Source organism: Schistocerca americana, chromosome 4, assembly GCF_021461395.2.
Source record: "Schistocerca americana isolate TAMUIC-IGC-003095 chromosome 4, iqSchAmer2.1, whole genome shotgun sequence".
Classification (NCBI taxonomy): Eukaryota; Metazoa; Arthropoda; class Insecta; order Orthoptera; family Acrididae; genus Schistocerca; species Schistocerca americana.
The window spans coordinates 101,893,724-101,948,691 of record NC_060122.1 but is presented as its reverse complement, the minus strand read 5'-3'; the positions used below and the strand labels follow the sequence as shown (position 1 = coordinate 101,948,691).

Below are 54,968 nucleotides of genomic sequence, written 5' to 3'. Positions count from 1 at the left end.
CGCCCCACGTGTTGAGCAATTCGGCGGTACGTCCAGCCGGCCTCCCGCATGCCCACTATACGCCCTCGCTCAAAGTCCGTCAACTGCACATACGGTTCACGTCCACGCTGTCGCGGCATGCTACCAGTGTTAAAGACTGCGATGGAGCTCCGTATGCCCCGGCAAACTGGCTGACACTGACGGCGGCGGTGCACAAATGCTGCGCAGCTAGCGCCATTCGACGGCCAACACCGCGGTTCCTGGTGTGTCCGCTGTGCCGTGCGTGTGATCATTGCTTGTACAGCCCTCTCGCAGTGTCCGGAGCAAGTATGGTGGGTCTGACACACCGGTGTCAATGTGTTCTTTTTTCCATTTCCAGGAGTGTATATACAGTAAGTTTTGTTCCCTCCAAAAGGGACAAAAAATTTAAATGACAGATATACTACATTGCATAGAATCAAATCATGACATCAAAGTATTAATAAAGAAAGGAGTATACAATTTTATGTTATCCATTCAATCAAACAATATTTACAGAAGCTCAACGATGTAACATTAAAAAAAAAAGCATAATAAATCTGTAGAGCATTAGATCTATGCTGTTACAAGTGGGCCATACAGAAAGATAAAAAGCTCTGGAAGATTTACTTGTAGAGTATGAGTAATTTTTGATTGGCTGTTGCCGGCCGAAGTGGCCGTGCGGTTCAAGGCGCTGCAGTCTGGAACCGCAAGACCGCTACGGTCGCAGGTTCGAATCCTGCCTCGGGCATGGATGTTTGTGATGTCCTTAGGTTAGTTAGGTTTAACTAGTTCTAAGTTCTAGGGGACTAATGACCTCAGCAGTTGAGTCCCATAGTGCTCAGAGCCATTTGAACCATTTTTTTGATTGGCTGTTGTCGTAACCTTTTCGCAACAGGTCTGTGCCTACTAGCGAACTGTGGGAACTCCCCGCTGTTGGGGGAGCAAAGCAAAGCGAAATTTTGCTATCGTGAACAATTTATTTATTTAACGGACGATCTGGTAGTCTCGAAGCTTCTAGGTTACGAAACCGGTCATTCAATAAATAAATTGTTTACAAGAACAGCAAAGCAGTTATTATTCAGGATGCCTACTTATGGCTGCAGTTGTTCCTCACACAGGATAGTGTGCAACATTTAGTTGTCTCCTTTGTGAAAATTGAAAAAGATTTTATAGACATCCTCAGATACCTTTCTTAATCAGAAAGAAAGTCACGAAAGCCAAATCAGAGACGCAGAAAATACACGATTTCTGTCTGGACAGCTTTCACCAACCCAATCTACCTTGTATAGAACTGTGTCAGTGCCTTGAATGTCGCATAGAACAGTCACAATACGTGAGTAAACTCTGCATGAAAAACGAGTGTACGCCAGAAGCTCCCTTTTTGACTCAGTTCACGTGATGGTGTCCACAACATCACTGTGACAGTAACGTCGAAAGAAGTGCCATCGAAGCGTACTGCTACAAAAGGTTGCAGAAGTGACAACTCTTTTGACTGACTGTTGCGTGGCCCCTTCAGGTAGGCGGTGTTTCCATATCTTTCTGGAAATATGTCCGTTGTTACTTGCTATTTGTTTATTTAAGGTTATTTCCTGAAACGATTTTAGCAAACAGACTTGCTTCTATGTTCATACTAACGTCGTTATCATCCATGTGATAAAATGGAGAAAGAAAGACCCGAGAATATCAGTTGCATGAAGTATCTGATAAAAAGAGTTCCATAAGTGAAAGTCACATAGAGATTAACTGCCGTGATAGTATCGGATATCAGCGTTTCCATTTCATTACTTGTAGGTCGCAAGCGACAAATGCAATTATCTTTCTGCAAATAGCCTGCAGTGAAGTAAAACGCATATTAAAAGAAGCATAATTGTTAGGATGAGGTTGAAGAGCTCATCATCACTACGACAAAGAACTGAGTTGGAGAGTTTGATAAAACTGTAATTTTTAAGTGATATATCCTGTTCAGATAATCCTTTTCGGTGATATGTTATACCGTGAGAAACACTTCTAAATGTGAAGTTTATCAGATACTTCAAAATTTGATTTTATCGTTACAAGGTTCCTGCTAATCTTTGGTAGGAGTCGGCAAGTACAAAACTACTACTCGTGTAATCAAAAATTTTATTAATACATGGCTTTGTTTTACAAGAGACATTTAACCTTGGAGGACTGCCTACAACTGTGCAAAATTATTAATGCAAGCTGCATATATTATGGACTACTCATACTTGCGCTGGGATAACGAAATGAGGAAGTAAATAATAACTCTAATTCCCCTGCCGCTCTTAGCCCCCATGCGTGCAACGTCGACTGTGTAGGATGCTCTCAAAATTTATTAAGGCCATAATAGTAAACTGTCCAACTGTTATATCCTGGAAACATCGTTTGACACATGGTGACGAGATGCACTTCCCAGAAATACTCATTATACATAAAATCTTATTAAGAACTGTCTTGAAATATGCAGCTTTCAACAGAACATTTAGAGAAGGTGAGTACTTGACGTGGAAAATCCTTTAAGAAGCAGCATTGGTTAAGACTGCAAATTTCTTACAATGATACAGAAACCAAGATAGAATATCTGACCTGACGTTAGTTTAACAGTCTAAATTATATAGTGCACCATTTACAGAAGTCAAGCTTAAACGGTGCTACAAGGAAGCACCAGAGTAAACGATCTCAAAGGCAATGAACTGGAAACAGAGTAACCATTAAAATAAGGAGAACAGTAATGCAAAATATTAAAACAGGAACACACAACATACTAACAGGAAGGAATAAAACTGCCCCCACCACTACTGAATTAGACCAGGGCAAGAGGTCGTGCTACAGCAGTATTTAAGTCCAATTCAATGCTTTCTCATCAAATTTAATAAATAACATAATTCAGTGATAGTTGAAAATCGTTATATAAATTTGGATTCATTGTGCTTCGAATTATTTATCATATTCATCAAACACCATTATGCATGTAGCTTTTTTGCTTTATGAATAAGCGGAAGTAAAATTGTGCAAAAAAAGAAAAATAAAGGAAGAGAATCCAGATTTGGTGATCGAAACACGCACCTTACTTCATGACTAGAGGGAAGTCACTGGAGGCTATAACTCTGTTGAAGCAGATGCAAACTTTGACTTGGTCCCACAGGAGTCTTATTTCTCGAAACCATCAACATACTTGTACCAAGTTGTCACACATCAGTATCGTTACACTCGCGAATTTAGAACAACATCATAGTGAAATAGATTCCTAGAGTTTCTCAAGAGAGGGAACACCAGAACAAAAGGAGAAATATAGTTCAAAAATCACTGACGAGAACTAATTAAAAGCAACTCGATGATTCGAAATGGAAAATATTCCCAACGTTTAGTAAAATGAATGGAGCACTCCTCTAACCAAAAAGCAGTTGGAGCGCTTTGACTTGAAAACGAGGATTTTTCTAGACCTCTCTGGCTCTGGAGAAGCTTAATAAGGCTGACACTACACTACCAGACAACATAAGAGAGTCTCTGTTCGCCTCACCAACAGATTCAAACACATACACCGACACATTCATATTTGCAGGGATTGCTCTGGGATATGGATTGAACGAGAAAAGGATGCTGGTTATTAGACAAAATCAATATTGTCACACTCTAAATATTCTTTTACCAACTGTCTACAACTCACAGAATAACCGTCTGTGCTACAAATACTCGAGTCTGCCAGACAAATCTTTACCAAAAAAATAAATAAATAAAATAAAGTTGGCTAGATAGCCATCATGTCACTTGAGAATAGAATTTCGCGGGCCTATAAGATAATGGTGACCGTTTTCTAATCCTCTTTCTGGTTCCGCAGAGGTCGACTCTAACTCCCAATGAACACTCCAAAAAATTACTTAATCCTCACACTGAGACTGACAAAGGAAAAGAAAGTAAAGGATGAACATTACACCTGCACTGTGCAGCAACAATCACAGGTGAAAGTAACATTGTGCACCTTAGAGAGCAAATCATGTTTTTCTCCATATGGAAATTCATAAATATGACAGTAAAATGGCAGTATGCAGGGTGAACATTAATAAAACCGACAAATTGCAGGGACGGATACCAACCTAAAATGGAGGAAAAAAGGTCCTATGGACATGTGTCTGGAAACCATCGTTGTCGAGGCAGATAACACTAACGAACGTAATTACATCTGACCACGTGCCGTGTGTTCCCTGTGTGTCGCAAGCTGTGTTATTGACCTAGCTTACAGTAAATAGTACAATGGTCAGGTGTTCACGTCGGGAACAAGCCGAGATGGTGTTTGTGTACGGCCTATCAGATGGAAACAGTCGAGTGGCAGCTCAGCTATAACCAAAACAACTACCCTCACAGACACCGACCGCTTCACACAACATTTCAAGCCCTTATTGGTCGTTTGTATGATCATGGAACCCTTCTTTCAGACGAACGTGCAGGGAGACAGTGAATTGCGCATATACCATATTTAGAGTAACGGGTTCTACATTACAGGGCTATTACCAATGATTGAAGCGATTTCATAAATTCACTGTAGCTCCATTCATTGACATATGGTCACGACACACTACAGATACGTAGAAAAACTCAGTTTTGTTCGGCTGAAGCCGCACTTCAGGTTTCTGCCGCCAGAGCGCTCGAGAGCGCAGTGAGACAAAATGGCGACAGGAGCCGAGAAAGCGTATGTCGTGCTTGAAATGCACTCACATCAGTCAGTCATAACAGCGCAACGACACTTCAGGACGAAGTTCAACAAAGATCCACCAACTGCTAACTCCATTCGGCGATGGTATGCGCAGTTTAAAGCTTCTGGATGCCTCTGTAAGGGGAAATCAACGGGTCGGCCTGCAGTGAGCGAAGAAACAGTTGAACGCGTGCGGGCAAGTTTCACGCGTAGCCGCGGAAGTCGACGAATAAAGCAAGCAGAGAGCTAAACGTACCACAGCCGACGGTTTGGAAAATCTTACGGAAAAGGCTAAAGCAGAATCATTTCTTAAACAGGAGATTGGAAAACCGATGGATCGGTCGTGGTGGAGATCATGATCAACAATTCATGTCATGGCCTCCACGCTCTCCCGACTTGACCCCATGCGATTTCTTTCTATGGGGTTATGTGAAAGATTCAGTGTTTAAACCTCCTCTACCAAGAAACGTGCCAGAACTGCGAGCTCGCATCAACGATGCTTTCGAACTCATCGATGGGGACATGCTGCGCCGAGTGTGGGAGGAACTTGATTATCAGATTGATGTCTGCCGAATCACTAAAGGGGCACATATCGAACATTTGTGAATGCCTAAAAAAACTTTTTGAGTTTTTGTATGTGTGTGCAAAGCATTGTGAAAATATCTCAAATAATAAAGTTATTGTAGAGCTGTGAAATCGCTTCAATCATTTGTAATAACCCTGTATATTGAGAGGAACCCATGTACTGCTCCAGGCAAGTGGTCTGCCAGTGTAAGACGTAGTACGATTACGTGTATCCTGCATGGCGACCGCTACTATGCCATTCACCTGCAACAAGGACTGTCAGCAGTGGAATTCCCCCTATGAGAAGTACTTTTTCCATGGTTTTTGAACCATATAATCACAATTGTGGGGTTTCTGCCATCATACCTGTTTACCGACGAAACAACCTTTAACAGAACTGACAATCAACCTGCATAATCTGTGTGCTACAGGCTGCTCTCAGGGAATGGTTGAGGCGTCTCGTCAGCATAAATTCAGCGTCAATGTATGGGCAGGGGCTCCTGGCAACCATATACTTGGACCGGTTATTATTCCACAACTCCTTGACAGAGCAACATACCTGGACTTCCTGCGGAATACTCTCTCTGAGCTGATCGAGAATGTTCCTTTGGCAATACGACAGGTCATGTGGTTTCTACATGACGGAGGACCGACTTCCACATTACCTTTCGCTGAAACCTCAAGTACAGCTTCACCAGACGTTGGATAGGATGCGGAGCCCCTACAGCATGGCCTGCTAGGCTACCAGACTTTGCACCCCCAGAACTTTTACCTCTGGGCGCACCTGAAAAGTGATGTGTTATGTTGAACAAGTTCCTTCAACAGCGTGTTCATAACGCCAGTGATGCTATTCGGACAGAGGCCAGAATGTACGGAAGAGTGCGGCAATCCACCATGCGACGTGTGAAAGCGTGCGTTTCGTCCCAAGGAGGCCGCTTTGAACGTCTGGTATGACCTGGATACGACGCAGCTCTGTACTGTGTTCAGCGACGATTCGTTATCGCTCAACTCACTCCATTTCTGGACATATATTCGTAAGAACTTTTATCCTCCATTTCCAGTCAAGAATCTGTCCCTGCCGTTTGTCGGTTTTATTAATGTTCACCCTATACTGCGTCGGGCTGTGAAATAGCCTGGATAAAGCTGTCGATCAGACAAGGACTGACCATTGTATTAGGATGTTTTTATAGACCACCAGCATCCGCAAAAAACGTCGCAGAACGTTTCAGGGAAAGTCTTGAGTACATAGGAAGTAAATACCCAAATTATCCATTAGTTATAGGTGGAGACTTTACTCTAGCATCCACTGACTGTGAAAACTACACGTTTATCACAGGGGGCAGAAGCAAAGATTCGTGTGAAGTTATCCTAGGAGCGCTCTCAACATACAACCTTGAGCAATTGGTTAGACAACCATCTCGAGATGGGAACATATTAGATATCTTGGCGACAAACAGACCTGAACTTTTTGAGGAAGTTAACCTAGAAGAAGGTATTAGCGACCATTATGTAGTTGTGGCTTCTATGTCAGTGGAAGTTGCATAAAAAAGAAATAGCGTAGTGTTTTCTTGTTTGCGAAAGCAAATAAAAGTGTCATTAATGAATATCTTCATAGTCAGCTCCAAGCATTCACCGCGGGACACAAAGATATTAAGCATCTTTGGTCGGAATTTAAAGGTATTGTCCACCCGTGTTAGAGAAGTATGTACCTAGCAAAAGTATAGGAGACGGAAAGGATCCAACTTGGTACAACAAACATCTTAGGAAGTTGCTGAGAGAGCAGAGAATTTTGCAGAGTCGATTTAACCATAGTCACTGCCCCGCTGACAAACAGAAATTATACGACATGAAAGCATATGTCAGAAGGACAATGAGAGACTCTTTTAACGAATTTGAAAGCAATATTTTATCTGCAGATTCTAAAAGTAGCCCCAAAAAATTTTGGTCTTACGTAAATCTATGAACGCTACAAATAGTTCAATACCTTCTCTTGCTGACAGTACGGGTAATGTAACTGATGATGATAAACAGATGGATGAAATTCTAAACCTAGCTTTCAAAAAATCGTTTACGATAGAGGACTGCAGCACCATTCCCCCCTTTCAACTATCGAACAAACGAAAGGATGGCTGACATAGTGTTTAGTGTATCTGGGATTTTAAAACAGTTAAGATCCTTAGACGCCAGAAAGGCATCTGGCCCAGACAGTATCCCCGTAAGATTTTATGTTGACTATGCTACAAATATATCACCATTCTTATCCGTCATTTATCAGAGATCATTGGAACGGCGGAAAGTTCCACGGGACTGGAAGAAGGCTCAGGTCATAGAAATCTATAAAAAGGGTAGAAAATCGAATCCACATAATTAACGGCCAATTTCACTGACGTCGATTTGTTGTAGAAACATGGAACATATTTTGTGTTCAGACATAATGACCTTTCTAGGCTCTGAGAAGCTCATCTGCAGAAACCAGCACAGTTTCAGGAAACAGCGGTCATGCGAGACACAGCTGGCCCTCTTTGTGCATGATATAAAACAGGCTCTAAATACCGGCTCCCAGGTTGATGCCATATTTCTCGACTTTCGAAAGGCGTTCGACACAGTTCCGCACTGTCGCTTGCTACAAAAAGTGCGCGCTTACGGTCTATCCAATAACATATGCGCTTGGATAGAAAGTTTTCCAACAGACAGGGAGCAGTATGTCGTCCTGAACGGGGTAACTTCAACGGAAACAAGAGTAATTTCAGCTGTGCCCCAGGGCAGCGTAATAGGTCCTCTGCTTTTCACGATTTACATAAACGATCTGGTTGATGGTATTGACAGCAGCCTTAGACTGTTTGCCGATGATACTGTAGTCTACAGGAAAGTAGTATCACACGAAAGTTGTGAACAAATCAATGAGAATTTGCAGAAAATAAATGCGTGGTGTAATGACTGGCAGTTATCTCTCAATATTAGTAAGTGTAACCTTTATTGGTAGAATCCTGAAGCGATGCAGTCCTTCAACAAAGGAAATAGCTTACAATACGTTAGTTCGTCCAGTCTTAAGAGTATTGTTCGTCTGTATGGGACCCTTACTAGTTGGGTCTGACTCAAGAGATAGAGAAGGTCCAAGGAAGAGCGGCAGCTTCGTGACTTATACATTTAGCCATCGTGAGGGCGTTACAAATCTCAGAAAGTTTGAAGTGGGACACACTTGCAGATAGACGACGCCCTAAACAGAAGGGGCTGCTCACTAAATTCCGAAATCCAGTCTTCACTGACAGTGGAACAGAGGGGGGGGGGGGGGGGGGGGGGGGAAATATGACTTTGGCGCGAATTGTGCCCTCCGCCACACACCGCTTGGTGGCTAGCGGAGTATATATGTAGATGTACACATAGATGCACATCGAGTAACAACAACACAAAACAAAAATTGTACTTGGCACCTTTTCTGACAAATAAACGTATATTTAAACAATAGTAGAATTTACTGACCCCGTCTCTTTGTTAATGATTAAGGATTGCTCAAACAAAATTGGTCACAAGTGTATATGCATTTGTGTGTTTATAGGAAACCAATATTATCTAGTTGTAATGGAACAGTTAAACAATTACATCTTATTGTTAACAATATCAGCTTACTCCGAAGAATTAGCAGCTTTCACTCAGTTACCACTAGGCGAAATCCCATCTGCATTTGAATCGCACCTTCCTGACCCTTGTGCAGAAAGGCGTGCAGTGTTCTGCTGCGTCCAGTTTCAATAAACTACCACAAGAACACAGAAATTTTAGCAGGAATCCATACTCTTTCAAATCGAAACTGTTTCCTCATGAGTCACTTCTATTCTGTCAAGGAGTTCCTTGAACAATTACGCTAATTCCTGCACTACATTCTTGATCGCGTTTACATATACTTATACCTTGTCTTTTTAGGATTCAGAAAACTTTTATTTTATCTGTTATTACTTTTCTGTTGTAATGTCATGTACTGATACGTTCCATGACCACGGAGATTTGCTCCTCAGTTTGGTCCTAGAGAAATAGACGTATAAAATGGAAACTCTAGGTAAATATGAGTCGAGCTGTGAAGCTATATTCCATGATGACAATGACACAAGAGATAAAAATCTCAGTGGGACTGATGTTACATCACCAGTAACGTAGGATATGATAATAAATATGCACTGGAGTGGAAGTAATAATTTTCCTTTCATATTTTATTTCTCTTTTGTACATGGAGTAGGATGGGCTGCAGACATGTACACTACATGGTCAAAAGTATCCGGACACCCCAAAAAACATACGTTTTTGATATTAGGTGCGTTGGGCTGCCGCTTACTGCGAGATACTCCTCATCAGCGACCTCAGTAGTCATTAGACATCATGAGAGAGAAGAATGGGGAGCTCCGCCGAACTCACGGACTTCGAACGTGGTCAGGTGAATGGGTGTCTCTTGTGTCATACGACTGTGTGCGAAATTTCCACACTACTAAACATCCCTAGGTCCACTATTTCCGATGTGATAGTGAAGTGGAAACGTGAAGGGACACGTACAGCACAAAACCGTAAAGGTCGACCTCTTCTGTTGACTGACAGAGACCGCCGACAGTTGAAGAGGGTCGTAACGTGTAATAGGCAGACATCTATCAGGACCATCACACAGGAATTACAAACTGCATCCGGATCCACTGCAAGTACCACGACAGTTAGGCAGGAGGTGAGGAATCTTGGATTTAATGGTCGAGCGGCTGCTCATAAGCCACACATAACGCCGGTAAATGCCAAATGATGTCTCGCTTGGTGTAAGGAACACACTGGACGATTGAACAGTGGAAAAACGTTGTGTTGAGTGACGAATCAAGGTATACAATGTGGCGATCCGATGGCAGGGTGTGGGCATGGCGAATGCCAGATGAACGTCATCTGCCAGCGTGTCTAGTGCCAACAGTAAAATTCGAAGGCGGTGGTGGTGTTATGATGTGGTCGTGATTTTCATGGAGGGTGCTTGCACCCCTTGTTGTTTTGCGTGGCACTATCACAGCATAGGCCTACATTGATGTTTTAAGCAGCTTCTTGCTTCGCACTGTTCAAGAGCAATTCGGGGATGGCGATTGCATCTTTCAAGACGATCGAGCACCTGTTCATAATGCACGGCCTGTGGCGGAGTGGTTACACGACAGTAACATCGCTGTATGGACTGGCCTGCACAGAGTCCTCACCTGAATGCTATAGCACACCTTTGCGATGTTTTGGAACGCCCACCTCGTGCCAAGCATCACCACTTCGTGCCAAGCCTCACCGACCGACATCGATACCTCTCCTCAGTGCAGCACTCCGTGAGGAACGGTCTGCCATTCCCCAAGCAACCATCCAGCACCCGACTCAACGTATGTCTGAGAGAGTGGAAGCTGTCATCAAGGCTAAGGGTGTGCCAACACCATACTGAAGTCCAGCATTGCCGATGGAGGGCGCCACGAACTTGCAAGGCGTTTTCAGCCAGGTGTCCGGATACTTTTTCTCACGTAGCGTAAACAACAACAAAAAAATATTTTCTTCTCCCTTCCTTATGTTACATATCCTCGTCCATATTTATATTTTTATTTACCTTCAACACTTATACATAAACATATCGATACGGCCGGCCGAAGTGGCCGTGCGGTTAAAGGCGCTGCAGTCTGGAACCGCAAGACCGCTACGGTCGCAGGTTCGAATCCTGCCTCGGGCATGGATGTTTGTGATGTCCTTAGGTTAGTTAGGTTTAACTAGTTCTAAGTTCTAGGGGACTGATGACCTCAGCAGTTGAGTCCCATAGTGCTCGGAGCCATTTGAACCCATATCGATACGGCACGTTACATATACATAAACGTAATGGTATGTATTACAGCTCCTAAGAAAGACGAGAACGAATAATGGTATTAAGGTATTTCTGAGAAACTATGCTCTCTTGGAAATCTATTTCCACTACTATTTCTGTTATTTTATAACTTGCTATTTATGGTCGTCTAAATGTTGTATCACACGTCCCAACAGGATTTCTAACTATAACTCAGATATGTTCCTCTTTTCGTCATTTGTAATACAGCAATCAGTCTCCAAGTCTAAAGCTGACAATATGTCTTCACTAGTCACATTACTTCTTATTATTTGTTTGGACTGTATGAACTTCCTTGTTCCATACCCTTTTTATTTTCCATAAAATGTTAGTTTCCCTGGACCTTTGACCAGCAGATGCCCTTGTGAGGCAAACTGAGGAGCTACCTGATTGAGAAGTAGCGGCTCCAGTCTCGCAAGCTGACATACGGCCTGGAGAGCGTTGTGCTGACCACATGCCCCTCCATATCCGCATCCAGTGACATCTGTGGACTGAGTATGACACAGCGTCCGTTCGGTATAGTTGGGCTTTGATGGCCGGTTCGGGAGGAGTTTAGCTTTTTTTTTCAGTGCGCCTGCTGGTTTTTTGTCATTGCATAAAATTGTCGAGCGGTCCTTTTTTGAAGCAACGAATAACCATTTATCCTGAATCAGTCGAGTTCAAATATTACCATTTAGTTTCACAAATTTCTTGATAAATTTTTTGTAATTTTCTCATATGGCTGCAACAGCCTCTCTTCACATGTTTCTTGATCATATGCGAACATAAAAATAAGGTTTTGTTTGCAAATTTTGCAAACGCGATCTATCTCTATACTCAACAGTTGCTCGTCACTTAGTTCTATGTTGTGCTGTTTGGATTGATCAAATAACAAATGATCTCTTTCTGGCCGTATGTACATAAATAAACCTTGATTTTCATCAACTTCCTAAGGCAGGCATAATTCTTTGTACAGATTAAACAGTTCGTTTTCTACTAACGGCACAGTCAATACATAACATAAAATATGGGCGGAATGCAGTTGTTACTTGTTCTTTGGTAAACTTAAGCATTTTTTCTGTTCATTTTCAATTAAATCAGTATTTAATTCGAAATAGGAGGCATCCTGTTCATCTAATGTCGCAAACAATATTTTACTGATTTCATCCATATAATTTAAGAACCGGCCGGTGTGGCCGAACGGTTCTCGGCGCTTCAATCTCGAACCGCGAAACCGCTACGGTCGCAGCTAGGAATCCTGCATCGGGCATGGATGTGTGTGATGTCCTTAGGTTAGTTAGGTTTAAGTAGTTCTAAGTTCTTGGGGACTGATAACCTCAGATGTTAAGTCCCATAGTGCTCAGAGCCATTTGAACCATAATTTCAGACACCTCTTTCCCTAAGTGCCTCGTGTTTGGTTAATTGTCCGCTTAGACCTTGAGAATTCTGGATCTTTTTGACATGCCACTCTAAGACTTGTTCTTCAGTGGTACATTCTTGATCGCTTGTTCCCAAACTTGTGAACTTCCGTTTACAATATTCTACCCATAAATATTGCCAATCTCTCTGTCTCATCGACTCTTCCATGAATTTCTCCCAGATTAATATAACTGACCATTTTCCACGTCACATCGTAGATTTGTACCTTGCCGATATGTCATACTCTTGCCGATGAAGGAAACTTCATAACGCTAAAATCTTGAAACTGTTCAAGTGTGTACACTGCAACAATACATCACACAAGGTGCAATACTCCCGTCAGTTTCCTCATCTGAAATTCAACAAAAAGTCCTATATCAGTAGAACGCCTTTAATCTATTGGCACGCACCGTTAAAAAGTTGTATCTCTTTAAACGAATGACCACGTTTTGGCCCTTTGCTCTCAGTACAGTGTAGAGGACCACGCAACTGCGTATCTAGCTCACGGCTACCGCCCCTTCTAACGCTTTTATCGTACAATACCACTTGATCACATATTTTAAAACGTTTCAAATTCTGGTCTCAATCATAGTAGTCTTTGTTTCTCTCCTTACACTGTTTATTACACTAGTGGCCATTAAAATTGCTACACCACGAAGATGACGTTCTACAGACGCGAAATTTAACTGACAGGATGCTGTAATATGCAAACGATTAGCTTTTCAGAGCATTCACACAAGGTTGGCGCCGGTGGCGACACCTACAACGTGCTGACATGAGGAAAGTTTCCAACCGATTCTCATACACAAACAGCAGTTGACCGGCGTTGCTCGTGCAACGTTGTTGTGATGCCTCGTATAAGGAGGAGAAATGCGTACCATCACGTTTCCGACTTTGATAAAGGTCGGATTGTAGCCTATCGCGATTGCGGTTTACCGTATCGCGACATTGCTGCTCGCGTTAGTCGAGAACCAATGACTGTTAGCAGAATATGGAATCGGTGGGTTTAGGAGGGTAATACGGAACGCCGTGCTGGATCCCAACGGCCTCGTATCACTAGCAGTCGAGATGACAAGCATCTTATCCGCATGGCTCTAACGGATCGTGTAGTCACGTCTCAATCCCTGAGTCAACAGATGGAGACCTTTGCAAAAAAACAACCATGTGCACGAACAGTTCGACGACGTTTGCAGCAGCATGGACTATCAGCTCGGAGACCGTGGCTGCGGTTAACCTTGGCGCTGCATCACAGACAGGAGCGCCTGCGATGGTGTACTCGACGACGAACCTGGGTGCACGAATGGTAAAACGTCATTTTTTTTGGATGAATAAAGGTTCTGTTTACAGCATCATGATGGTCGCATCCGTGTTTGGCGACATCGCGGTGAACGCACATTGGAAGCGTGTATTCGTCATCGCCATATTGGCTTATCACCCGGCGTGATGGTATGGGCTGTTCTGGATACAGAAAATGTTCGACTGCTGCGCTGGCCAGCACATTCTCCAGATCTCTCACCAATTGAAAACGTCTGGTCAACGGTGGCCGAGCAACTGGCTCGTCACAAAACGCCAGTCACTACTCTTGATGAACTATGGTATCGTGTTGAAGCTGCTTGGGCAGCAGTACCTGTACACGCCATCCAGGCTCTGTTTCACTCAATGCCCAGGCGTATCAAGGCCGTTATTACGACCAAAAAAATGGTTCAAATGGCCCAACGGTACCGACCGGCCGCCGTATCATCCCTAGCTTTTAGGCGTCGATGGATGTGGATAAGTAACGGCATGTAGTCAGCACACTGCCCTACTAGTGCTGTCAGTTTTCGTGACGTGTGCTGCTACGTCTCAATCAAGCAGCTCCTCAATTGGTCTCACAAGGGCCGAGCGCATGCTGCTTGTCAGCAGCACTCGAGAGACCTGGACGGTGACCCTTTCAAGTGCTAGCCAAACCCGACAGCACTTTACTTTGACGATCTGACGGGAACCGGTGTTACCACTGCGAGAAGGCTGCTGGCATTTATTTATATGTTAAAAATGTGTAGCTCACGTCTGCTCAAACGTTTATTAGGTTATCATGTAAAAATCTACAGTAAATGGGTGAAAAACTTTTCGACGTTTTTTGCAACAACGTTAAACCTGTCTTTATATAGTAGTATAGAGATGTTATTTTATGCAAAAGTTGCCATGTGTTCTGTTTGCTATTTCTGTCGTTTTACTCACTGTATTCAACATGTGTACATCTGCATCTAAATCTACATAGATATTTCACCAGCCACCGTACGGTGCATAGCGGAGGGTACCCGGTACCACTACCAGTCATTTCCCTTCCTGTCCCACTCGCAAACACAGCGAGAGAAAATCAGTTGTCTATATGCCTCCATATCAGCCCTAATTTCTCATGTCTTATCTTGGTGGGCGTTCGCGCTATGTATGTTGGCGGCAGTAGAACATTTCTGCAGTTGTTCTCAAATCTTGGTCCCCTTAATATCCTCAATACTCCCTTGCAGAAAGAACGTCGCCTTTTCCCCTGGGATTCCCATTTGAGTTCCCGAAGCATCTCTCTAACACTTACGAGTTATTCGAACATACCAGTAACAAATCTAACAACCCACCTCAGAAGTGCTTTGATGTCTTCCTTCAAGCTAACCAGGTCTGGATCCCGAACACTCGAGCAGTACTCAAGAATAGGTTGTTCTAGAAGCCTACACTTGGTCTCTTTTACAGACGAACCACTTTTCCTAAAATTCTCCCAATAAACCGAAGTCGACCATTCGTCTGCCCTATCACAGTTTGCACATGCTCGTTCCATTTCACATCGCTATGCAACGTTGCGCCCAGATATTTAAGCGACTTGACTATGTCAAGCAGGACATTAGTAATACTGTATCCAAACATTACAGGTTTGTTCGTCGAACTCTTCCTCATTCAATTACACCTTTCCACATTTAGAGCTAGCTGCCATTCGTCACAACAATACAAATATTGTCTGAGTCGTTTTGTATCTTGCTACAGACACTCTACTTCAACACCTTACCATATACCACAGTACCAATAGCGAACAATCGCAGATTACAGGCCACGCTGTCCGCCAAATGATTTATGTATAGAGAGAACAGCAGCGATCCTGTCACTCGCCCCTGGGGCGCCTTGATTTTACCGCCTCCAACTGTTTCCTGTACCTGGACTGCTGCGCTGAGGCATATTGTTTGGCAAACGAAGGAAATCTTGACTGTTAGCAAAGATCGCAGATCCCATCCTTTTACGTGGCATACTAACCTTGAAACTTCCCCTTTGAAAATTAAGAATCACAGTGTTGGAAAAACTCTTACGTTATTTGATTTTCAAACAGCTGAGCAAAACTGAACGTACTCAGGCATTTCTCTCTTTACTCATTCTGGTCATCACTAAACTGACAAACAATATTTTTAGTGCAACGCAATCTGACTTTCAATAATCTCTACAAAAGAATGGCCCTGGGTAACAGTAACCTATACCTTTCATGAATTACTTACCTCACGAAAATCTTTGTTACTCGAAGTACAGCAATACAGCGAGCGCCAATACTGCCAGCTAAATAAAAGATTCTAACTACTGAAGGCACTGATAGGTATAGTAAGCAAATGAAAGATTTTGATAGAGAACAAACAATGCCCCCCCCCCCACATCCACCAATGCTGGCTGCTCACCTCCAACTGCCCAACGCTACGCGCTATTCACATCCAACAGCCCAACACTACACTAACGAATATTCCAACAATGAGTCCAGCCACCCACAGACTGCACACAGCGCTGTCATCGAATTTCATACATAGCACTACTTGGCATTACAAGCATAAAAACCTAAAGAGCCTACTTACATAGCTCCCATGCTCCCCACATAAAATTTTACAAATTGTTTTGGGCAGTGGCCAATACCCATTTGGAAATTTTTTTTATTAACGCTAATAAATATATCAGATGCACAAAGTTATTGATACACTGTTGGTCAAAAGCAAAAAGTGTTCTCACAGTCCATAAAGGAAGTCATGATCATTCACCACAGTAGGAATTGCAGTTTTTTTTTTTTTTTTTTTTTTTTTTTTTTTTTTTTTTTTTTTTTTTTTTTTTTTTGCACAAAGTCTGAGCAGTAAAAGAAGATGCACACGGATGTAGTGGATTTCCATGCAGTCTTGAAGAAGTAGTGTTGTCCTTCCAACAGAAAGACAGTGCTGACTCTTGACATGCAGGCAGGTAAAGGGCCATAACAGAGCAAACTCACAGCAGGGTCAGTCGAAGTTTTGAAGAACATTAGTAGGTAGGTCATCACAGATCAAACCCACGGTATTTCTTGTAGAGATAATGGTACTGGCGGACCACCAAAGGTGCAGACCCACTGTAGTCCTTGTAGAGATAATGGTACTGGTGGGCTACCAAAGGTGCAGACGCGCGGTAGTCCTTGTAGAAACGGCTAGCAGCCATCTGTTGCGATTCTGAGAGTGCACAATCATCATTGAAGGCTCTTGCGGATAATATAGCAAGTCTATAAACCACCACTTGAGCACTCACAAACTTTTTGGAACGTCCTTAGAACCAGCAGTACTGTTAACCAGTCCCTTGCTGAATTATCAACACATGTTTGCGCACTAACAATTCCTTTTTTTAACTTCTCTTTTAACTTCTCACATATTGTGCATATACTATGACCAACAGGAACATGTGCAGTGATATGAAACCCGAATATATACTTAGTTTGAAGAACTGGTGTCTGTGCAATTACAAATTCATGGCATAAGAATACAATTATAACGGTACAGAAAATATCATTAAAGAACATAATAATACAGATAACATTTGTAGTAATACAGGCTTTACAAGAGAATAGAAATAAACATATACATCAGTGTTACAGGAAGTATGGCATAAGTAAATAAATGAGAATATTCAAATATTAATTTGACATATGATAATTAAGAAAAACATAACAGAGTAAATAATAGCTAAACATTTATCCAAAGTATTTGAGGATAACAGTACTCCTCATCATAGTAAATGCAGCTTAGTATTAGAAAAATTCTACAACATAACTCTTATCAGATAAGCACATAAAGACAGGAAGAACATGGACACACAAGGGTATATATAAACACATAGTCGAATAACAGAAAAGGAAAGGACAGGATTTGTTTTCAGTATAGCATTTGGTACTGCAGTATTTATCGTATTTGACTTGCAAACAAAACTTTCTTTACTTCTCAGAGATCGCCCTTAGTTCTTCATTCTTCCCAAAAAGTTATATCTATACCTGTTTTCTGTATTGTATTCATATCCCCTTTCAAAATAATTATTCTTCATTGTACACACCTTTTTTGGCCAAACTTTTTCATATAGCTACTCAATGCATTTCTTCCAACTCATCATCATATAGTCTACCCCCTCTTAAGCTAACTTAAATATTGAGCTCAGATGCATAAACTAAGGGATGAGGCAATACAGCACCACAAAAATTAACCCAAACGAAAACGAGAAAAAATGCAAAGTGGAAAAGCAAGCAGCAATATATATAAATTATCAAACTAAATGCAACATTACAGCTAATATGAGCCAATGTGCAGCAACAAGAAAAATAAATCAGTACTAAAACTGGCTTAGCAGAGAAATACAAAGTGAAATTCAGTAGGATAATGCCTGACAAACAGCAGCAGCAAAAGCAATAACTTATACCTAAATATGACAAAGCTCAAGCAGAAAAAATATTACAGTAAAGACAGGAAATGTTTAATACCTATGTCACATCTTAACACTAGAGTGATGCATCACAATAACTTACTCTACCAAACAAGTTACCAAATCGTTGAAAACATTATGTATGCAATTTTTGTGAGGGGAAATGTGTATTTGTGCTCCCTTTTTCTTAAGAAAGTAGATCATAAAATTATTACTTAATAGATCGGTAGACAGAAAATATTTACATTAGTACATCTATTAAGTTTTATTTTAACCAACGCTGCATCGCAGCTAGAAAATAGATATTAAACAAAATGAGCAAATATATACATAAAGCAAAACATGAAACATCGTTCACTAGCCCTATGGCATTTCATAAGGCAGTAAAAAAATTCTCTCAACTAAAATGACAGTAGTCATAACCAGGTGCATAGACGTAAAATATTTCTCATCACTTCACTAGACATTTTAGTAAATATCAGAAAATATGATCTGCAAACTGTAATCAGATGTTTTCAAGTATGAACCTGTCGTATTTGTGATGCTTTCTGCAAAGAAATGTCAATAGTGAGGTTAATGGTCTCTTTTTTTCTCCACCTGTGCCTCTGAAACGCACACACTAATGATTTTTCCAGGCGACTTGCACAGTACATTAAATCAAGGTCACCTACTTTCCTTACCGAAATATTTATGACAGCAGTTTTCACTACAGTGCCAGTCTCATATGTATGAAAAAATTTCGCAGGTTGAAAATTTATGTTCCAAATGAGTAGAAACAAAATCCTTCAAATATAACAGTGTCCAAAAATTACTGTCAGCGTAGTGGTACTCACATTCACACATGTACACATATTTCATAGCTCTTAAAGTACGATTCTTGGTTTCCAACATCCTTTTTCACAAACCAGAGTCCCTAATCCCTACTCATTATTCATATACATATAAACATGTAATCACATTTATCATATAGCATCATCTTACTGATCATAAACATATCTCATCATAATAATACACATCGCCATCGTAACAATATCATCATAGCAGATCAATCAAATCTCAAAATCCTCTTAGCTTCCTTCAATAATCTCAAAACCTTTAAAAAAATGCTCTCTGTTCGTTTCAATAGAGTCATCTACCTAAAATGTACTTCAAAAATCATGATCCCCTACCAAATACATCATTCAAAGCTCTCATAGTATCACAATGGTTCCAAAGAATTATGAACAGTCCACAAAGTACAGACAAAATACAATTTTGTAAGTGTGAATTAACTGATATAGTAGAAAGTTGTTTGCCTCTCTGTTAAATAATTAGTTGCGTAATTCTGTGTTAGAGAAATATGGTACTGATGTGTAAAACTGAATAAGAAAATAACATATTAGCTAGGGCTCTTTGCACTTGCCACACGCATAGTACACAAAGTAAACGTGTACCCCCCTGATGGTCAATGTAATTATACCCTCAGGTGTTACAGATTACAGCAATGGAATGAAATGTGTCACCGAAAACCTTCTTTGTATCTTTGTAATTCAAAAATCTTTCAAACAAATGTTTTAATTACAAAATTTTAATCAGTCCAATGCGTGTCCTGTAGCGCTAAACTGTGTGTCTTGCTGCAAAATAATTTCTGTCATTACTTAACACTAAAAATGTGCCAAGTGTCGTAATTATCGTCGTCTGTAAGCAAAGTTCTGTAGAAGTCAATGTACTTACCTCGTCATAAACAAAAGTGAAATGCTGTGCGTATAGATATCGCAGTTATTACGCTCATTGCCGAGATCAAGAAAGTACTGTACTGTAACATATTGTTGTGCTATGGAAAAGGCTGTCTCATTGTAGCTATACCACAAAAGTTGCTACTAAAACATGTTTTACTTTCGAGAAGAATATAGAAAAACTGTGTGGATATAAAACGTATACAGTGCAAAAGCAACAATGTAAATTGTGTCACCCATTAGTAGCATCGTGATATAATCGTGGAGCTGTCTAACAAACCAAATACTAAGTCATATTTAATCTCTCAGAAAGTACTTTAAATAAAGAATGTCTTCTCAAGTAAACCAAAATGATGCATTAAAGTCTGATTAGCAGTGTATCTTCTAAGTATGTAAGCCTTATAGTCGTTATGTAATCGTGCAACGAACAAGCAAGAATGTACACGGAATAACACTGTCATCTGCTCACTACAAAAATGCATTTGTAATTACTGTTTAAATAAGTTCCCTAGGTTCTTGATTGGATAGTTAACTTCAAAACGTTGTTGTATGTTAACAGTTTCTAAGTGTGACAAAGCGTACTGGTAACGTGAAGCGAAAAATTTTATGGCAAAGACTAAGCTAAAAAGCAGATTATCTCTCAATAAATGGTTTTACATGTGAGATGTGGTGTAATTCTTTACTCTTCCTAGTATGCAGAGTTTCAACATCAACGCAATTATCATGTGATATACATTGGATGCTGTAAGGTCCGTTGTAAATCAGAAAGAATTTGTGACTCAAGTGTTTCTTCTTATGTGACAATGAATGAGCTTTAATGAGAACTTTCTGACCAGTATGCTGTTTCTTTGCATTTGCTTTACCATGTAGTTTTCTCCTTTTGTCTGCAGCAGAATTTATGTTTTTAATAGTCAAATCAATTATAATTTTGTGTCGAAATTTACGTGTATTCTGAAAAGGTACAAGGTCTCTGATTCTGTTTGGTGGTTCTGCATTCTTCAGTACAAGAATAGGTGGTAAAGTAGTGGAGGCATGATGCATTTCATTGAGCATGTTTTGAAATATCTCTAAATATCTGTCGCAATATTGATGCTTTCTGTGACAATAAAGTCTGCAAAGCTTATTCATATCTTTCATAATCCGTACAGATGTGGTGAGTACAATGAAATAAAAAGAGGTTTAAATTTACGACTCCGAAGCATGCGTGACCAAACAGCAGATCTGAATTGCAGTCCATTATTTGAAATGACTTTAGCAACGTGTGCAACTTCACGTAATAAATATTTAACAAAGGCGTTGTATACATACCGTCCAGTGGCTTTATGTAACGATGTAAAAGAAACAAAGTTTGAAGTAAGTTCAACAGCGACTAGAACGTACGAAAATCCATTCTATGTTCTGATAAGGAGTCCCAAGGGATCAACAGCAGCAAATTCTTTTGATTTAGAAGGAATGATAGGAAACAACAGAGCACGATGTGAGATGATAGATGGTTTAGCCTTTTGACAAAGCTTGGAAATAGACAAGACTCTCTTTTCCATATTGACAAAATAACAAGTCGTTCGAAGAATATGATAACATTTTCGTGGACCAAAATGTGCTTAGCTGATATGAATGTACCGAATGAGCTTATTGACAAAATCGTCAGGAATGCAAAGTACCCATAGCTTGTCATCAACAGTGCAACGTTTGAAGAGTATTTTGTTTCTAACCAGATAATAATGACGAATCTGCGTGTGTGTGTTTTCATGCCATTTACTTTTGATGCCTTGCAAAATCGAATCCTCATCTTGTTCATGAGCAATGTCCTTTAAAGTTGTGGTGATGAAGACTTCGAAGGCGACTTTCTGAATGTAAAGAATACTGAAATTTTTCTCGAGGATGCCTTCTGTGTTACTTTTCTCAAGCCCAGCCGGCGCGCGTGACAGTGCGTCCGCAACAATGTTCTCCCTGCCGGGAAAGTAGATTATTGTGAAGTGGAATTCTTGGAGAAACAATGCCCAACGTTTTAACCTTTAATGATTTAATTTTGAAGACATAATAAATTGTAATGCATGATGATCACTGTATACTTTTACGTGTTTACCAGACAGAAAGAAACGGAAATTGTTAAATGCCCAAACGATAGCTAAAGCTTCTAATTCAGTGACGGAATAATTCTTTTCAGATTTTGTTAGCATGCGGCTAGCAAAAGCAATGGTTTTCTGAACAGTTGTGTCATTTTCTTTGGATTCTTGAAATAAGTGGGCACCAAGACCGACTTTAGAAGAATCTGTGCTAAGGCAGAAATCTCGTGACAGATCTGGATGAGCTAGTATTGGCGCGTTAAGTAGCGCTTTTTTCAGAGAATTGAATTCCAACTGTGCCTGGTCGTCCCAGTTCCAAATAGTATTTTTTCCAGTGAGAGAACAAAGTTTTGGTGTAACTAGAATTTGCATATTCAGAAAACGACGGTAAAAATTTACGAGACCTAGAAAACTGCCGACTTGTTTTTTTGTGGATGGAACTGGAATGGCTCTGATTACTTCTAACTTTTCAGGATACGGCTGAATGCCTTCAGAAGAAATAATGTGTTCCAAAAACTTCACCATTGTCCTACCGAATTTAGACTTTTCCAAGTTAACTGTAATTCCAGATTCTACAAAAATTCGTGACGCACTGTTGAGGATGCGATTATGTTGTTCCCATGAGGCTTCTGCTATTAGAATATCGTCCACATATAAGGCGATATGACGTTTTAAGAGCTCAGGTAATTTGGAATTTAGCCCATGAATGAACGCTGCCGAAGAAATGTTCAAACCAAAAGGAAGTTTCTGAAATTGATAACAAACACCGAAATAAAGAAAAGCTGTGTATTTTCTACATTCTGGATGAAGTTCAATCTGATAAAAGCTAGATCTGAGATCAACAGAAGACAACACTTTTACACCATGAAAATTTTGAAGAAGTTCTTCTAACGTTTGCGGTCTGTCTGTTTTAGGAATGATGATAGTATTTATTTGTCTCGAATCTAAGACAATCCTGATCGATCCATTTTTCTTCGCAACAACATGTAATGGATTGTTGGATGAGCTTACTGCAGGCTCAATAATGTCCTCATCAAGCATAGATTGTACTTCTGTTCTAAACCGGTCCCTATAATGTGCCGGAATTACATGTGATCTAACATAAAATTTACTACGCTCACTGACACGATACTGGTATTGAAATCCCTTGATTGTTCCTGTTTTGTGAGTAAAAACTGTAGAATGTGCTTGTAAAATGTTAAAAAGGTCCTGCCTATTAGTGTCATTACAGTTCTCAATTGTTTGAATAAGTCATTAGTATCAAGTACGTCGTCGATAACATCCCTGTCAATACTTGCAGACTGGTTGTTAGTGTTAAGTTCCATCGAAAGTTCCGAACTGTTGTCTAACAAGAGGTAAAGCCGATTAATTTCTTCGTCATGGTTCGAGAGCCAATCTCCAAATTTCAAAGCTATTGACTTATCGTCTTTGTCTAAACTTATTTCAGCATCGTGGAAGTTTAAGATTGCTTTGTATTCATTCAAAAAGTCTACTCCCAATATAATTTCCGTCGACAACAAAGTTCATAGAGAATCTGTGACTTTGACTAAAGAATTCTGTTTGCTGGCGTACATCTACACTTTTTCCAAAAATTGCACCTTGTAATTTAATCTTACGTAAAGGAGGTGTAGGGAAATCTTTCGATTTGTTGCATTTGCTAAAAGCTGTTTCACTAATTAGTGAAATGAAACTGCCAGAGTCAAGCACTGCCGCAAATTTTACGTCATTTACTGTAATGTGAATTACAGATATACAATGTTCTGTTTTACATCGTGTTCCTGGAGTAAGATGTCCCTAATGTCTTCAATTTTTACGCAATTAATAGCCACATTGTCTATTGTCTCTTTGTTGTCGAGCGTTGTTATTAGGATTTGGAGATCTAACCTCTACAATTTCGACTTGTCGGGCCCTGCCGATATTGACTGAATTCTTGTCTATTGTTAAGATTATATCGTCTGTTGTCTTGTCGGTAGTTTCTCATAATTTCTTTCCTCTCAGTCACGTGGTGGAGAATTTCTCCCAGAATCGTAACTGCACGGTGGACCACTGCGTCTGAAGTTATTCTGTCTCCCTTGGTAAGAATTATTTTGGTTCCCATATTGCCTGCTTCTCTGATTGTCTCTGTAATAGTCATTACTGCGGAGAGGTTGTCTTTCCCTGTAATTATTATTACTCTGCCAACGGTTGTCATACGGGTGGTGTCTGTTTTGGTCACGATTTGCGTTGTAAGAACAGCCTTGCCGTGCCCAGTTATTATTTTTGTTGTCACGGAATTGTGACAGATGTGACCTGTAATTGTTGTTTTCCTGGTTTTGAGTCCCGCAGTTGTCAGTGATAATTTACAATTCTTGTACCAGACCCTGAAAAGCTTCGATGTCGTCTTTGCAACGTCCTGCCAAAATAATATGTCTAAAATGTTCAGGCAATTAGATTAAGCAAATGCGGATGAGTTATGAGGGGCTGTTTGGGTTTGACAAGTACTGATTCTTGTGCAACATGTCTTCAAAGTATTTGACGAGACTGGAAAATTCAGATTGTTCAAAGTGTTTCATCATTATGATGCTATGTTTTACTCGGTCTTGAGTAGCTTTAGACCAATATGCTGAGAGGAAGGCATGATAAAATTCTCCTTCACTGTGGCAATCGCGAATGATCGAACGCATTCTTACAGCAGGTTCATTTTCCAAATAGCCACACATAAATTCCAATCTGTTCTCTAATGGCCAGTTGGGAGGAAAACAATGAGAGAATTGATGAAGCCACGCTTGTGGGTGAATGTCGTTGCCAGAATTCTTAAATGTTTTGAATTTACGTCTAGTAATAAACAGCTTATAGTCAAAATCATCGCGTAGGCGAGTCGCATATCGGTCATTGTTACGTCGTGTCGGCGATTCCATCTCAACATTCGGTGCACCTTGCCAATTTCATCCATAATTTGCGAAATGCCCTATGTTATTATTTTGTGGCTTTTGCGTATTCCTAAGTCCCTCTCCCCATATTGGAGCGCAAGTGTCCTCTGAAATATGTAATTCTCGTATTACATGTGCCAACTGATCTTGTACTTCCCTCATTTCTCTTTTGTGTTGCGTAATAATTTGATTCTAATTTTGTTTGAATTCTCTAATTTGTTCGTACTCTTCTGTGTCAGTAAAGCCTGCTGATCTACCTTTGTAGATAAGTTAGTGAACTGATCCGAAAGTTCGGCTACTTTCTCCGATAATGAACTGATTTCCTCAGTGTGTTTTTCTGAACCAAGTTTCAGAGTGTCCATTTGCGTTGAAAGCGTATCTACTATGTCCTTGAAGTTTCCTTCAGTTTTTTCAAGTTGTGTAACCGAATCGGCAGATGGAACTGAGGCAATTTTAGCTTGGAAGGTGTCGTGATTTTCATTAAAAATAGTTTGCAGTTCTTTTATGGCTACTTCGTGATTCTGTAATGCATTTTCATAACGCGAAAAAATAAGATGAAAATGCTCACAAACTTTTTGACATTTAGATTCGATTTTAAGTATCTCTGCAGTTAAATCTTCAAGTGTTTGTTCCATTGAGTCTAACTGTTGAAGCTGTTGCTGTGTTTGTCTCTGATTTTGTTCCATTGTGTCTAACGTTTGAAGCTATTGTGACATTTGTTGCATTAATTGTAATAACAATGCACTGGTGTCTGAAACATGTTCCTCTGTGCTTTTCGGCAGTGCATATTTCTGAAAAGCAGAAAATGTATCTTGAGTTAATTGAGGAAAGGGTAATGACGCAAAACCTGAATCTACAGTATTTGCAAGACAGTGTCCTGTTATTTCGAATTCCTGAGGCGAGCTGTTGCCGACCGATCGATCGACAATGCCACGCTGTTCACTAGCTGTTTCACTGTCTGCACCATTATTTATTGCCTGATAGATTTCCCTACGCACAATTACCAAATCACTATTCTGAATATTTCTTAATTCATTACACGGTGGCGCTTACACATTACTCTCGTCTTCACTGTCATTTTTCAATTTACTTTGCAGCCTAGTGTTACGTTTTTCACACGCCATAATTGTCAAAATATTTCACACGACAACACAGAAAAGCACAATTTGAAGAGCAAAATAAGAAAACACATCAAAATAGCACTGAAAATTATATCCAGTTAATTGCAAGCGCGGCTGCTAAATGCTTGGTGCAAATCTACCCGCACGCCACAACTGCTTTACTGTACGACAATGAAAAACTGCAACTACAAAGGAGATTCTCTCTACAATTACACGCAAGCAATAAACAATAACTACATTCATCACACAAAAATCAGAAGATTTCAGTGAGGTATCCTCGGCAAAGGGTCGCTGTACGAAACTTCCCCTTTGAAAATTAAGAATGACATGGCTGGAAAAACTCTTACGTTATTTGATTTTCAGGCAGCTGAGGAAAAATGAACGTACTCAGACATTTCTCACTGTATTCATTCTGATCCTCCCTAAACTGACACACTAAACTGACCTACAAAAAAATGGCTCTGACTAACAATAACTTATACCTTTCATAAATCACTTAAAAAGCACTCTGTCTTCAGGCCACGAGTGGCTTACCGGAACCATCTGACCGCCGTGTCATCCTCACTGGAGGATACAGATAGGAGGCGCGTGGGGTCAACACACCACTCTCCCGATCGTTATGATGGTATTCTTGAACGGAGACGCTACTATTCGGTAGAGTAGCTCTTCTATTGGCATCACGAGGCTGAGTGCACCCCGAAAAATGGCAACAGCGCATGGCAGCCCGGATGGACACCCAAGTGCCGACCACGCCCGACAGCACTTAACTTCGGTGATCTCAGGGGAACCGGTGTATCCGCTGCGGCAAGGCCGTTGCTTTCATGAATCACTGACCTCACAAAAATCTTCGTTACTCGAACCGCTGCAATACACCGAGCATAAATACTGCCAGCTAAATAAAAGATTCTTACAACTTCAAATGGTTCAAATGGCTCTGAGCACTATGGGACTTAACATCTGAGGTCATCAGTCCCCTAGAACTTAGGACTACTTAAACCTAACTAACCTAAGGACATCACACACATCCATGCCTTAGAGAGGATTTCAACCTGCGACCATAGCAGTCATGCGGTTCCGGACTGAACCGCTCGGCCACCGCGGCAGGCTTCTAACTACTGAAGGCACTAACTATTTATAGGGATAGTTAACAAATGAAAGATATTGATAGAGAACAAACAATGTATTTACCTTAATAGTGTTCAAAAGTCATGTGTGCTGACCACACGCCCCTCCTATCCGCATCCTCAACCGAGGATGACACGGCGGTCGGATGGTCCTGGTGAGCCACTTGTGGCCTGAAGACGGAGTGCTAACATATGTGCGGAGTACAAGTATAAAGTCTATTGTATTTACCTGAGTTCCCTGTTGTACAGCCACAGCCCGACAACTGTCCAAAGCTACCTAATCGTTCAGATGACCTTCTGCTCCAGTCCATCAGTGAGCTCATAAACAATGAACGGTGGGCAAATCACAGTTGACCGTGTTATCACACAGTTTGCAGAATGGCATATGAGAGGGTGCACAAACAGTGTAATGTAACCAAGTAGCCTCGTCAGCAAAGACTAAGGGGCAAAATTGTTTAGTCGCAAATCTTTGAACACTGCTACGAAGGAGTGTGTTGAAAAACATACTACAAATAGTTAGTCATGGGGTGTCAGCTTTGGGATGAGGGTAGCGGGGTGCGGTTGGAGGGGGGGGGCACTAACTCTCACTGTTTTATGTCTCTCTCAAATAAATCGAGAACTGCGGCTCGTATAGAAAATATTTCCCAGTACAAAATTAAACTTCATTAAATTTCCTACAGAAAGGTCCTATTAATTTTTCCTGTACAACTAACGGTTTTCACATTGCCGGGGATAAAAAGAATTGAGGATTACTGAAAACACTATTTTAACGGGAGCTAAAATTCTTTTTAACTTGTATCGTGAGCTTTTCCTACAGCAATAGAGGAAGCACTGGAACATTGCGATGCTAGATATCAACTGATCCAGATAATATCTCGAGTGTGACAATTATGATAAGCTTTGATTACTCTGGCGTGATCAAGGCGCTCATCATACTATTAACAGATACTAATTGCTTCGCTGACTCACTAAACACGTATCTCACTAATGATTAAATGATTTAACTGATTAGTTATTTAACTGATTAGTTTTACCTATATATACGGCCGCTAAGGCACCATAGCAGTCACGTCAGCTGCTCTGCCTTTCACAGCGACTGCCAGAGTGCCTAGAGGTGAGCTGTTACCTGTTATGTGTGATACATACCGTAATTAGTGTGATTCGCTACTGCTTAAGTTTGTCTGGCATGGCATAGTGAGCATCTATTGTGGCCAGTAACTGTGAAAGTAACGATTATTGTCTAGTACTGTTCCTTAGTCTCCTAACAATAGCGATGGAGGATGAGATAGAGATTATAATATTAAACAAAAAGAACAAATAAGCACAAAACTATAGGTTAATAAGTCTCACAATGGTCTGTTACATAGTTTTGGCATACGTTTTACGCTCGCGTATTATGACATTTTTAGGGAAACCTAAGTGAAGATCTTTGGCCATGGTTAGCAGGGAAACGTCATACCAGAGAGAAATGAAGGTACAAAAAAGTTTCATAACATTGTATCGACGTAGCTCCATTCAATAACTATGTTGATACCTGCACAAAAAGCGATCTTGATAGTTCTAGTATTGACCGTCATTCTCAAGAAACGTTCATTTGCTCATTGGAAGGTCTTAGCAACAGGCCCTCTCTCCTACCTTGAGCGTGTCCAGTCGTCGATGTATTCCCAAACGTAAAAATCAGCCTACACGCTGACATCATTCTCGTTGAAGGTAAGAGCATTAAGCTCCCATTATCCAATCCATTTGAGGACATCTGTATCATCACCAGAAGAGGAAAACTTGTCAGACGTTGGATGTCGGTCATTGAGAAGCAGCGGGACTACACTGAATAGCTGAAGAAACGTACTGTGAAATCAATAACTTCGTATACAAACTTAAAGTGTACACTGTTGCTAAAATGACCGTTTCAATGAGGAGACGTCGCATTAAAAAATTATTTGGAAATGGTAGAATAGGCTGAAACTGCTAACATTTTGTAATTGAACACAATCTTTCTGGAGAACAGATGGCTTCGATGCTGTTTCTTACTGGTAGCTATGAAGTCCAAAATTAATCAAGACAATATAAATAAGTAAGGTTACTTATCTGAATCGTCGCATAAAACCTTGCTACAATTTTTTCAGAGAAACAGTCAATTCAATTTAGATGCTGAATATTAGAAGATTACTCCATTCCTGCACAAGTGATCGGTAAATTAATATAGAGTTTTTGTGTACGTAACCATCTAGTCTTAGGCGCTTAAACTCGACAGATTATTTACAACTAGTGACTTTGAAGTAGGTGATTATAAAATCGTATAGGTCATGAATCTGACTGCATTGATTAGCTGCAACAATCTGTTGCCTGTGATGTATACCGTAGCTTCCAAATCCTGTAAACATTAGAAAGGTCACTGAAATCATTGTTCATCGTCAGTGAACAGCATCCGAACTTGATTTTCTTCAGTTGTAGAGATCACTTCTTATTTATGAAATTACCTGGTATTGCTTATTTGTAAGGTATTTAGTGGGTCTACATAAATGGATTAACATAAAATTACACAAGAATTTATTTTGGAAACAAATTAAAGAGGTTAATTCACGCATCTTACTATGCGAATTGCCCCCATTTATGATAAAGGTAATCTGGTGTAGTGGTGTGTGCTTTTTTCACCGGATGCCATGTGCTGTAGGCCTGCACCACCAGCTTACCCTTTTATACCTGTAGCTTAAAGTGTCACGTGGCTACAAGTTGACTGATTTTCTCGCTCGCCTGTCTGTCGCAGCCATGTGGACGCCTGCGACGCTGCTGCTGCTGGGCGCCCTGGTGGCGTCTGCCTCAGCCGGGCTCAGCACCCGCTACGACCAGACCAGCGGCCGCATCCTGCTGCTGTCCGACAGGGGTGAGTGTGGCCCGAGGGCGCTGCGTGCGGGGACTGTCCAGGGCGGGCAGCCTGCTGGCTCTGCGCTGCTGCAAGCTGCCACAGTTTCTACACAACACCTTCACAACACCCTGTCACAGTTTGAAACCCACCACTACACTAACTGTTCAAAAGCAAACTGACACCTGTTAGCCAACGTTAATATAGGGTGTATCCACCCTTGGCCTTTCTGATGGCTTAAACTCTGATGAGAACATTTTCAGTTAGGTGTTTGAATGTCTGTCGAGGATGACAGCCCATTCTGCCTCAAACAAGAAAAAGTACTGATGTGAGACACTGCACACTGGTGCAAAGTCGACATTCTACATCACATCAAAAGCGTTCCATTCGATTCTGGTCAGGACACTGGGCAGGCCAATCTTCAAAAATGGTAGTATCTACAAACCATTCCCCCAAAGATGCTAATTATAGAAGAGTGCATTCTCATACTGGTACAAGCAATAGCCATCTCCAAAATATTCCTCTACTGTACACCGTACACAATTCTGTAAAAATTGTTCACATCCTTTGCAATAAGCAGACTACGCCTTGGCCATGAAAAACAGCCCATAGCTTAACAATACCCCCTTCATACTTTACTATTGACACTACAAATGATACCATATAATGTTCTCTTCACATATGTAAGATCCAAATCCTCCCATCAGACTGTTACAGGGTACAGCATGGTCCATCACCCCAGAACATTTATGGCTTCCAGGGGCAATAAAAATGTAACTTTAAGTATTTTGCACAAGTACTTACTGAATTTAAAAATTAAAATGCTATCAGAATTAACTCATTAAGATGTATACTCTTATGTTAAAAGCTTAACACAATAAGACAGGTACTACAGTAGAATTGTATGTTTGTCTTGAGCCAGTATAATGGATCGCATACAAATATAGGGATTTCATTTATACATTATTTCAAAATGAGAGCACTTATCAACTTCCAACACACTTTGCACATAATTTCAAACCTTTATGAAAGCTTTTTCTTGCTAGACCCAGTTCTAAACCTGTCCGCATACACACAGACATAAAGTGATGAATGAAAAATAGTTTATTGCTTACTCCATTTTCACTGGCGACATAGTAAAACTTATTATTTCTTTACTACCAATTCTATTCACAACACAGTTTGTATACAGTATGTATATATACCATTGAATGTACCTGCAAAATTCCTTCATTGTAGGGCTTATAGTTCAGGAGATAAAATGTCATAGACATTTAGATGTGCGAAAACCTAGCTTCTGATTAAAATGGAACAAAGTAAAACTTCAACAGGCATGTTGTTTTAATTTATTATATTTTTATCACCTAATCTATTCCCAGTACAATTTGCAGGCTGTGTTCACATACGTCGCTGAATATACTTGCAAAACTACACCATCATATGACACATAGTTCAGAAGAGATGACGTCAAAAACATTGAGGTGCGTAAATAAATTTACCTTTTGCTTAAAATGCGGCGCATATTATGCTGACTATATTCACCCAGTGTTTCACAGATGACAACTTTTAATGACTTATGACAAAGTTTAAGCATAATTTCGAATCTTTCCCATAGTTATTCGCGCTTACATGCTTACTGTCAATTATTTATCACATTAACTCATAACTATTCAAGGAATCACGCTGTACTGGTTATTTCCGGCTCTCTGCGTGCAGTCGTTGGGCTAGTTAGACTTCTTTGGACTCACCAGTGATTCCTCCCTCTGATTCCACGTGGCTTTCTTACAGTCATTCTCTGCAATCTTCGACGATCCCTATCTGACAGTACATGAGGTCTGCTTTGTCTTGCTTTAGGTGTCGTTGTTGTTTCACGATTCCGTTTCATAATCACATCATCAACAGTCGACTTCAAAGGCTTTAGAAGGGTCCAAATGTCCGAGGTGGATTTGTTTCTTGGGTGACATTACATGACTTCTCAGTGTTTAAAGTGTCAGGCTCTCCTGACTGGTCCATTCTTCTGTTGCTGCTCCTCCACTGACAACACAGTACTAAACACCACATCTCACACAAGCAGGAGCACTCCTCAAGCCATCTAATGGTCAGTTCTGCATTACACAGGCGTGTACGGATCCCTTTGATTAGGTAGTGTAGAAGGGGAGTCGAAAGTTGCAGTGTATCTGCGCTCCTTTTTTCATATAATTACATTTGATCCTCGAATTACAGTCGATAAGAATCAACGTTGAATGGACTCTCAATTAAATAACTGTCTGTTGGAGTGGCCCATCTGATATGATTTCTGAAACGACTCAAATTCAGAACATAAAATTTTCCAATAAAATTAGTATCAAACTAATTGCTTAAGCAAATTTTAATGAGAACACATACACTGATGAGGCAGAAATTATGAGCACCTGCTTAACAGCTTGTTTGTCCGTCTTTCTGACGAGACACATCACTTAAGTTGCGTATCAGGGATCTGACAGTTTGTTGGTAGGTTTGAGCAGTTATGTGGCACTAGATGTCTGCACACAGGTCACAAAATTCATTCACCAAAGAGGATTCAGTAAATATTCCAGAATCAGAACCAAGAAAAGGCGCCACCATAAATAATTACGAATTATATCCCCTTGGAGTTGTGAAGCAATATAAGTCAATTAGGGAACTCTTCCGATCCAGATTGTAAACTAATTAGGTTCCTTTCGGAGTATGTTAATGAGACAGCAGTTATATACATCCAGTCCTTCAGCGAAAGATTCCTACCTAAGGACTGAAAAGTAGCACAGGTCACACCAGTACACAAGAAAGGAAACAGAACTTACTGGACTTGTTCTCCAACAACAGGGCTACTGCTGCTAAAACAAAGAATATAACTAATTTGCACTTACATTAAATAACGTAAGAAGTGTAATTTGAATTCATAACTCACCTATAGACTACTCAAATTTACATTGTCTTATAAGTTACAATCTTTTATCAATATTATCGTTGAACCTTAGAATTAAGAAGTAGAACATCGACTAAATCTTAAAAGAACTTTTCGTTTCTTTTATACAGAGGATACTTTTCCATTGTCAAAAATATCTGTATTTATGTAACGTATTTAGCGCCTCTTTAATGTGGGTCGACGACCCTGAGAACCATTAACTCCGTGCACAAACAGATATTTCCTGTCGCGAAGTTATCTCGATCGTCGTCCCATCTTGAGTTAGCTCGTTGTGCCTGTGCATTACTCACGACGTGCAACTAAAAATAACAATACCACACAGTGACTGTGCTCTTACTTACGTTACTTCATGTTATAGTGTTCATTCGTCAGTACCATTGTCGGTAATAAAGCACAGGGATACATATCCTTCATTGTCGAAATAATACTTACACACTCCTTGTTTGAGAGCGGAAATGGTTGGTCGAACACTACTCTAACAAAGGTATAAAGGAAATCATGCCGATTCAGGTACCTGTTACAAGTAAGATGAAAGCAAATTTATGACAGTTTATGCGATGTAGAAAACAACATGTTTTCCATGTTTGAATATTGAAGACTATGTATGTTCTATCTACTCTTTTACATAATTAAAAAATTGTTTCCCAGTGTATTTTATTATTTTATGATAGTTGTTTTATGTATTACTGACTGTTGCACATTCACTAACAGCAACTATCTGCTTGCATGTTGCAGGTGGAGACGAGGTAGAAGTGGGATACATCGAAGCCTCCAGCAACCAGCGGTCTGCAGTTCCACGCCACGAGACTCGTGGAAACGAAGAGTCCTTCGACTTTGGCGCCTCCAGAGTTCTCGTCCGGCACCAAGACAGGTCGGGCGAATGTCTCTGGATCCGGCACACCAAAGACAATCCGAGTGAGATAATCACAATGTGTCAGCGGCACCTAAGGAGCCACATCTACGGTGGTGTCGAATCGACCTACCGCACGTGGCCCATCGAGAACAACGTGTACAAGCACTACGCATACGTCGCCGAACATACAGACCACGCCACCATCGCTACGCGCTACTGGGTCTTCTCCGACGGAAGACTCGTTCACGTTCACACGAACGTTCCTCTCTTCGTCGACCAGAACAGCAATCAGACGAGTAATAAACTGTGCTTCAGTGCCGAGAACGCGTCTCCCTACCCAGAGGACCGAAACGACAATGTGCTGGAATATGAGCTGTGTACGTACGGTGATGCGAAGGAGGCATACTTGGTCGGTATCCAGAAGTACCTGGGCAAGCCTACGGCGATTCCAGACGAACGCTTGGGTGTTCAGCCCTTCTGGGAAGTGGGGCCACCCGAACAGAACGTGAGAGAGCGCGCCGCAGGCATAATCGAGCACGGGTTCGGCTACAGCCTTCTCGAAATAGCCAACTTCTGGGAGAGCTGCCGTGGAAGCTTCACCCCGGACACCACCAAGTTCCCCGACATGAAGGCACTCGTGGACGACCTCCACGCACTGGGATTCCCCGTCGCGTTGTGGATACACCCATTTATAAACAGTGACTGCGAACCCTTCTTCTCTGAGGCACAGTCCAAAGGCTACTTTGTGCGCAATAACAATGGCAGCATCTCTACTCGCTGGTGGGGTGGATGGGCCGGCATTGTCGACTTCACCAATCCTGATGCGGTAGCTTGGTGGACTGATCGAGTTGCGGTGAGTACATCCGCTGCAAATTCTAGTGTCAATGGCATTGAAATTAGTTACAGAGTACGACTCCATGTAAATAATGTAGGACCAATTGCTTGGAGAAATTATTATGATTAATTCTGAAAAAAGATAAAAATACTCACTTTTGGTTGTTCAAAGGGTTTTAGACATACATTCTGCAAAAAATACAGGTAGCTTACAATCGGATTTCTAGTGAAAATATATCCTTTTCAAGTGTCTATGCAGCCCAAAGGGTTAGTTCATATGACAATAATAGGAATATGTGACATTTAACACACCGAGCAGGGGTTCAGTAATTTGATCTGTAGTTGACCAATCCACAACCTTAAGCACACAAGAGTGTTATGTAAAAGGAGAAAGGTTAGATCATTTACGAATCGAGAATTGGTTAATATGTTTATTACTTACTTACTTAGGAGTATTTGCCATCGGTTCATTAAATTTAGAATGAATCCATATACATATGACTGTACGCAGCGACTGGCATAGAAGAACTCATCAGGGAGCGTCACATTCCATGTAACTACGAAACTAACTGCTGCTGTTTGTCTATTAGTGTACTTTAATTTTCGTGTTAACTTATACTTTTGCTTTTCCACATTCCAAATACATGAAATCGAATGACTTTTTAGGTTCCCCTTGGTGTGTCGTTTACAGCACTGAGCGAGTGATGCATGTGGCATGCCCAGAAGAAATGCTATATATGAGCACTTAAAGATTGCCTGTATGTGTTCTGATAAAAGATACATATGCCTTATGGAAATATGTGATAATTTTTTTTAATCATCAGTCTTCTAAAACCTTAATGTATCGAACTGCGAACTTCTCTGTTGCGCCAGTTGGCAGATCAATACTTCGAACCTTATGTCATATGTTATTTACTGTATGCAGACCAGTCTCTGTCTTCACCTACAGTGCTTTCCTCTAAAATTCCCACTAGTGTCATGCAAGCTGCTCATTTTATTTCTGTTCTTTACTTTACATGTCTACACCCACGGCTTTAAATTGAGGAGTAAATCTCTATGGCTATACCTCAGGAAAGTAATAACAAAAATAACAAAACATACTCGATTCGTTTGTACACACATGTCCTACCATCCTGTCCCTTCTCCTTCTTCCTGTCATCCTCTTCCACATGTTCCTTTTTTCGTACCGATTCTGTCCTCCAGTTTTTCATATAGTCCATGATTCACTACCATAGAGTGCTGTTCACTAAACGTACATTCTCACGATACTTTTCCCGAAATTGTAGCTATATTTGATACCAGTACAATACTTTTGATCAGTATCCTCTTTCCCTGCAGCAGTCTGCTTTTTGTGATGATCTCCTTACTCAATCCATTTCGAAAGTAGTTGAATTCCTTTATTTCGTCTCCTTTGTGGTCTGAAATTTCGATACTCAGTTTTTCGCTAATCTCTTTTCTGCTAGTTCTCATTACTTTCTTCTTCTTCCCTTTACTCCCAAACCGCACTTTGTGCTCGATAAACAGTTTATTCCAGCCAACAGTTCCTGCAGTTCTCTCTGAATTTCACACGGAACAACAAACTTATCTGCAAATCTCATTACTGACGTTCATTCACCCTGCATTCTTATCGGATAACGAATGAAATGGTCCTACAAGAAACAGGAGACAAGAAACGATTACTGAAAGTTCTATACCAACGCAAAACAAAACTGATCGACACTTAGTTAGACATGACACTTTTCTACAAAATATTTTCGAGGTAAATCATTGAGGAAGAAAATGAGGGGACGACCGCGAACATCAAACTTTGTATTTAAACAATATGATCAGTGAGATGGGATGTTCTTCACACATGCACATCAGGAAGAGTGCCAAACAGAGGGGGTTGTGTCTGCAGAGACCACGTTTTCGCCTTTTGGAACAATAAGAATTTTAGTCCCACTCTTGAAACTTACTTTTATATCCGTCCTTGCTTGTTCAGTATATACATTCAATAGCAAGAGTAAGAAACTGTATGTATGTCTTACATCTGTTTTAATCCGAGCACTTCGTTCTTGATCTTCCATTCCTCCTTGGTAGTCTTGCTCCAGATATCCAAATGTGAGACTACTCCCGAATGTGACTCGTGTTTTTATTTCCAATGAGAACGTAAGTGTTTCTTTCTCACACAGCCTGTGCTTCATTATCGATAGAATAGCCTTGTTACTTCACGGCTGCGTACCAAACAAGAATCACATAGACTCTCTAAGTCAGGATGCGTCACTTACTTTGCCTCACAGGTACGGAATATTTTTTTGTAATCTCTTTGCAGGCGCTCCGCAACGAGACGGGCGTGGACTCCTTCATGTTCGACTTCGGCGAGACCAGCTACCTGCCGCAGCCGCCACAGCTCACACCGCTCGAGAGGACGCCCGTGGTCTACACCGACGCGTACGCCAAGGCAGTGGCCCAGTTCGGACCCATGGCGAGGCTGCGGTCCGGCGTCGAGAGCCAGCGCCTGCCCAACTTCTTCCACATGGACGCGGTGGACACGGCGTGGAGCACGCAGAACGGCCTGAAGACGCTGCTGCCCAAGCTGCTGGAGATGAGCCTGCAGGGCTACCCCTTCGTGATGCCGGAGAGGGTGGGCGGCAGCACCAAGACGGGCGTCATCGCCACTCGCGAGCTGTACATCCGCTGGCTGGAGGCCAGCGCCTTCATGCCCGCCGTCCACTTCCGCACCGTGCCCTGGGACTACGACAACGAGGTGCGTCCCGTGCTCATGTGTCTGTAAAAGCCACTTCTAAAGTAAATATCGCTTCGCAGCGTTGATACAATGCGTGACGTACAAAGAATAGATTATCCAGTCTACATGTAGTAAGACGGTGTTGCGCCTGGCACTCCGTGTCTGTAAAAGCCACTTCTAAAGTAAATATCGCTTCGCGGCGTTGATACAAACAGTGACGTACAAAGAACCGACAAATTATGCCAATCTCTATGTAGTAACACTGTAAGGTATGCTTACATGAGTTTAGTTTCAGCATGGCGGCTCACCACTGTGACTTGTGACTACTTTTACAGACGGTGGAGCTCGCACGTAATCTGACTGCTTTGCGCGCTCAGTACGGCCCGAAGATCGTCGAGCTGATGAAGCAGGCAGTGGAGGACGGCACTCCGGTCAACCGGCCCATCTGGTGGCTCGACCCGACGGACTCCACCGCTCTCAAGATCAGCGACGGTATGGCCAACAGTTTCTCTCACTGCTTCTACCTTTAGAATGATTCCAGAGACGGTTTCGTATTTCATCATTTTAGTTTCGAATCTCTCGGTTACGATTTCTGTGACAACTGCTCATCGACGTACCCTTCAATCATGAACTAACATGTTACTGCGGCAATCTCACACTTGAACTTGTTTCGTTTACAGAGAACACAATGGATATCTTAAATTGACTGTATCCGTTGCTGCACTGTTGTTATTGAAGTCTAGTATCATTTCTCGTTTTATTGGGTTCAAGGTAAAATGCATACAAAGTCCACCCAGTTCCTGACAACTTTTTTGGGAAGACGTCCAAGCTTAATTTAAACCTTCACAAACACAAAGCATGCATTACAACTCCACAGAGCATCACTGACATTCTCGTGAGGTAACATGTTTCTCGCGCATACGTCGAATTTCGTGATCCAGATTTTAGAGATCAGTCTTTCCTCTCAGATTCTTAAGGAGAGACATTGCTTTAAAGGCTTGAAACCATATATGAACAGTTGCTTTATGGCAAACCTTTTCTTACATTTACACTAACAGTGTCCTCAAAAACTGGAAATAAGCTAATTATTGGGGATTTAAATTAGACAAATACACTAAACTTAGAGCATTCCTATGCAATTATGATAAGTTAATAATCTATGAAAGTGAAGACGATCTGCAGTTAGCAGTATGGCGAAACAAGGTACACTGTCTGACAAAAAGGTTATGAATCGAGAACACATGGTCGAATCCCAATGTAACTTCATAAACGTACACACCATTGGTGATTTGTAAATGATTAAGAGTTGGAATTCACCGTTACAGTTTAGTGTTCTTACAAAGGCCTGGTAGGGAATACAGTCGAGTGAAGGGTGTCAGATGATGCGTGGTCACTGTGAAGAACATGAACGTGTGCATAGTTGGGTGAGACACCGTTATCAGCACATGACACAATCTGAAAGACGCCTCATTGTTGGTATCTTTTGGCCTACTTGTCGAACCATACGATATTGAGATTTTTGGACCATTTGGATGTAGATCTGGTCTAGAGTTGAACGGCATGGTAACGTCATGACAGGCACACTTTTCCTCACGGTTCTTCTTATCACCTCTCCCATCCGAAAAGATGTAATTCTGCGTCATCCTGCGCCAAGGGTCGGAGACTAGCAGCAGCCAGAGTAGGAAATTTCCGTACTGCACATAAGCTGCTGTCAAAACAAAGGCACAAACTGCTGCCTTTGGAGTGGTGCCGTGACTGAGAAGTGTGGACTGCTTATGAATCGTGAAGCACTGTGCTCAGGTTTGAATCACAGATTCAGCACTATCACTGACCCAGATTACTTCCGTTCGTAGATAATGATGGTGATGCGGGGGAGGGCGGGGGGTGGCTACATCCAATTCAAAAGTATTTTTCAGAAGGGCACGGCAGTGTTACTCCTGGAGTCATGATTTGGGGGGACCATCTTGTATGATTTCAAGTTACGGTGCTAATGTCAGAGTAAAATCTGATGGCACAGCTGTATTTCACACACATCCTGCATCCTCATGTATTACCTCTCATGTGACCATATTGTGGAACTACTTTTCAACAGGAAAATGCACATCCACACACGGCAGTTGACTTTATAAGTCGTGTGCATGTTGAAGTACTGCTGTGCAGAAAGTCACCTAGATTTGGTCTCGATAGAACATGTATGCAATGAGATCGAAACTCATCTTTGTCCCTGTTTCAGTATTCAGGATATGAAGTCCGGGCTGCAACAGATGTGAGCCAGCTTGGCTCATAAGAACCAGCTGAATCAGTGAACGCACTCGTGCCACCCAGGCTGCAATGTCATACTGATTAGTGGGATCACATTGCCAATTCTTTGTATATTTTAGTGACTTTTGTAATCACTAAAATAACATTACATATCCTCTTAAACCATGATGTTGCATGTGTTTCACTTTTTTTCTCAGGCTGTCTATGTATAGAATTAAACCTTAAAATTTGATTACTGGTGAATAAATTTATGACGTGGTGGGTGCTTCTTATTTTTCTTGTTTTTGTTAGGCAGTGTGTCAACAGAATACAGTTTTAAAATTTCAGTACATAAGAATAAAGTTATGACCATCCACTGTAAATATTCACAACAGTTGAAAACAGTAATTAACCACAGATTAATAAAACAGATGCCATATTTTAAATATTTAGATAAGATGAAAAGCTGCAGAAATTCAGTGCAACATTTGGAACACTGAACAAAATATTTATAGAATCCCCTAAAAAATACAAAAATTACACTATGTTGATGTCATTAATGTTGTACTGAAATGAGAGTTGGATAAAGAAGAAGAAAGATGACAGCAAAATACAAGCAGCAGAGATGTGGTCCCTGAGGGGAGTAGAGGGTAGTACAACATGGAATGAACCTCTCAGTCGACTGGGGTATGCCATGTGCTGACGCTTTGTTTCCCTCCCGTGCAGAGTACCTGCTGGGCGACGACCTGCTGGTGGCGCCGGTGACGTATCGCACGGCCACGAGGCGCGACATCTACCTGCCCAAGGGCTACTGGCGGGACGAGGTGGACCCCGAGCACCCCACCATACGGGGCCCCACCTGGCTCTACGCCCACCCTGCGCCGCTCAACACTCTGCCCTACTTCACCAGGGTCAGCTCCTAGCTCTCACTGGCTGGCAACGAGTGCAGTTTCTATGAAGACTGGCATGACCTTATATCTATGTATAGTGACACCATGTTTACAAGAACATGTAAGAAAGCTTCTGGAAATAAAAAAATTCAGTTAACGTGACTTGTTTCTTCTGTATTGTAGAAGATTTCTGTTTTTTCAATGTGTAAAATTTGGTGCATGTGAATTGCTAATTCACATCTGTATTAAAAAAATAATAAAAAAAATTAAGTTGAAAACTAAAAAAGAAAGCCATGTCTATACACGAATGACTCGTTCAACATTATTGCGATTAATCGTACAAAAGATCCATGGTACATGAAACTAATTAACTAACTCTAGAAGATACCATTGTAACCTATTCAGGCTTCCACTTGTTCCATGCTGGTGGTAATTTGAATTCATTGGATAATACTCTTGCGGAGAATTGCTGTTCTGTGAACTACAATTCACGCACAAACGTCGCGATAGGAATCATTTACAAATGACAATATACTTTCATGTTTGTGTAAGGTAGGGTGAATAACAGAGCCAAATGCAGCTATTTCTATTGTGGTAGTGTAATAATTCTGCCTTTAGTATACATCATATTTAGATCCAAGACCTTATCCTCAGAGCAGGATCATGCACTTATACCAGAAAAGGAACACATTTAAATCGAAATATGACCTTAGCACAGCAATTGTGAACAGCTATCAGCTATTGAGTTAATAGGGCTTGATAATAATAATAAGAAATCAATCAATGTGTTTATGTATCGATCATCAAGTGGTAGTATGGACACTTATTCAATAAACTACCAAATTTCTGGGGGAAACCTGAAGAACAAAAGTTATGATTATCTCATATGGAGATGTAAATATAAACACAAATATGGTAAATAAAAGTAATAGCACACTTATAAATATTCTTCAGACTTTTGGCATGTCCCTGTTGGTTAATAGAACCACAATGGTTGCTAAAAGGACTTCATCAGTAATCGACCATGTGTCCATAAATATGAACAGGGAAATGTGTGACATAGCTGTAAATGATCATGGTCTCTCATACATTTTGTGCCAAATAACAACAAAATTGCATATGTAAAGAAAATAACTGAAGTACAGAGCTACGAAAGGCTCTATCACAAATCAAAATAAAAGGTTTTTCAAGAGAACTAACAAACCAATGTTAGGTTGAAACATATAAAGAAACTGATGTAAATGCAAAATTCCTTACATCCTCAACATTGTGCAATTGTGTCATAAAAACAGCTGGACAACAGCTGGTATTAGGAAGTTCTCCTAAATCCTTATGTACCTCAGCTCGATGACAAAGGGTCATAATAGACCAGAGTCCTTAAATTTCTAACATAGGTACAAAAAGACTTATAACAAGTCACTTTGTGACGTTATTATCTGTATTAATTTTCCCATAATTTATGTCAATCATTACAGCAGATAAATAACCTTTAATCTCAGTCTTGACTGTCCTACTTTTTATCCAAGGTTAAACAATCCACAAACAACAATTATAACATTTTGTACCCCCTATTTTTGTTGTTACTGTGGCAGTGCTTTTCCTGTCTACAGCGGACAAACTCAACAATCAATTATACAAGGTAAACACAAATAAAAGCGATAGATTCCAGGGATGGATTCCTAACTGGAAATTGAGGAAAGAAGGGTCTATGAACATGTCTCCAGAAATGTGTGGTGTGCATGCAATGACAACAAATCCTCCCAGAACACAGTACAGGGCTGCAGCCCATTAATCATTAATATCAAAAGTGATGTCCACAGTGGCATCCATAGGATGGAATGCACACATCCACATGTCACATTGTTGATTTCTGCACTCTTCCACACATTCCAGCGTCTCTCTGGAAAGTGTCACAGACATCATGAACACGTTGTTGAAGTGTCTATGCACCAGTAACTGGCTCTGTGTACTTCATTCAGATGGCCCCAGAGGTGAAAATCCTGGGGGTGACACAGCAGGCCATGCAACAGGGCCTCCACGTCCTATCCAACGTTGGGGAAGGGGATGTTGAGGTGCTGGAAAACTGTAATGTGGAAGTGGGGTGAGCTCTGTCCTGCAAAATACTACATAACCTGTCGTACTGGCAAAGGCACCTTCTCAAGCAGCCCGGAATAAGTATTGTGCAGGAAGTCCAGGTATGTTCCTCCGTTGCGGCATTGTGGAACAATAACAGGTCCAAGTGCATGGTCGCCAAGAATCCTAGCCCACACATTAATGCTGAACTGATGCTGATCAGACACCTCTGCTGATAATCCTTGCTCTCATAGCAAGTGGTAGGGATAGCAGCGATTGTCACGCAGGATACTCATAATAGTACTTTGGCATATACCATGTAGGAAGGCCACTTGCCTGGTGCTTGTGCTAGGGTTCGTCTCAATATTCTGTAGATTCTGGTCATCCAAATCTAGTGTATGCACAGTCAGCCACCTCCCTGCACATTCGTCTGTCTGAAAGGACCCATGAGCACACAAACGCCCAAGAAGGGCTTAGAATGTTGTGTGATGTGATTGGTGTTGGTACTCGTTTCGGAATAGCCGTGATACCTTTCAATCGTTTACACCTGCTTGGCCATACGCAACAACAATTTCAGCTTGTTCCCGACGTGAATATCGGACCACTCTTCTGCTTGCAGCATACTGCGTCACTAACACAGCCTGTAACACACAAGGAACACATGACATGGGATTTGTCAATGCCATCTACTGTGCCAACGATCCATTTATGGACACATAGCCATAGTGCCCTTTTTCCTCCATTTCCGCTGCTGCAGTTTGCGGTTTGATAAATGTTCACCCTACATTAGGAATTCAGTGAAAAGAACAAGCCTTGCACTCGTTTGTCTTGTATGGTGACAGATTATTTTTATTATGAGCATTGCACTAATGCTCTTTGTGTCAGACCTGGGATGCACCAGACACAACTATCGAATTATTACTAGAAAAAAGCCATTATTAACTAAATAGCATACAATGCAGAGGATAAAATCAAAGAACTCTGGGATGTCACTAAACAGGAAACAGTGAGAGACAAACAGACACATAATAACACACTGATAAGTGAGAGGAATAAAGTAATAAATGATCCATACCACTTAGAAAACTATGTAAATGTATATTTTTAAAATCTTTTGGCGCAATTTCAACCAAAATTCTCTAAAACAAATATAAGCCATTTAAATAATTAATCACTAAGTATAATGGTGCTACTGCCAACCATAAGGTATGAAGTTTGTAAAACTTTCCAAAACTGAACAAAAACAGCCTATCAAATTAAGTACCATTGTGTGTGTTGAAACAAAACAGAGAGTGCCTATTGGCTTCTGTCTCGGGTTCTTCGGCCGACGTTCATCTAATGATTTTTCTGACGTTTCGCCATCACGAGTGGCTGGCATTGTCAAAGCTTCACCCTCCATTGCCGGTGGTGAACTGGAGCCAACGTCCGAGGTCTTCTCCGCGGTCATTTCCGGTGCGGTTCTCCTCTTGCTACCTGCGACGGTTGTTCGCTGCAGTACGGGAAGCCAGGATCCGTTTACGTTAAGGCTTTCCTCATTCTTGTTCAAACTGTTTGCGTGTTTTTGTATTTTTACAGCTTCTCTGAACAAGCGTGTGTGATAGTGCTTCTCTACAGCCAGAACCGTGTCGGCGAATTTTATTACGTGGTCGGTCTCATTCAGTGTGTGCTCTGCCACGGCCGATTTCGCCACCTGCCCCAACCTGCAATGTCGCTTATGCTCTTTGATCCTGGTGTTGATGGATCGTCCAGTCATTCCGACATAAACTTTTCCGCATGTGCATGGTATATGGTATATTCCCGACATTGCAAGTGGGTCTCTTTTCTCCTTCGTCGATCTAAGACACTCTTTGATCTTCCTTGTCGGTTTGAAAATCGTCTTTACGCCATGTTTGCGCAATTTACGGCCGATTCTGTCCGTCGCTCTGGGAATGTATGGCAGAAAAATCATTAGATGAACGTCGGCCGAATAACCCGAGACAGAAACCAATAGGCAGTTTGTCAACAAGTGGCCACGAAAGCCTTAACAATTTTGTAAAACATAGAGTATACAAACCCCCTTAACAAACATAATAAATGAAACACTCAAACCAGGAAAATTCTCGGAGTATTTAAAATATCAAAAATGTTTGCCTCTGTTAAAGTAAGGTAATGCATAAGTCATTGAAAACTACTGACCCCCTTCCTTCCCATCATCAGTCTCAAAAATATTGAACTCAATAACAGAAGATATATTAATGAACTGCATCAATAAATATAACCTCCAAAGTGACTCACAGCTTGTTTTCTGAAGTGGTAGAAGCACAGAATCAGCCAAAGCAGAATTCACAAATATGGTACCTGATGTCTTGACAAAAATGAGTGTGTCATCGGCATATTTTTATATCTTTCAAAGGCGTTTGATACTCCTGACTACTAAACAAGCTAGAATCATAAGGAATGAGAGGCATATCTAATGACTGGTTGTGATCTTATCTGGCAGGTAAGGAACAAAGAGCAGAGATGACATATACCTCAAATACTTATCATAACCAAAATAAATTATTACACTGATTCCCCAGCGGAGCTTATTAGGACCAATACTGTTTCTGATATACATCAGTGACTCTCCCAGTAGCGATAGTCATGAAACAATATTATTTTTGATGACGACAGCAACAGTACAGTCTCAAAGAAAACAAGAAAACTTCCGTGAGAGAAAACAAATGAAACCATCGAAGAAGTATACAATTGGTCAATATTCAAAAAAATAACACTGAACATGAAACCAAATACCACAAATATCTGTATGAAGTAGGAAAAGGAGGCTGTCAAAATCAGTGTATGTGTCATGTCTCAAATTTCAATTCTTAGTTGAAGCGTTGTACACACACAAAGATAGCTGCAGACAAAGTATTATCAGCAAGTTATGCCTTAGAATTCTGTCATCAGTGTCCAACAGGTTTTGTCTTTTTGCTTCATATTATTTGTATGTACATTCAGTTTCAGCAGTAGAATTATTTTAAGGGAAATAACCGCACAAAATACGAAAACAAAGGTGAAACTGCAGAAAACATCCACAAGAATAATAACCGAAAATAGTAGTCAAGCTAATTATAACCATCTGAAGAAAACGCTGGGACCTTAACTTCAGCATGTCTATACACCTACCAATCAGTGGAACAAAAAAAAAATTATGTTGATGATTAATTACTGCAGAAACTGCTCTGTCCATGGCAATGGAACAAGATCTAGACTGAACATACAGTTGCCAAGAAAGAATCAACATAATTTCTACCAAGGAAGAAAACCCTTCGATAAATCCCCAAACTTTTTCGAAATGTCTGTTAAGAAGTACTGGTTAAGCGTTCTATAAATACTTAATAACATAGAGTAGGAATTTGATAAAAAATTAACCACAAAGAAACAGTAATATCGACAGTAAAATATCCATCATTTTACAATGTACTGTCAAAGGTTTCTATTTTATTTTATTCTTTTCTAGAAAATGATGCTCCCAAAGAGGTGCAATGCATAAAGCTATAGTTTTTTGTTTTGAAGGATAGCACATCACACATTATAAAGCGATACTGACTCATCTTTTCACACTAACAATTCAGAAGAAATGGTAGAGAAAATGGAAACCAAATGTCATGACTAAGGTCCTGACATCAGCTGATAGTGTATTTAGTATTAGATTATGAAGCAATATGTGTATTGTGTTTGTGTGGAGTGTCTGCAGTGACTGGGAATAAGAATGAGAGAACAGTGGATCGTTAGCCATACAATAATGCATACTAGGTATAAACTGAACGAGTACATTTTCCATGGCTTCCCTAAATAACTTCAGGCAAATAGTGTGATGGTTCGTACTTTAAGGTCATGGCTAAGTACAAGTTCTATGCTTGTTGAAGTAGAGCCTTTGTAGTTCAGTTATGTTTTTTGGATACTCTTAAATTGTAGTACCATGACTTCTACAATATCCATGTGAAAGTATTCTAAGGATGAATAAAACAATAACAACAACAACTACTACTACTACTACTACTACTATCCCCTCTTCCAGCTTGATTTTTTACTCTGGCGGCGATGGCACCTTCCAGTGGTATAACTGTCTACATCAAGAGTCTAGATCCATGCTACAGTGGCTGGGAGAGCATGACAGTGAATGCACATTGATGTACTGGCCACCTAATTCGCCTGCTCTGAACCTGATGGAATACATCCAGGAGCTATAGGGCGTCTCCGCGCCCACAATCTGCCATGCCATAATTTATAAGAATTGCAAGACTAGTGTGGTGTCACATACATGTGTAAACATACCAAAGAATCGACATATACCACCCAGAATCTCTGCTGTATCGCATTCCTGAAGTGAACAGACATGCTATACAGTGGGTAATTATTGTATTTTGGTTGATCAGAGTATGTTAAAGATACAAGGACAACCGACAAATTCCTGCATGATTGTAACCATGTGTCATTTCTATTACATAAGAAATAAAATGAGTCATGCAAAGGCAGGTACTCCATAAAGACCGAACTACAGCCTTTATTTGTCTAGAATAGCAGAACGAAAATATACGTTTCTGCCCAACTATATTCACAGCAGATTCGAATGTGTTGTGACTTACTAGCTAGTGATATCACATGGCAGGCTGTTCCAGGGTGAGTGCCTGGCCACAGGTGGCTGGGCACCCAAGGGCAGCCGTTGGCAGATGTGGCCAAACAGGGATGTGCGGGCAGCCAGGCAGCTGGTCTCCACGTATGTGACCTACTCCCAGTGGAGACTCCTCATCGTTTGCTAATGTGCTACAGCACATAACTAAAATTAGGCCATTCTGCCTCGTATGCGAGCTTCCAATTGCACTAAAATCACGCCATTTTTCTTGATATGCATGTTGTTACGCAAATGCAATGGACGAAAACGTGTTTTGTGGTGCTCGCTCCATGACAACTAGAAACCACTATCGAGTGCTGAAATGACTGTAAGCCGCACATCCGCACCTCGAGCAGATCAGGGAATGGATGCAGCTGTCTGTCTTCAACTGCGTTTGCTCTGAAGAGACATCTACATCTACATCTACATTGATAACTTCTAGCACTACGGGTGCTATGTTGCTGACAGCACCAGCTCAGTATTTTTCTTTGAACTTGCGTGTAGCGGGTTGTGCAACAACAGAGTCTTAAGTATTTTTAAGGAGCTGTTGTCGTAATGGCACAGAGGCTCAGTGGTCTCATGCCAATGTGGCAACACATGCCCTGGCTTTGATTTCCCCTGACACATTTCCTCTTTTCATTAAATTTTATTCCTCGCAATATTAATCTACCGATTATAAAATTTAAATATATTTAAGGACTTAAATTTTTATATGTAAAATTAACATATTCAGTTTAGTTACGATTACTACTCTTGTAAATCAAAAGGCTGTAGGCTAGATGGTGATAAAACAAAGGGAGTATACGAGGAAATTCTGTATGAAAGTGTTTCCTATAGATGCTCTGTAGATGAATTGCTACACAGGTTCTTTTCAAGTAGACTTTTGGAGTTAAAAGTGAAATTTAAAGAATTAGACAGATATGCTTTAAATGCAAATCTCACAACAGAGAGGCAAGGGATGAGGATCACTGATTTGGCTTACGTAATACTGAAAATTTCGAAATACTTGTAAATTAATTTAATCAACTTCTTAATTCTCAGGAACCAATCCATAACGTCGAAAACTCAAATACTATGAAAATGTAGAAGAAGATTTACTCCCAACTATCAACGAAATTGAAGAAGTTATTAAAACCGTGCAAAGTTGGTAGAGGAGACTCTGTTACAATAGATTGCTTTGATATGGTCTTCACAAAAATAAAAATTAACTAAATTTAATCTTTGAGAAAACCTGGAAAACATAAAAACTTCCAGGAGAATGAAAAATGGAATTCATGCATACACTACATAAGAAAGCCAATAAACAAGATGTTAACAACTACAGAGGAATTTCTTTGCACACGTTGCACATCACGTACTTTCCAAGATTGTACTAAGCAGAGTAGAAACAACAATAGATAGGAATTTAGGTAAACATCAACTAGGTTGTAGGAAGGGCAGATCATGCTCTGAAGAAACATTTTATCTGAAGTGAACATATGGACCAGATACCTGAATTCAAAATAAGTTTGTTGATTCCCAAAAGGCCACTGACAGCATTTGCAGGAACTGTAGATAAAATAAAACTATGTGAGTATAAGGCAACTGATGCCCTACAATATTCGGCCTGAGTGGTACGTAGGAAAAGGTAAAGCGCTCTCTGAAGATTTACGTGTAGAGTATGAGGAATTTTTGAAGAGTGTGGATTAAGGCACACACTTACATAATGTAGACACAGGTCTCTTCCAACTAGTAATAACATTTTTTCCTTACATTTTATTCCTTACAAAATACTATTGGATGTAAACTTTAAATAACGAGTGGTTATAATTAAACTTTCCGTATTTAACACGTTGTAACATGCAAACTAATTACCATATGAGGACCAAAGTTGGTAGTTGTCAAGGACATGAGGAAGAGAAATAATCTGGAAGCAATACAACTGAAACACTTTTAATATCCTGCCACTGTACACCATACCATTACATACCAGTACCATTATTACAACAAAAGAGGCTCAATATGGCGCCCATCAGTCTCCAGAAGAGTCTGAAAGCGCAGGATTGCATTCTGCACAATAGAACGAAGCATGTCTGTAAGTAAGCTGGCTACCTCTCTAGATATGCTGCACTTCAGATGAGCAGATGTGCGAATGTTCCCCTGGTAAACCTTGTCCTTCAGGTAGCCCCACAACCAGAAGTCATAAGGAGTGAGATCTGGTGATCATGCTGGCCAGGCATTCGGAAACGATCACCTGATAATTCGATCGTTTCCAAATGTGTTTTTGAGAAGCAGGTGAACTTCACGATCGATGTGCGGTGGGGCGCTATCTTGCATAAAAACTGTCGATTTCAATGCGACTCTCTTCTGCAGGGTGGGCATGACATGCTGGCGAAGCATATCACAGTAGCATTCGCCAGCCTCACTGCACGTCTTCGGTCCTTGAGTGCCAAACTGTTCAAAAAAGAAAGGGGCTAATGATGAACGTAACTGTGAAGCGACACCAAAGAGTGCCATATTCACCATACAGAGGAACTTCAAGCACAGTGACTGGATGTGAAGATACCCACACTTGGCAATTATATGTGTTCACCTCACCCATCAGAGAAGAATGAGCTTCGTCTGTCCATAGGATGGTCAAGGGACAGCCCTTGTCAACATCAAGTCGTTGTGCGTCCTGTGGTGCAAGTTGCTGTACAAGATAGATCTTGTAGGGATATAATTTGAGATTGGTTTGAAACACCTCCGTACAGTGCACTACGTCATGTTCAACTGTCGTGACACAGCAGACGCTCTGCCTGACGATCGGGAACCGCGCATAACGTTGTCTGCCACACCAACAGAGATTTCATCAACCACCTGTGGTGCAACCGGTCGTCGGCCTCTTTCCAGAGCGACGCTAAGTTCTCTAGTTGATTCGAATTTCTTCATCATGCTCTGCACAGCAGGGGGAGAAAGAGAACCCTTCCATAATCCTTTCTGCCGGCGATATTCACGAAGTGCAGCTGCAGACTTACTGTTGTTTTGATAATAGAGCTTCACCACTAATGCCCTGCTCCTCTTGTCCAAGCTCATGTTCACACGGCAACAAGTGCGCTGCGACTGGTCAGATGTGTGAGACAATGAATTACCGTGACTGATCATGGGCACCTAGTGGTCAGAGTTGGAGCTGGACGGTGGACCTGTGATGCGTGGAAATCATGCACCCCTTACTCTGGAGATTAATGGTATCAAGTTTGGTACACATGCGATAGGTCGATCGTTTCCAAATGTGTTTCAGAGAAGCAGGTGGATTTCACGAGCGGTGTGCAGTGGGGTCCCATTTTATATAGGGAAAGTTTAATTGTAACTAGCTGGTATATCTTAACAGTTCAGTTTATATACGTGAAATTAATATATTCAGTTTAGTTGCGTTTACTAACCTTGTAAGTCATGAGCATACAGGCCACAATAGTGCAGCACATTGGTACAATTTTTCGCAAGCTGCAACTATGCACTGTACTGTCGTGGCCTTGCGTCCTCTAGCAAGGGTGGCCAAGTGGTTCAGCCATGCACAGAACAGAGTAACAGGTCTTCATGACCAGTCCATACAGGCTGTGCATGATAGCGAGCTGGCGGAATTCCCCACTGGTGGAACAGCCTAATCTGAAGTAACATTTTGATTTTGTAAATAATTTATTTATTAAGCGGCCGGTCTCGTAGACTCAAAGCTTCTAGGCTAAGAAATAGGTCGTTAAAATAAATCATTTACAAGAGCAGCCAAGCAGTTATTGTTCAAAATGTCATATTATGGCTGCAGTTGCTCCACATACAAGCGAGGGAGCAACATTTGTTGTTTTCTTTGTGAACGTCCTCATAAATGAATAAAATTTTGTAGATGTCCTCAGGTATGTTTCTTTTTAATAAAAAAAGTAGCCAGAGTTATATCACAGAAAAGTCACAGTTTCTTGCAGGATTGCTTTCACCATTTGCATCTACCTTTTATTTCTCGATGCACAACATGAGCGATAGAATTGTGACAACATGTGAGTAAACTCTGTATGATAGGATACCAAAAGCATTAGAAACAATTCCGTGTTTACTTAAGATGCTGCCACTTTGACTCAGTATATGTTATGGTGTCCACAACATAACTGTGACAGTAACAGTGAAAGAATTGCCAGTGAAGTATATAATATTGCAAGAATGAAATTACAATGAAATCCAGACCATTAACTGCTTACAGGCGTTGTTCGAAAGAACAGATACCATCTGCATATAATATTACACGAGATTTCAAAAGTGACAGCTTAAAGATTGTTGCGTGGCTCCTTCAGGTAGGCGGTATTTAGTTATCTTTCTGGAAATATGCTTACTGTTTCTTCATATACGTTTATTTAATGTTATTTGCTGAAACTTTTTTGGGAAACAGACTTGCTTCTATGCACATACTAATCTCGTTCAGACCCATACATTAATTCGGGGAAAAGAAAGTCCTGAGTACATCCGTTGCTTGAAATATCTGATAAATGAAGGTGATATATAAATTAACTCTCGTGATAGTGCCAGATATCAGTCATTCCTTGTAGGTAACAAGCGGCAAATGCAGAGAGCCATAATTACGTTGTTAGGACGAGGTTGAAGAGCTCATCATCACTAAGACAAAGAACTGAGTTTGGCAGTTTGATAAAACTGTAATTTTAAATGATAACTCCAGCTCAGTAAATCCCTTTCGGTGGTAGATTATTGTGTGAGAAAGACTTTTAAATGTCACATTTATCAAATATTTCAAAATCTGATCGTATCTTTACACAGTTACTGCTTATCTTTGATAGGAGTCGTCAAGTATAACGGTAAGAACATTTTTATTAACATATGGCCTTGTTTTACAAGAGGCACTTAACCCCAAACGACTGCCTACGACTGTGCAACAGTGATGACGCAAGCTGCCATATATTATGAACTTCTCATACTTGTTCTGGGATATCGAAACGAAGAAGCAATCAATTCATGTAATTCCCCTTTCGCTCATAACCACCATGCATCCAATTGCGACTGCCTAGGGTATTTTTCAAAATTTATCTAGACCATAATATTAAATTAATCAACTGCTAGGTCCTGAAAGTATCGTTTGACACATAGTGATGAAATGCAGTTCCCAGATACATTCACTATGAATAAAATTTGATTATGAATTGACCTGAAATCTACGGCTTTCAGCAGAAAATTTAGAGAATGCGAGAGTACTTGGCAAGAGGAAACCTTGAACAGGAAATTTTGATTAAGACTGTAAATTTCTTACAGTGGTTAATAACCTACATTAAGTACCTGATCTGACATTACATTAACAATATAATTTAATAGTTCATCATTTATGGAAATGAGCTTAAATTAAGCTACAAGGGAGCAACAAAGTAAATGATCTAAGAGGCAACGAAATGAAACTTCAAAATCTATGAAAACAGAGAAAACAATCATACAAATACAGACATACACAACATTGTAACATGAAGGAACAAAACTCCCTTCACCACTACTGAATTACACTGCAGCAAGATGTCATGGTACAGAGGGCCTTAAGTGTAATTCAAAGTTCTCTCACCAAACTTAATAAATTCCATAATTTCAGTGATACTTGAAAATTGTTGTATAAATTGGGGTTCTTTCTTCTTGGAATTATGCATCCCAATTTCGAAACATGCAGCTAAGTTCAAGATTATGATATAGTCGCTGGAAGCTACAATTTTCTCCGAATCGAAGCAAACTTTTGCTTCGTTTTATAGGAGTCTAGTTGCTCGAAACCATCATCATGGTTATAACAAGGAATCACACATCAGCACCGTTACGCTCGCGAATTTACAACAGCACTACAATGAAACAGATTCCAAGTGTTTCTAAAGTGAATGAGCACCATATCTTCTGGCATGTGGCCCACGTTGGCATGAAGAAAAAGAGAAATCTAATTCAAACACCACTAACGAAAATTAATGAAAATCAGCTCCATGATATGAAACAGAAAACATTCCCAATGCTTCATGAAATGAGTGGAGCATTTGTCTAATTAAATGAATATCTATCCTCACTAACACAAATACAAAGGTGTACCAAAATGTGACCTGAAGATCATCCTGCTTATACCACTGTGTCCAAACCAGAATAGCTGCTGGCTCCTGGAGACAGAAGAGCAGGAAACGCACTGATTTGCAGACAATCAAACCTTGTCAGCCATTAAGGAAGACCAACCAATGGCCGTTGCTACAAAGACAAGTGTTTTTATTAGAAGGAGTGTTGGTGGCTCATATTGCCAATATTTCAGAGAGAAACCGGAGGAAATGCTTTGTCTCGAAAACATGCATTTTGTTAGACCTCTCTGGGGAAGCTTAATAATGTTGTCAGTACCACCAGACAACATAGAAGAGAAAAGGATGCTGGTTATTACACAAAATAAATATTGTCACATTATAAATATTCTCTTCCCAGCTGACTACAACACACTGAACAACCACATACCCGAGTAAATAAAAAAGAGTATTGACTAGTCATCCATCTTTCATTACCAGATCATTTGTGAAGACATTTTGGCAGACACATAAAATAAGGACGACCAGGAATTTTCTCATCCTCTTTTTGGTTACACAGGAGGTGACATTAACTCCCAATGAACACTTCAACAAAACTACTTGATTTACATACTTAGACTGATAAAGGAAAAAAATAACTGCTGAGATATACACCTCCAGTGTCAACAATAACACAAATGAACGTTATGCTGTGCACCTTAGCCAGCACAAAGTTTTTTCTCCACATGGAGAATGATAAAGATGACACAATAAAATGACAATATATACATAGACATACATCAAACAGCAACAGCACAACTAAGAATCATTATGGACACGTTTTCCAAAAAATAAATCCTCATTTAAATGGATGAAACTTAAGAATTTACTGACTGTTCACCATATCTCTTTCTGTGTTTATAGTGAACTAATATTATGTAGCTGTAATGGAACAAATAAATAATTATATGCTGATATATTTCCATTAGTAGACTATTATGGTCAAACTTAAATGTTTGACAAAACAATATCATTATTGGGAGTTTAGTCCTGTAGTACTAACAGATAGTGTTATAATTTATGATGCGTTTCATTCGAATTCAGAATTTCGCACTCCATTGATAGTTTCTCAGCATGTAAGGCTTCTCATTTGTATAAGCAGTACAATGGCAATCAGTATATTATTCAGTTGTATATCATGATAAAATATTATGTTCAAATGTGTTATTTATCAAGTCATACTCCAAACAATAAACTGTTTTCAAGATTGCATATGGAATTCAGTGAAGTATTTGGGGTATTATCTTGTTCTGTGTTTCTGTTAAACCCTAATCATAATTGACTTTTATTTCCAAAATTAATGGATGTAAATTTTAGTCACAATTACATTATGTTGGAAAAAGGTCGTAGCCATATTAAAGTACTGAGTGCTTTACCGAACAGGAATGCAACTGGATACAGTTTAAGTTATTAAATCTCTTTCAAGCGTATTAGCACATATTCCACCGACTTCTCCAGTACACAGCTAAAACCATACTGAGATTAATTATACTGGGGAATGCAAGATGTACTGTTTTGTTCCTCTGCATAGGCGGACCTACTGACAGTTGCCAGTAGGTTGAGTGTTGTATGGTAATGGAGAGCCATATTTGAATTGTTCAGGTTGCCAATCATATCGAGTGAAGCGAAGTCTGCTTATGCACACACCATCTCATGTTATTGTTGTGGCAGACATATCAAAGAAATAAGTG

The 54,968-nt window shown here is 40.5% G+C and overlaps 1 protein-coding gene across 1 annotated transcript; it reads left to right on the top strand.

The window, feature by feature from the left end:
• Positions 1–29,910: 29,910 nt before the first annotated feature.
• On the top strand, positions 29,911–40,630 carry LOC124613282 (myogenesis-regulating glycosidase-like). The gene is made up of 5 exons (XM_047141976.1): positions 29,911–30,025; positions 33,684–34,654; positions 36,947–37,381; positions 37,696–37,852; positions 40,328–40,630. The coding sequence occupies exons 1-5, from the start codon at positions 29,911–29,913 to the stop codon at positions 40,522–40,524; spliced, it is 1,875 nt and encodes a 624-aa protein (XP_046997932.1). The 3' UTR covers positions 40,525–40,630.
• The last annotated feature ends 14,338 nt before the right edge of the window (positions 40,631–54,968 follow it).

What these genes read in the sequence shown, in the direction of transcription:
- LOC124613282 (XM_047141976.1), top strand. Translation starts at nt 29,911, where the DNA reads ATGTGGACGCCTGCGACGCTGCTGCTGCTGGGCGCCCTGGTGGCGTCT. An exon ending in CCTGCTGCTGTCCGACAGGG is followed by an intron (nt 30,026 to 33,683) that starts GTGAGTGTGGCC and finishes TGCATGTTGCAG; the next exon opens with GTGGAGACGAGGTAGAAGTG. An exon ending in CGCTCTCAAGATCAGCGACG is followed by an intron (nt 37,853 to 40,327) that starts GTATGGCCAACA and finishes CCTCCCGTGCAG; the next exon opens with AGTACCTGCTGGGCGACGAC.